Source organism: Oryza sativa, chromosome 4 (genome assembly GCF_034140825.1).
Source record: "Oryza sativa Japonica Group chromosome 4, ASM3414082v1".
Classification (NCBI taxonomy): domain Eukaryota; kingdom Viridiplantae; phylum Streptophyta; class Magnoliopsida; order Poales; family Poaceae; genus Oryza; species Oryza sativa.
Window position 1 is genome coordinate 14,398,410 of NC_089038.1, and position 59,914 is coordinate 14,458,323.

The 59,914-nt window shown below is 43.2% G+C and overlaps 4 protein-coding genes across 4 annotated transcripts; 2 read left to right on the top strand and 2 right to left on the bottom strand.

The window, feature by feature from the left end:
• Window positions 1-12,603: 12,603 nt before the first annotated feature.
• On the bottom strand, window positions 12,604-14,883 carry LOC136356186 (uncharacterized). The gene is made up of 2 exons (XM_066309771.1): window positions 14,055-14,883; window positions 12,604-13,793 (listed from the first exon to the last, which is right to left on the bottom strand). The coding sequence occupies exons 1-2, from the start codon at window positions 14,881-14,883 to the stop codon at window positions 12,604-12,606; spliced, it is 2,019 nt and encodes a 672-aa protein (XP_066165868.1).
• Window positions 14,884-18,714: 3,831 nt separating this feature from the next.
• LOC4335457 (disease resistance protein RGA2) lies at window positions 18,715-21,529 on the top strand. The gene is made up of 3 exons (XM_066309772.1): window positions 18,715-20,056; window positions 20,222-20,650; window positions 21,369-21,529. Exons 1-3 carry the CDS (start codon window positions 18,715-18,717, stop codon window positions 21,527-21,529), a joined length of 1,932 nt encoding a protein of 643 aa, XP_066165869.1.
• Window positions 21,530-22,909: 1,380 nt separating this feature from the next.
• Window positions 22,910-25,819, bottom strand: LOC4335458 (protein WHAT'S THIS FACTOR 1, chloroplastic). The gene is made up of 2 exons (XM_015778147.3): window positions 24,109-25,819; window positions 22,910-23,278 (listed from the first exon to the last, which is right to left on the bottom strand). Exon 1 carries the CDS (start codon window positions 25,792-25,794, stop codon window positions 24,286-24,288), a length of 1,509 nt encoding a protein of 502 aa, XP_015633633.1. The 5' UTR covers window positions 25,795-25,819; the 3' UTR covers window positions 22,910-23,278; window positions 24,109-24,285.
• A 21,653-nt stretch (window positions 25,820-47,472) lies between these two features.
• LOC107278224 (aspartic proteinase nepenthesin-1) lies at window positions 47,473-48,806 on the top strand. Its single transcript, XM_066309773.1, has 2 exons — window positions 47,473-47,888; window positions 48,356-48,806. The coding sequence occupies exons 1-2, from the start codon at window positions 47,473-47,475 to the stop codon at window positions 48,804-48,806; spliced, it is 867 nt and encodes a 288-aa protein (XP_066165870.1).
• The last annotated feature ends 11,108 nt before the right edge of the window (window positions 48,807-59,914 follow it).

Genomic DNA, 59,914 nt, shown 5'->3' on the forward strand with positions numbered 1-59,914 from the left:
TAAAATAGTGCATTATTTAAAAATAATAGTACAAAGTAATGAGTATACCGATTTAAGTGGAAATTATCTCACATTATTAATTTAACGGGTAAATATATAATGGTTCAAATTTATTTTCAAACATTATAGAGCTAATTTAGTTACCTCTATGATGGTATATTCTTTCTTCGTAAAATTATGATTATTTAAAATTTTTACGGAGGAATAAGTGTTTTACAGAGGAAGTGCCGAAGATAAGTACATCTGATAAAAACAAATCTAGCAGCTCTTTACACTACAAAGCTAGCTGTAGGAGCTTGGACAGAGGGAATCTTGAAATGTAAAGTACCGTTTTCTTGTTTGAAGATAGGAAAAGACATAATAGAATCCCTTATATGCCAGCCAGTTCTCTTACACATGCCAATTTAAATTGGCTTCTCCTTTATATACCACTGGTTAAGTTTTTTCACATTTTATACCACCCTTAGCACTGTAGCATTAGTTGATTGTTAGTCACATGTTATTTTTTTTAAATGACCAATATGCCTTCTCAACTAAAAAATGTGTAAACTTTAAAAAATCATAACTATTTTATTTTAAATCCGTTTTGAGTGAACAAAATTTTGTCATAACCAATGAAAAATGCTCTTTGTATTAAAAATATTGTTGGAAAACTGTATGTTTCATACTTATATTGAAAATTTATTTGTGATGGTGATGGCTAAAATTGCATATAATGCAAAAAAAGAATCAATTTTCATATGTTGTATCCAGTAGCTATATTAGTATTAAAATACCTATGATTGGTTGTATACCAACTCTCAAGAGCAAATACGTCTTTTTACTCTGAAGTTAACGGTCAACTGATGGTGGAGTGACGGCAATGGCATAAAAGGGATAACATACTTGAACCGGTGGCATCGCAGAGAGAAGCCAATTTGAAATGGCATAAGGAAACCGGTTAATTTGAAGTGGCATATAAGAGATTCTCTAATTATTAGAACCAGATCGGACCGGGTTCCGACCGAAGAAAACTGGAACATTGGCCGGTCCGGTCCAGCCTAAAAAAGATGGGTGTGAAATAATCAGACTGGCGGAAACCATTGAACGGCCAGTTTTTTTCATAGAAACCGGTTAAAACCGGATTACTAGACCGCTGATTGGGCCGATGCAGCTCAGCACGTGGGAGGGAAGAGAGTTGCTATGTCCATGTGGCAGGGAGGGAAAGTATCCCATAGACTCACGTCTATATATCATATACTCGCTCCATTTTAAAATATTTGATACCGTTGACTTTTTAGCACATGTTTAACCGTTCGTCTTATTAAAAAAATTTGTGAAATATGTAAAACTATATGTGTACATGAAAGTATATTTAATAATAAATCAAATGATATAAAAAGAATTAATAATTACTTAAATTTTTTGAATAAGACGAACGGTCAAACACGTACTAAAAATTCAACTAAAAATTTAACGGTGTCAAACATTTTGAAACGGAGGGAGTACATCAACTAACAAATACTACTAAAATATCTAAAAAAATTATTGAAAGTATTATATCTAGCTAGGATAAAATCTTAACATCAAATACATTATATTTTAGTCGTAAAAAAAATCCGACAGTTTTAAGGTTGTAATTCTGTTAGAATTTTATCTTTTTTTACTCTCTATGTAGAATGAATTTAAAAATTCGACTTTGTGCGTATATGTAATACTATTAGAAGTATATGTATGAATTTTTGTAAAATTATTTATAATATTTTTTAGTTGGTGTATATGGTGTGTACACGTGAGGTCATATATAGATACGCTCCCGTGGCAGGGAAGCCGGTGCCTGCTTTCACCCCCAAGTAATTGCCTATTCTTAAATCTTTGCTGCAATATTGGTTAGGGTTGTTGCAATGTGACGGAAGACTCTTGCATTGCATTCAAGCCTCAATCTTGCTCTATCAGTCTAGTTTTTTTTATCAACATTTTAGATACAATAATGTAGAGTTTAGGTGGCGATCCCATGCATGGTTATTCGTGTAACACAACTAAAAAACGATTTTTTTACGCGGACTCATATAGGTTGCAGGTGGACCGTAGCTGATCACGTCGGCAAAAATCGACCTATATTTTCGCATACGACTCATTATGAGGCCCTCATATAAAGATCTATTTTCACAGACGAGGCTCTTAAGGATCACCTACAAAAATAAGCCTAATTTCGCATGCGAGCCTCTTAAATGGTCCGCATGCAAAAATACCTCCTCTTCTCCACAATTTTATTTCTTCCTTTCTCTCTCTTTCCCTCCTCATCACTTCAAAAAATTTTCTCCTCCTATCCTCTCTCGCCCTTTTTCTCTCCTGGTATTATTTTTTCTCTCCTCTCTCTCTTCCTCTCCTCTCCTCTCATATGAGCGGGAGCTGGTGGCAGTGGGCGGCTGTGCTGCCGCTCGACAAGGAGGCAGCCGGGAAAGGGTGGCGCCGCCGCCAACGACGAGGAGGCGGCTAGGAGTGGTGTCATTCTCATCCCCACCCGGTGCCGCCACAGCCGATGAAGAGGAGGAGGCGGCCAGGAGCGGCACCGCCGCCGATGACAAGGAAGCGACTAGGAGCAGGCGACTAAATCCCGATCCCTGCCTGACGTCGCTGTCGTCGCCGATGAGGAAGAGGCGGCCAGTCGCGATGGCCGGATCAGCCACCGCTGGCGCCACAATAGCCTGATCCGCCATCGCTGGCCCAGCGACGGCCGGATCTGCCGGTGCCGGCGCCACGACGGCCGGACCTGCGCTGTCGGCGCAATCGAGAGCTAGGGTTTCGCTTTCTCTTTTTTCTGAGTTTTTTATTATATTTTGGCTTTTTATTTTTTAAATTTGGTCGACATAAGTACTAATTTTCGTATGCGGGCGTGCCACCCGTACGCAGACCTTTCCGTACCGACGAGCACCCCAACCGTATGAAAAAATAGGTTTTTGCCATGGCTGTCCATGAGGGCGCGCGGCCGGAGCACCCTCACAGGACCCCAGTCTTCGAGGGCCCCTAGACTTAAAACTCTAACACTAGATATATAGCCCAACTAGTCCTGAAAATCTATTATTTTCTTTTTCACGTTGTTTCAATTTCGGTCATGCATCCTTGCCAAGGGACTATCTAAAATACTGCCACAAGTTCTTTAAGGAAAAAACTTTCAAATCTAACTATAGTATAAATATAATAAAATTCCACTATAACTTTATTATAACTATAATATAACTTATATATAAGTACTAAAATAATATATGTAACTTTATATCTAATTTATATAGAGACTACAATGTAGTTACAGTGCAGTTACACTGTATTTACAATGTACTCCCTTTCTTTCAGGGTATAAGACGTTTTGACTTTGGTTAAAATCAAACTGTTTCTTTCAAGTTTAACTAAGTTTTTAGAAAAAAATAATAACATTTGCAACCCAAGACAAATTTACTATAAAAATATATTCAATTATTAATTCAATGAAGCTAATTTGGTATTATAAATATTACTATAATATAAATTTTGATCAAAGTTAAAACGTGAAACGGAACGGAGGGAGTAGTTAGAATGTAACAATAGTGGTGTAACTACATTAGAGTTACACTTCAACTATACTTACATTTGAAAGTTTTTTACCAAAAAAAAAATTGTGACAGTTTTTTAGCAATTCCGATCGCGAATTGTGCCGCTTCGGCTCTCGAGCAATCGCGCCGCCTGCGCCTGACGCCGTCGCTGCCCGGCCGAGAGAGAATCTCCTGAGTCCCTGATGAAGTGACGAGTGACACATCGACGCCTGCTGGCTGCCGGCCTTGCCGCGTCCCTGACCGGCCAGCCGTGGTGCCGCGCAGCGCGTGCCCACCGCGGCCGCCGGACTGCATGTCCGCTTCACTGCTTGGTGCTTGGTTGCTTGCAGATGATTGCCTTACTTCCTGGTAATTTTTAATCCGGTAACCCTCGTGTCGCTTTTCAAGTGAATATTATTGTATATCATTTTAGACCATTTTACATTGCTATGAAACGTATTACGGAGTATAAATTATTGTAATATTATATTATTATTAATTATGTTTTTATCTTTCGTTACGACTTTTTGCACATGCCCCTGAATTTGATGGGACAGCCCTGGTTTTGGCCGTATAGAAAAATATTTTTTTAAGTACTAGTGTAAAGACGCTCTCATGCTCATGGCTTCATGGGGCACGTGCATTCACCACAGTTCCACCCCCTTTCTTGAGTATCCAATGAGAATCCATGTGCTCACTCGCTTGCTTCTGGCAGACAAAAAAAGTAGCATAGCATATGCATGCGACATTCTGTCTTCTTACACTACTAGAAAAGCATTATCACAAGCGGCCGAAAAGAGACTTCGCAGGCGGGGCGACCGTCCGCCTGTAAGCCAACGACTGTGAAGATCGCCGATCTTTGCAGGCGGGGCGGCCGTCCGCCTGCGAAGATAATTTTTGCAGGAAGACGTTGGCTAGTCCGGTCTGCCTGCGAAAATAGGAATCGGCCGCTTGCAAAAAAAAAAAAAACTTCCGCCTGCGAAGATAGGTAGAAAATATTGAAATTTAATAATAATTTGCCCGTAAATTACTTTTAAATTATTTAGTAGAAATTCTTGCAGGTAGATTATTATGTACATATATTGGAAGATTATCAAGCATTTGGTACTGAGAAATCTACATATATTGCATAACTCAAAAGTGTTGCCAATATATATATATATTACAATATTTTTTTACATTGTCACTTCAAATAACGTCATCTAGTTACATTATGGCATAGCAGTGTTCCACTCCCGAAGATCCTTGAATTCGTCACTTGCCGCTAGGGCACCCTCTGGGCCGAAGAAATCTCCTTTCACATGACAACACTCATGGCGGATGAAGTGACACAGATCACGCTGGACATTTGTGATACCTGTATCGTCAAAGCTTGTTCGACATTCTAATCTTAGCAACTACATGCATTGAAATTAATCAATATATTAGTATCATAAATATGTGGAGCTGTCTAGTACATAGTATAGAGACTTATATCCTCCGCGTTAGTCCTGTACCGTCCATTAACCCTAAGGAATTCGCACGCATAATACCCGCAAAGGACCGTTCCTCGCGGTTACTTGTGACACTTCAGGACATATCATAGAAAAAAGTAGTTAAAATTTTTAATTAGTGAAACAATTGGAATACATTAAGTGAGTGGAGTATTACCAGCCAATAGGTACGTACTAGCAGCTTCAACCGTGTTCGGGTCTGTTCTCCACCCTTGAACTTGTAGTATTGGTATGCACTGTATGGATGTCGTACCATTTCACAGTAAGGAGGATATTTATTTATAATACATTCATATACAAATGCAAGAGTCATAATAACTTACTACTGTAAGATTGTTAGAAATTCTTTGTATTGCTTGTGACTGTAATCGAGAGGGTCCAAGACTACCACGGTTCCGTCTTTAGGGTGGATGAGTAAACAGATATAATGATCGCTACATATTAACAACAATATAGTTAGTTAGTACCAGCTAAAATAAGAGATATGTGTACAAGATAAATATACCGGACTTACTTAAAATTATAAGCGGCCATGACGACTTTCTTATTTTGAAAGTGCAAGAAGGCTCATCCAATGTACTGTGCGACAGCAATCAATTTTTCCTTGTGCATGCCCTTCTTGTATTCTGCTATCTCTTTTGGATTCTTGCCCTTCAGCTGGTCAGACCCTGGTGCTAGCCTCACGGTATGCTGTGTTTGGCAGATCTGAGTTGGATCCAAGAAGTCGATGGGTTCTTTTTTATTCTTAGCATCCATGTATTGCATCGTACAGAAGAAGTTTGTTAGTAACAATCACATGGATTTGTATTGTACATATTTTTCATCTAATTATTTAAAACTCATACTCACATGCACCAAACACCAACGTAGTTGACGTCCATCTTATCCCGACGATATATGGCGTGGAGATCTGAGAAATCTAGCCATACGTAACCTTCTTCGCCGAAGCAATCTGCCGGTGATCGAGCTGTTATATTGCCCAAGCCTTTCTTGCTGGCCTTCATGTAGAAGTTATGTAACCTTCTCATCTCCCATGGTCCTTCTTTCAGTGCCCATTCCGGCAAGAGTGGTTTCCCATGTTCGTACTTTTTCGGGCAATCATCAGTTGCGAAGTATGTTGGCCCGGTGTTAACAACCAAATTTGGTAACATCAGCGTCGGAGAGAAGATTAGATCGAAGCAAAGTCGGAAGCGAAGATCGAGTTCGGAAATAGAGCAGGAATCGGCTGGGGTTCGTATCGGCTACGGTTAGGATCGGCTGAGTCTGAGTCGAGCTAAATAAGCCGATATAGCCGATTCCGACAATATGACTTGTACGCGACATCGGGTTCAAGTTAATGTACTTCAAGATGATTGCCACGCATGGATAGAGTCCTGGGAAGGCAATTGTATCTATTAATTAGGATATTTTATGTAAATTCCTTATAGATAAGTGTGGGCAAAAGTCTGCCGCAAAGACTTATTAGATCTTAGAGTTTGTTAGAGATAATGGTCGTGTCCGGTATGGGCATATCTTGTAATCCTCGGGTATAAATAGACCCTGAGCCCTATGTAATTTTTAACACACGTTCAATACAATCTCGGCGCATCACCATCCTTTTGCTTTAGTTTTGTTTCGACGAGTTCTTGCTTTCGGGTTGAGCTGCATCGATTTCGAACTTCAACAAGAGGTAACATTCGTTATGACAGATTGCGTTCTTAGGATTAGTGCTTCCATCTTCATGATACTCTAATCTTGTTTATGTAATTCGTCAAGTTATCATATATCTTACATAATCTCTAGCAATATCGCCATCTGAACTACTATCGGCCAATATCTGTATGCAGAAGGCAGCCGATTAGGTTAGATCTTGACGTTGATCTGGATTATATAAGATATCTACCATTCTATGAAACTTCTAGCGGCTTGATTGTCTAGATGTTGCTCTTCTTTTCATACTTAATGCTGCATCAGTTGAGTTTGATCTATTAAGTCGTGTTTAGAATATCAATCTCTAGCCTGCCTTCCAGTTGCCGATTAGAATAGCATCGGAGTTTCAGCCGATCGTATCTGATTTAGCCATATTTATTCTACATGTCTCATTGATATGCTAAATCTGCCCTTTATATCAAGATATTGCTGCATCTAAATATGTTAGGGTTTTGTTTGATATGTTATATCTGCTTTAATATCCTGATATAGAGTGGTATCGAAGTATTAGCCGATACACGCTAGATCTATTTGATCGGCTACGCTATAAACATATACAGTCCTGTTATTGACATATATTTCGATCTAAGTGATTTATACTGTCTCGGCATGATGACCGATCTATCCCAGTCACTTGATTTAAGTATATATCGATATAAGGAGTATATATCGTTAATATCTATAGCCGATCGAGTAGATTTAGTTCTTCCTTACTTATTCATGACTGCCGATCGATACATCGATGACATCGGCCCAAAGATAAATGATATGTCATCGGCATTTAGCCGATCGGCTATCATTTATAGATTTAACCACGGTTTCTTTGCTTCTATTTCTTGTTGATTATAGGATCAAATCAACTGGCACGTTAATACATCCGAAGGCGAGTTTTGGACATGCACTGGAGTTAAGCAGATCTCTCAGGCCACGTGTTTTCTGTCAACACCCGGCTAGTTCAGCAGCCTTCTGGGGGTCGTCATCTCTGAACTTAGCATGTTCCTTACCCCCTCTGAAGACGGTTACCATGAACTTCTCCTTGTTCTCATCTTTGGAGTTGGAGTCGTGGCTCCTAAGCACTCGTGGCACCTCAGAACTGGTAGTGGCCTTCTCAGGGACCGTGGTCTCTTGCACCTCGGGGTCTTTCGCAGGAGAAGGGTCTTCAAATATTTCTGGCTCTGTACCGTCCCATTCCAATCCTGGTACTTCTTCTATTTCTGACCCGACTGATGCCACAAATTGCACCTCTGGTTCTGCCACTGTAATCTCCATGGGCACATCCGGCACTGGAATCTCCATGGCTGCCTCCGGCGGTGCAATCTCCATAGCTGCCTCTGGCAATGCAATCTCCGGTGGCACTTCCGGCACTGGATTTTCCTTTTGCATCTCGGGTTCCTCCGCCTTATCAATCACCTTCCTCTTAGGAGGTCTCGGAGGTTTTCCCAACCCCGGTTTAGGCACCACAGGTTTTTGCGTGGCGTCGGTGCCCAATCCAAAGGATATATCATTCTTGTGCCAAAGAATTACAAGATCAACCGCATCCCCAAGTACGGATACACCATATGCAGTCAGGAAGTCAATGTCGTAGGACTCAAACCCTTCGTGGACCACTTGCGGCTGCACCTTGGCATACGCATCGGGTATGAACTCTTCATTGTATGTTCTCCCAGGGATAGCACTGGCTGTAGCGGCCTCAAGAGTTTTCCCGGAGCATCCAATGGGAACGTGCAATCTGTAGGGTGTATTCTCCTTGAGGTCATCGAAGGGGTAATCTGGCTCAGGTTCTTTGGTTTCGGGGCAAGGCAAAAGCATGTGCTTGATGCAGAAATCCATCATTTGCCTTTCAAACTCCGCAGCCCCTTCGTCTCTAAGTTTATCCTTGTACGCTTCACGCTTCTTGTGGGGGTCATTTTTGAACCCTTCCTTCCAACTCATCTTGCTCGACACACCTCGAACCCTTCCCCCATGCTCAGGAGTACCTAGCGCCGTACTTAGCACATCTTTCTCCCTTTTAGGCTTGAAAGATCATTTCTTTTGTGAACTAGATAAATTTTCTATTTTATCGGCAACGCTTTACAGCTCCGGATTTTCAAAAGATACTTTTCCTTCATCCGTGATCTTCGGAGTTCTAGCTCTTACCTAGTTCCTTGATCTTTGTGTCCACTCCTCCATTGGTACCGGTTGCCCCTTCTTCCTCATTTCCTCCTCCTCTTTTGTCCACTGCTCCACCTTTGGTGCATATCCCGCGGAGCCTAAGTGATGAGGAAATTTGTTCTTCTTGGCCAACTCTGCAAACATTTGGCTCCTTTGAATTTCTTCTGGGAAGTTCTTCAAGGTCAGAAAGTCGTCCCACTGATTGGGGGTTATGTTGGCATACGTCGAAAATGGTGTGCATCCTGTCTTCACAAATTTCTTGTTCAAGGTGGTTTTCCAACCACGCCAAGACTTGGCCATTGTTTGCAATGCACAATTCCTCACTGCTGCCTCCGATCCATCTGAGAACTGGAAGATTTTCTTCAACTTTTTCCATAGGACTTCCTTATCCCCATTCGATACATGATCCCAGTCCTTGACCGTGATGGGGATCTTTTCCCTTACAATTATGCCACACTGTGAACTGAATTTCGCATGTGCCGTCTTAGGGGTGAGCGGCTCTCCTTTAGGCGAAACATGGGTAACAACATGGAACCCTTCATCCTTTCTATTCACGCTTCTCTCGCCCTTCATTTTCTTCGCCTTTGCTGACCGTTCGCTTTTCTTTGTGCCGTTTGTGTTAGCTGGTACGTCGTCGTCTTTCGACGGAACTTTTTTCTTCGGCTGCCGTTTTGATCGCCGTGGCGCCGTTTCCTATGAGAAGGTATACATGGAAGTTTCGAATTAGCTCGGGCTAATAGTTATCACGGTGAACATTTTACATATTAAGTTTACTTACCCCTTCTTTAGGGGGAATGTAGTCCTTGTCGCCTTCTTCACCGTCGCCCTTTTTCCTTCTCTTCGGGCTTGGGCTTGGACAAGGATCGCTTGGCGACGAGTACTCCTCGTCTTTGTCAGCTACGTCGCTGTCGGAACTACCTTCCGGTGGGACTGTTGGTTCCGGAGCAACCACAACAGCAAGGGACTGCTCTTGCTCCCCTAAACCCTTCTCTTCAGTCCCTTTAGTACTATCGGTCATCGTTTCAAACCTCTAATATAAAAAAAAAGAGTTATCAGCCACATTTTAAATTACTCAAATTAGTACAAACAACTTTGTACAAAAATAAACTGTATATTAACAATATATCGTATGAACAAATTTAAATTCTCTGATATTCCCAAATTTAACTATTATACAAAATTAATTAGTACAAACAAATTTAAATTGCAAAATATTATTAATTAGTACTTACTATTATGCTAAATTAATTAATACAAACAAATTTAAATTGTGAAACTAATGACTACTTACTATTATCAAGTAGTGCACTAATTGACAGTTATATTTCATCGACATGTTGATTATAAAAAATTGAAAAGGCAAACATATCCTCCACATTTTTTTAAAAAAATGTTAACATACCCTCCAACATGTTATTTAAAAAATTTGACAAATTCACATATCCTGCAAAATTGAACATACCCTCCCAATTTCATTCACATATCACCCACATTCCCAAATTCACATTCACAATCAACATATAACCCCTCATTCAAATATCACCCACCCCTCATGCCCATTCACACCCACATGCACACACATATATACCCCCTCACACCCACATGCACACACATATAAAAAGAAACACCCACATGCACACACGTCCGTGTTCGACGAACAGCCGATGACGAGCTTCGGTCGTGGACGACGAAGGAAGGGCCGGCGACGAGGTTTGGCCGTGGACGACGACCGGCCGAAGACGTCGTTCGGCCGAGGACGTCTTCGCTCGTGGACGACGATCGGCCGATGAAGCCGTTCGGTCGCGAGCGAGATAGAGAGAGAGGTGGCGGCCGGCGGCGGTGGAGGGGCGGCTGACGGCGCGGTGAAGGGGCCGGCGGTGGTTGAGGGGCCAGCAGCAGCCGCGTGCGTGGTGGAGGGGCCGGTGGTGGTGGAGGAGCCGGCGGTGGTGGAGCGGGCGCGCGGTGGAGGGGTCCGCGGCGGCGGCGGCAGAGTGGTGGAGCTCGCGCGCGGTGGAGCGGCGGCTAGGGGCGGCGGTCTCGGTAACAGCGCGTGGACGACGACGGTCGGCGGCGATGGAGGACGACGGTCGGAGAGTGAAGGTCGCAGGTGGGCGGCGGCGGAGGACGGCGGAGGTGTGCGGCGGCGAAAAAATTCAGTAGCCTGATGGCGCCAAAATTTCTAGGGTTCCCGCCTGGATTTAGAAATTTTGGCGCCGCGGGCTTGCCCTTATATAGGGCAACGATCTTCGCAGGCGGGCGGTCTGCCTGCGAAGATCATCTTCGCACGCGGGCCGTCTGACTGCGAAGATGTAAACCCTACTCTATATAACAATTTTCGCAGGCGGACCGCCCGCCTGCGAAAATTGGTACAGAGTTGAATATATTTATTCCAAAATATACAAACCTTAATATTATTACAAAATATACAAACCTTAGTATTATTACTTTTCAAATGTATAAATGGTAATTGCACATAAACATATTACTAATTTAAATTTTTTAACAAATTTTTTACACTACAAATGGTAAAAATGGTAATTGCACATAAAAATAATTACACTTTTCAAATATTACTAATTTAAATTTTTTAACAAATTTTTTACACTACAAATGGTAATTACACATAAAAATTAGTACAAACTAATTAATATGCAAAATGTTGAGTACAATTGTTCGTCAATTTGCGATATGATCACACATCACCTTACATACCATCATTACATAACTACTAACTTCTTAGATTCTTACATGCCACTCAACAATCATTACCCTTTAACATTTTTGCCCACACCGTTCGTGCGCATGTAAGGCTTCACGGTCTTCTGAGTAGATGTCTCGACATTCTTAATCTTCTGTACAAACTGACATATAAAGTGGCATACTATCGTATTGGTTGTAATCTTCGACATCTTCAACCCCATCCACTCCCAATATCTTTTGTTTCCCTGGTAGCACTATATCTTCAAATTTGAAGGGTCTTTCACATAAAACACTTGTGCCACGCAATTGGCGAGTACCCAAGGGTCATCCTTGTGACCCACACTCGTCAGGTCAACAACAGTAAGACCGAATTTATCAACATTGACCCCGTTCGGGTATTTTACCCATTGGCACTTAAATATGGGGAATTGCATTGTGTGCCCATAGTCGATTTCCCATATTTCTTCAATAAACCCGAAATATGATTGTTTCTCCCCGGCTTCATCAATTGCCTCCACACGGACACCGCTGTTTTGCGTACAAGTCTTATTATCTCGGGCTCTTGTGCTAAACTAGTATCCATTAATGTCATATCCCTGCCAAGAATTTACTGTAGTTGATGGACCACAAGCCAACTGCTTCATAGTTATTTCATTGGTAGTTTGTCCCTCAGGTAAGTCTAGGTCTCGCAACCAATCTATGAAGAGACGCTTGTGTTCTTTCATTATCCACTCGGTGGTGCGACCTTTATTGTTAGCTTGTATTAGTTCGATATGTTGATCGATGTACGGCTCAACGATAGCAAACTGATGAAGCACGCTGAAGTGAGCTTCTTGGAATGATTTGTGATCATGGGTGACGAATCTCTTCTTTCCTATCGTTCCCCTGCCACTCAACCTGCCCTCGTGTCGGGGCACAGGTACTCCAATTGCATATTCATCTTTGAGGTAATCGATACAGCACTCGACAACCTCTTCAGTACTATAACCCTCAACCATTGATCCCTCTGGATTTGCACGATTTCAGACGTAACTCTTCAGAACCGCCATGTAACGCTCGTATGACCACATTTGATGGAGGTACAATGGGCCAAGCGCAACCATCTGCGGCACTATGTGAACAATGAGGTGCTCCATCATATCAAAAAATGACGGAGGGAAACACATCTCAAGTTGGCACCGTGTCTCATGTGCGAATGTACGTAGATTTCCTAACTCTTCGAGACTAATGACCTTCTGTGACACTGTGTTGAAAAAGTAGCACAACCTTGTGATAGCAACCTTTAAATGCTCCGGTTTTATGGCCCTTATTGCAATTGCAAGAAACACGGTGAGCAAGACATGGCAGTCGTGTGAATTATAACCAGATACCGACAAATCTTTCATTGAAACTAGTCGACTGATGTTTGATGAGAAACCTATGGGCACTCTGACATCACGGAGTGAGTTGCAAAATGACTTCTTCTCCTCAGGTGTCAGTGTGAAACATGCTGGTGGAAGATATACTTTGCCATTCTTTTCTCCTTCTTGAGGGTGTAACTCTTCCCTGATTCTCATCTCGACTAGGTCCATCCTTGATTGCAGACCATATTTAGTCTTCTTCGGCATGTCCAACAATGTTCCAACTATGTTGTCAAACACATTCTTCTCTAGATGCATGACGTCTATGGCATGCCGAACCACCAGATCTTTCCAGTACGGGAGGTACTTAAAAAATATGGAATGCTTCTTGAATGGGGGAGGGAGTTTATCATCTGGCTTCGAACTATCATCTTGCTTCTTACTATCCCCTCCCTTCGTATTCTTCTCGGGTTTCTTGCGCTTTGTCCCCTTTGATGGTTTCTTAGTCATTTTTCCAAACTCGCAAACAATTTTCTCTGTCATTGCACACACCTTTTCTCCCGATGTAGGTTTTGGTGCAGGATCAGTCTCTTCAGTACCATCGAACTCCGCCTTCATCTTGCGGTACTTGTGATTTGTGCGTAGGAACCACCGGTGCCGCATGTACACAAGCTTGTTGGAACCCGGGAGATACCTATAGTACGTTCCATTCAAGCAGATCACACATCCTATTTTACCTTTAATTTGACCTGAAACTGAAAACATTGCTGGATAATCGTTAATGGTCACGAAGATGATGGCCTTCACTGTGAAGTATTCCCTTAAGTACTCGTCCCACACTTTCAATCCCTCTTTCCATAAATCAGCCATATCTTCCAACAATGGTTCAAGAATTATGTCAATATCAATACCAGGCTAACGGGGTCCCTGTATGAGGATACATAGTAGTACGTATTTTCGCTTTTGACAAAGCCAGGTAGGAAGATTATACATGGTGAAAAGCACTGGCCAAGTACTATGTGAGCTGCTCATGTCTCAAAAAGGATTAACTCCATCAGTACTCAGGGCAAATCTAATGTTCCGTGGGTCTTTAGCAAACTTTCTATACTGAGCATCAAAGTTTATCCACTTACGAGCATTTGCCGGGTGTCGAATCATCCCATCCTTCTTGCGCCCTTCTTCATGCCAGCACATTAGTTCCGCATCTCGCGGGTTTGAGTATATCCGTTTAATGCAGTCTTTGACAGGAAGGTACCACATCACAAGCTGCGGGATTTTTCTCTGTCGTCCCTCAGTTGCTTCAGAGGGTTCTAGGCCAGTATTGCTATTCGACTTGTACCGGCTTGCACCGCATGTTGGACATTCATCTAAAGAAGCGTAATCTTTCCTGTACAGTATGCAGTGATTTACGCACGCATGAATCTTTTCCACACCAAGTGAAAGGGGGCATATGAGTTTCTTTGCTTGATATGTGCTGGATGGTAGAGAGTTAGGCCTCGGGAGCATTTTCTGCAGAAGTTCTAACAGACTGTCGAAACTGGTATCAGACCATCCATGTCTCGCCTTTAACCTCATAAGTTCAAGAACTGACCGGAGTGTTGTGATCTCACTGTCACAGCCCTTCGACTCATCGTACAAAACTTCCTTTGCTGCCTTCTGTAAAGCTTCAAAGTTATTTAACCCTCTAGCCGACCCCATCAGCACCTCGGGTTCTGCATGACGTAACATTTCCTCTAGGTCGATTTTGTCCTCAACAGAACCATCGTCATGCACCATGTCTTCAACTTGTGTCGGAACTACATTTTCAGGCCCGTCCACTTGTTCTTCGCCATGACGTGTCCATATTTCGTACTTGTCCATAAATCTACGAGTTACTAAGTGCTCCTTCACTTTAAAAGCATCGTCAAAGTCCCAGGCTATTTCATTCTTACAGTCAGCACATGGACCAATTATCTTCCTCATATTGTTCTTCTCAGCGTGTGCCTTGGCAATACCAATAAATTTAGACACTTCGTTTCTATATGGAGACAAAAATCTCGGCCAATGATACATCCATTCCCGACTTTCCGTATCTCTAAAAGAATACACGTAAAATATTTGCACAATTAATACCAAATTTGTAGGGTTTATTGAAAAAACTTATCGCTATTCAAAACTAATTAACTAAAAGTTAAGTGTAAATTAATAAAAAATCAAAGTTTATTTCAATTTTTTTTACACAGACATGCCAAATTAGTACATTAGGAAAATCTAACAAAATCATATCATCGCCATATTACAAAATACTATAACTATTTTTTGATTTCACCGAATAAATAGACATTTAAAATTTTATTCTCTCTCTATATATGACAAGATCTAGATCTAGATCTAGAACTAGGAGGTGGATGTGATAGCAAAAATAAAAAAAATTGAGAATTTATGTTACCACATTAAACCACTACAACAAGAGGCATCAAGTATTGTACATACATCTAACATCAACATATCAAAAGAAATAAAATTAAAAAACATGGAGCTCTTCCTTCACAATTTTGCATGCATAAATCCATCACAAATTAAGGTATAAAAGCTTAAAAAATTGCATACCTAGTGTGAAAATGAGTAGATCTAAGTACCGTAGAAAAATCCCCCGAAGAATTGAAGTTCAAAACCTCCCCCCTATATTTAGGTCACTTTAGGAGAGAGAAACTTCGGGGAGAATGAACAGGGCTCGGGGAGGAAGAAGACTATATAGGGGCATCTTTTCAGGCAGGCCATATAAGCGGCGCCTGCGAAGATTGATCTTCCAGGCGGACCATATAAGCGTCGCCTGCGAAGATTGATCTTCCAGGCGGACCATATAAGCGTCGCCTGCGAAGATCGATCTTCGCAGGCGCACGACGTCTGCCGCTTGCGAAGATCGATCTTCGCAGGCGACGCTTATATGGTCTGCCTGCAAAGATCAATCTTCACAGGTGGACTGCCCCCTCCACCCCGGGTACTTTTTTTGCCGGCGGGGTTTTGGCTCCGAATTACATGCCCGCCTGCGAAAATCGATCCCCTACGACGCCGAAAATGAGTTTTCTAGTAGGGTCAGCTAGAATATGATTCAAGCATCTCTAATTTGGTTCAAGGAGCCCTTGATTTTGAGACAACATGTTTCACAAAACCAAGACTTAATTATGCAAAACACACGTTAATATTGTACTATGGAAAATGCTACACGTACGACTTTCGCTTACGATCTTGATACGAGCAAACGTAAATGACGGAGAAGGCACTGGGTACCTAACGGGAGCACACACTAATAGAAAAAAGATTTTTCATGGCGTTGCCCTATGATTTTTACTGGCGGAAAAATACGAAAACTGTCAGCAAAAATGTAACGAGGGGTGGAGGGCTACGGATTGCCAGCGAAAACAAATCTTCGCTGGCAGCCGAGCTAAGCGGGCCGCCAGTAAAGATGTAGCCATTTTTGCTAGCAGCCCACTCAATACACTGCCAACGAAAATCACATTTTTACTGGCGGATGGTACAGAGTACCGCTGCTTTTAAAGTCCACCGCCCACGGCCCACCTCTCGCCATTAAAGTTCACGCGTCTCTCTCCCACCGCCTCCCTCCTCTCTCTCTCTGACTCTCTCCTACAGCCTCCTCTCTCCGACTCCTCTCCCACCGCCTCCTCTCTCGCTCATCCGCCGCCTAGGCCTCGATCGGGAGCTGCGGCGGCTCGGGCGACGGGCGGTGGTCGGATCAGGTGGCGCGGTGGCTCGGGCGACGGGCGGTAGCCGAATCTAGTGGCGCGGCGGCTCGGGTGACGGGCGGCGGATCCAGTGGCGCGACCACTCGGGCGACGGGAAGGTGAGAGGCGGCGGATCCAGGTCTTTCTCCCCCGCTCCTCCCTCCTCCCCTTCCCCCGCCGCCACCACCCCTCTCCCTCTCTCAGATCTGGTGCACGGGCCGAAGGCGCTAAGGTTAGCCGACTCAGCGCCAACCACCTTGGCGCTAACACCCTGCCAGCGTGGCGGCTGAGCCGTTCCCCCCGGTGACAATGTTCCTAGGATCTATACCTATCAACATCATCATAAATCAGTATGAATCCCCAAAATATTCACAATACAACGGCACTATACATCCCTCCCAAGTTCACCCTTAGCAAAATAGTGTATAACTTGCAAAAACAATATGTATCCTCTATACGAACATCAATATACAACTACAACATTGCATTCTTACCCATATTCCCTAATTCACACCACAACCCGAGCCACATTCAATAACGTACGGTTTCAACCAAAATACTCTACAAAAATGATGAAAACATTGGGGAAATTAGGGTTTTTGGAGGGAATTTACCTTACAAATCAATCTCCAACGCAATGCGTACAAAATAGCCTTCGATTTGAGGGATATTTGAGGAGATATTCGGAGGGGAGCAGAGAGGGCGACGTGGATGAACCCTAGCCGCGAGGATAAAAAGAAGGGAGTGCCGGGCCTGGGCGGCTCGGCCGCGATCTATAGGCTGCAGGCTCAACGCAAATGCGTTTGGCGAGGTTAGCCGTCTCAGTGCCAACCGCCTTGGCGCTGAGAACCCTGCCACGTCGAAGGGGATTGGCTCGGCCGCCACGTTAGCAGGGGTTCAGCGCCAACACGTGTGGCACGGTCATGTAGGAACTCGGTGCCAACTTCTCTGGCGCTGAGCCGATGGCTTATTTTTGGTTGAAGTTTTTTGTTGGGACTACTTTCGAAATAAGTTTTTGAAAAGGACAAATTTATCAAAAAAAAAGGGTTATGATATAGCAGGCCAAGACATCATCATGAACTTGAGCTTTGGATATGGGCTCAATAGTGGAAGAGGAATCCATTTCATCGTTAACAACCGCTGGAAAGAAGCGTTTTACCGTACAACAATCGTAAAAAAGAATCGTATGTATAGCAGCGCCGTAAAAATACCACATACTATTTTGTATATATGTGTAATGCATTGAGAATTGGATGGCGTAGAGATATATATTGGTTATATGATTATTTTTGTTTGTTGTTTTTTGTAAACTCTAAAACTTGGGATTTAGAATTAAGAATGCGTTAAGACTTAAATTGTTTTTAAAAAATACTTGAACAAATGGTTCCAGTTAGGATTACAGGAAGATATTCTTCTCTCGTGGGTTGTGCACTTATATTTACACGGGCAAATGAAATCTTTCTTCTTTTCTATAGGAAGACGAGAGTTCTAGCAAATCAATTAACAAAGGGGGATGGAGAAAGATACTCCTAAGTGTTTTACTCCCTCCGTCTTATAAAATATCAACTTCTGAGGATGGACATAAATAGGCATTTGTCTATATTCATCAATAGAAGATTTTTTTTTTACAAAAGGTGTACAGAGTAAGAGCCAAAGCACTGAACTAGTACAACTAATAAAAACAGATGTAGCAGCTTTTTACATTACAACTAATAAAGCACTGAACTAGGAGATCGGACAGATGGAATCTTCAAGTGCAAAGTAGAGTTTTTCTTATTTGAAGACAGAAAAAGACAGTGGGCTGAAGTATTAGATAAACAGAACGTTGATCAAAAGACGTATGAGTCATGTGAAGGCTTATTGGAATTTGGGAAGGAGCATCTCTCTCTCTCTCTTGAGTCCTGAACTAGAGGGGACTATAGTCAAGACTTAACATCTCAGCTTCTGTATCGTGCTCACTTTCCAGTTTCCACCCACCGCATAGTCTCCCTGCAGTACTGTCGATCGCTCAATCAGATCACAAGTCTAGGCCAAGATCCAGAGGGAGCAAGGACTGCTGCGCGCGGCAGTTATGGAGATGCTGCAAAGCGTGATCAACATCCGCGAAGCGGTCTCAACCATGATCAACTTTGGGGAAGCGAGCAAGCTGGAGAAGGATCTATCCTGCCTCCCGGTCTCTTTGGACAAGGCTCGCGCTGTCATCTATCGGGGCGAGTGGGGCAGGTTCAAGAACAAGGATCTGGCGGCACTTCTCTGGCATCTCAAGGACGCCACCTATGACGCGGAGGATCTTCTCCGCGAGTCCAATGATCAGGTGCTATGGCAGAAGATGGAGGATGCTGACCGGAGCTTGGCAGGTCAATTTTTCTCTTCCTCTCTAAATGTTGTACAAACTTTGATCGGTGGTAGCAAGACAAGGATAAAGGAGGTCCAAGATAAGCTCAACAAGGCTGTGGCTGATTTAGAGGGAGAGCTTAATTCAGTGGGTCTTAATTTTGAGATAGTTCAACACATGCCAGTGACAAGTTCAGTCATTGGCGTGCCTCAAGTGTTTGGTCATGATGAAGAACGAGATCTAGTGATTGAGAAGCTAGGTGTGATGATTGGACGTGACAATGAACGAGATTTAGTGATTGAGAAGATGGGTGTGCCACTCACCAGGTTTGTTGCAGCACGAGCTAAAGGAAAGAGAGCAGCAGGGGGCACTGTCGCCAAATCAGCATCCACACCGAAGCGACTGAAAGGAGAGAGTAGCAGGGCTGGACCCAGAATTTCTCAATCCAAATGCATCGGCAATGTTTCTATCTTGCCTATATTTGGTATTGGTGGGGTGGGGAAGACTACCTTGGCTCAGTACATCTATAATGACGAGAGGGTGAGATCTCACTTTCGCATGAGGACATGGGTCTGTGTTTCAGACCTCTTTGACAAGAAAAGGATAATAGAAGAGATCTTCAAGTCCATCACCAAGAAAGACTCATCACAACATAGTTCAAATGATCTTCAGGAGGAATTGAAGAAGAAGCTAAAGAGTCAAAAGTTCCTTTTGGTGTTGGATGATATTTGGTCCATTACTAATCGTGAATGGGAAGAACTTAATGCACTCTTGAAGGACGGACTTAAAGGCAGTATGATCTTAGTAACTACAAGATTACAAAATGTTGCTAATCTTGTTTGCACCAACAACTTTGAACCTTTTGAACTCAAAGGATTGGATGAAGATAAATTTTGGAATTTCTTCAAGGACTGTGCATTTGGGCAGAAGCGCCCAGCTGATTCGGAATGTAATAATTTGCATAAAATTGGTCAGAGCATTGCTTCTCGGTTATGCGGATCTCCTTTGGCTGCCAAAACTCTCGGACGCTTGTTGAATATGGAGCTAACCGTGCGACATTGGGAGACTATTCAGAAAAGTGAATTGTGGGAGCTGCCACATCAAGAGAATGAGATATTGCCGGCCCTTCAACTGAGCTACTTATATCTCCCACGAGAACTTAAGAGATGCTTTGCATTCTGCTCCATGTTTCCAAAAGATTATAGCTTTGAATGAGATGAGATCGTTGACATTTGGGTGGCAGAGAGCCTTGTGAAACTTGTATCCGGAGAGAGGACGCGTCCTGAAGATATTGGGATTAGGTATTTGGATGATTTGAGGAGCAGGTTTCTTTTGCAAATCGATCCCAAGTACCCGGATGAAAGTAGATATGTCATGCATGACTTGATCCATGATATGGCGCAGTCTGTTTCTGTGAACGAATGCCTCTTGCTGCAAGATTTGAGCTCTCGGAACGAGGGCAGAAAGCTACATGCAGTTCGCCATATGTCGGTTCAGGTTGCAGATGAATCCTTGAAGAGTGAACTAAGAGACATTCAGTATTTGAATAAACTTCATTCACTTAGGTTAGGGATCAACCTCAAGGTCGAGATTACCTGGTTTAATCAGCTCTCCAACATCCTATTTATGAGCCTACAGGGTTGCAAACTTGTCAAGCTACCTGAGAGCATAGGTGAGTTGCACAGCCTCCGTTATCTCGATATATCTCATAGCTGTGTAAAGGAATTGCCGGAGAAATTCTGGCGCCTTTACAGCTTACAAGTGGTTGATGCAAGGCGTTCGAGTTTGAGAGCAATTAGTCCGGATGTCACAAAGCTAATCAACTTGCGTCGTTTAGCACTGCCAACAAATTGCGCTCTGAAATTATCAGTATTGACTAGGCTTGGAAATCTCTCTCGTCTACGAAACTTAAAATATTTTACAGTTGCACCAAGGAATGGGCGGAAAATTGGTGAGCTGAAGGACATGGATAAGCTCAGTGGAACGCTAACTATCAAATCTATTTGTAATGTTAAGAGCAAGGAAGAGGCTTCTGAGGCTAGACTTGTTGACAAGCAATATCTCAAGACACTAGATCTATGGTGGCGAGATAGTGACGGATACAATGTGATGAGCAGTGAGAATGGAGTGCTCGAAGGCTTGTGTCCTCCACGAAGAATTGAATGCCTTAAAGTCGAAAACTTTAGGGGTGACAGCTTTTGTTCTAGTTAGTTTAAACCAGAAAGCCTACCGACTATAAGGTCCCTGGAGCTTGTCAGGTGTCACTGCTTGAAAAGTCTATCGATTCCGTCATTACCTTCTCTGGAACATCTATTACTGGCACGAGTACCGATTGAAGAACTAACAGTTTTTGCTGACGATACGCCATCTGGTTCAACTGATTGTGACAGGATGCAGCATCCAAGCAGCAGTAATGGCATTGTATGCTTTAGAGGCCTCACTAGTGTACGCCTTATCAACTGTAACGGGCTGCGGAATCTTGATCAGTTCTTGTCTCCGGATTATCTACCATCCATCAAGTTCATTGCGATCGGGCGATGCCTTCGTCTAGTATTACCTAGTTTCGTGGGATTTGATCGCCTACAAGACCTGAGAATCTCGTATTGCAACGAGGTGTGCCCACAAGAAATGGTTTTGCCATCCTCACTCCAATGACTTTCTATTGTGAATTGCGGTGAGCTTGATAGGTCATTTCCAACCTGCCTACGGGCTCTAACATCTCTCACCGCCCTGCATTTGGTTGGATGTAATAACATGGAGTCCATTCCGATCGGCACAAACTTTCAGGTCCAATACCTGCATCTCAAGAAATGTTTGAAGCTATCATCCATCGGAGGAGCGCACGCTCTTTCATCGTTTCGTTACGTGAGCATATCGGAGTGCCCGGAGCTTCTTCACCAAGTACAACAGCCCTTTGAAAGGGACCTGCTGACAAAGGAGGAGAAAGAACTCCATAATTTTCTTCGACTGAGGCTGATTGATTATTAACTCGTAAATACTTCCGATGGATTCTCTTCTTTGGGCGAGTAACTTTCCGATGGATTTTCTTCATCATGCGGCGGCAGCATCCACAGGCCACAGCACTCCTTCCAGTATTTCATCTATTTTGTGGTTAATTACCCTTTTACTGGAACAACCAAGTGAGGTGTCTTCCGATGTGCTTCTTCCTATGTAGAGCCAATTACGGTTGTTTCCTGTTCTGCAATTTCTCATGCTCTTTTATCTTCATGTATCGAGCCGTTCTTCGTGTAAGCTGATCATGCCTGCTATGTGTACTAGTTCCATGTCCAATACTATAATAATAATGTTGCCAATACTACAATGCAGCATCATGAGTTGCTGCAATCTGTAGTTGCCACTTGCTTTACAAGTTTATATATGTATGGGATTTTGCAATATTTGCAATCTGTAATTTGTCAAATGATCGATGCATTGCGGAATCGAGTTGCTTAAATATATATATGTTGGTACCTGTGGGCTTGGAGCCTTTGGATAAAATACTACATTTGACCGTGCTTTGTTTATATCATTACATCTTTGCTAGGCAAATAAAAAAAAATGACCACAACTATTGTTTACAACAGCAGTTCAGATTTAAGTGTCAGGTTTAGCATGGTAATTTTATTTTCCCGCTATTATTCACAACTTACAGCATGGATTCCGCATGAAAAGAAAACTAGCTACTAAAGTTACTCCCTTGCAGATAGCACCATGAGAAGGATATGGTTCTTTTTCGCTGATTTAATGGTAACCGTATGATCCATCTGTGAATATTTGGAAAAACATAAGCATGTGCTTCCAATAGCTACATATTTGATGAGAATTGAGTGTGTGCAGTAATGCATACTGTTGGACGAAATATAGCTGCAGTAATCACATATGTTATATTACAAAACATTCTCTGACCTTCTGTAGCTCATATTTTGTTGTCTTTGCTCACCTGAAACCGATACCAAATTATTTTATTGAAGCACACAATTTTCTGCCTTGCATATATACAAAGTTATTTTAGCAATACCCGCTGCAATATGCGGGGTATCAACTAGTTTAAGAACATAAGCCCCGGCAAGTGAGTGAACAACCTGACACGAAACAGGAATGCCACTGGATGAACTGCAGAAAACCAACCCTTCATTTCGAGCAGAAAAATGGACGACCTACTGTGTTGTGCAAGTGTATAGCACCACTCCTAAAACTACGAACTTACAGAAATTTAAGAGCGGATGAACTTGGTGATTATAGAAAACGTAGAAATCCCTGGTTTGAGCCTGATCCAGCACGATCTCGATGAACAGAAATTCTGCAAAATCACAACAGGTGCAGCAAAAGAATGATACAAAAAAAGGGTATGTGTAAACCCTCTCTATCTACATTTACATATTATATCAGATGCAACCAACATGACCAATCGGTTCAAGCAGTTTAAAACATGTAAATAAACACAACACTCGTACTTTTGAAATAAATGGCACCATAACATAGAACATATGCAAATAATTGCAGTACATTGGTTTATTGGATACGGAATGGTCTAAAGAACCAACATGATGACACATTTGATGATCTGTTCTTTTCAACAAAATATCTCGTGTTCACCATAATAATTAAATTAATTTTAGTAAAGTATGTCGCAGAAATCTCGACATACAACAATTGACAGTTAAAGCTAGGATTATACTAGGATGGAAAGAACTCAACAAATTAGTTCACACGCTCATTATTCTTCTTGAGAAAAACAGCTTTCCTACCAGGTGTCCAGGTTACCAGTAAAAACAACTAGATAAGGCTTTTATACATAGCACAGATAAAGGTTGAAAATCGCAAGTTACAACCATGACCAGTGTAAGATTGCAGGTAGTAATCATCTGAGTTCAGCATCTAGAATCTCCACATATGGCAGCTAGTAATAATATTAACTACTTCAGTACAGCAATTAGCAAGGTCAGTTCGATTCATCGACTATTCCGTGTTCAAGCATCAGAGCTATGTAATTATGTTTCAGATCACAGAATTAGTCTTTCAATTCATCCTATAATTTACAGGCGTATCCATTTTCATGCAAATAGACAAATAGAAATTGTAAATGCATATTGCATAACTCCACTGGAACCAAGGTTAGGAAGAACACACCTTTATTTTGTAAGAGAGAGAATTACAGCAGATAAGAAAAGGTTATGTGCTAATGGTTTCTAGCTTCTGTACATCGCTAGGAAGAATGCACTTGAGCAATTCTTAGTCAGCAAAATCTTCAGAAACGTGCAGGGCTGAATGCTCATAAACCAGATCATCAGATTGCCATTGTCCGCTTCACCAAGCATCAAGCTCGCTCCCAGTGTCAACCAACCCCTCGGCCACAGCTTTCTTCACCCAAAACTCCTCCAACGCATCCAATTCAGCATCAGCATCGTCATCGCTCCCCTCACCAAGATCACCCACCTCCTCCCAGTCCTCGCCAATGCCACCATCCTCTAACAAGTCCCAAGATTCACCATCGACCTGTACCGAATCCTGTTCTTCCCCATCCTCCTCTTCATCATCTTCATCACTGTCATCCGCAAGAGCAAGAAGGCCCTTCTTCTTAGCCCGCCTCATCCGCTTCCCCTCGCGGACAAGCTCCTCAAGCCGATCCCTCGCAACAAGCATATCATCCTCCACAAGTAGCCTACCGTCATCGTCGAACGCCTCGACAAGGAACACCGAGTGCCGCAACCCCTTGACACTAACATAGAACAACTCTGGGTGCCGAACTAGCATTGCGCGCAGCCGGTTCGGTAGCCCGAAATCACGCCTGAAATGTGTGAGATGATCCACCAGTGTTCTCTTCTCCACAGTCATGGCCAGGACCTCCCGGACAACCGCGCACGCCCGTCGCTCCATCATCTCCAAGCTTGCGCCCTCATCGAGTGGCTCGAATGGCGACACCTCGGGCAGGCTATGGAACCGCAAGAGGTAATCCCGGTGCGCGCGGCGGAGGTTGAGCCCTCGCCGGAGCTTGAGGTGGGGGAACCTTCGTGGCCGGTCAATGAGGCGGTCGGATGGCGCCGCGGGGCGGAAAGGCGGGAGCGGCGGAGGCGGTGGCGGCGGGGGATCGACTAGCTGGAGTGCGTGGCCGTGGGAGGTGTTCACGAAGGTGAAGAGGTCGGGGTGCTGCGGGCAGAGCGTGGCGCGGAAGTCCATGGCGAGGCCGAGATCGGGTGCGAGGTGAGCAATCTTGGACACGAGGAGGCTCCGCCCGGGTGCCAGAAGGAGGAGGCGGTGCATCTTGGCGGCGAGGCGTGGCGCGAGCTCGGAGGAGCCACGGAGCGCGGCGAGGTCGGCGGCGAGCGCCTCCGCGGCGGGGGTGAGCGCGACGGCGAGGGTGGAGAGGTTGGGCGAGAGCGGGTGCGACGTGGGCGCCTGGAAGAGGCGGAACAGCGCCGGGTACCGGAGCACGAACGGGACCAGCGGGCGGCGGCGGCGGTGCGGCGGGAGGCCGAGGTAGCGGTGGCAGCGGCGGAGCACGCGGAGCGGGAGGAAGCGGCGCGGCTTGGAGAGGAGCAGGACGAGGAGCTTGCGGGCGAAGCGGAGGCGGTTGGCGCGCGCCGCCTGGCGGTCCAGCGCCGGGCACCGCACCAGCTTCGGCGGCGGGATTGACCTCGCGGACGCCGCAGACGCCGCCGACGGCGCCGCCGCGGGCGCGGGCGTGCAGCGTACGGCCGTCGGAGTGGGCGGCGCGGCGGTGGAGGGCGGGGGATTGGGGAGGCGGACGCGGCGGGGGTGGATGGGTTGCGGCGAGAGGAAGGAGAGGGAGGAGGAGGAGGAGGCGGTGGTCGCCATGGCGAGCGGATTGTGGGGAATGTGTGGGGTTTGAGATGAGAGACAGGATAGGAGGAAAAAGGGGTTTTGGGCTTTTTCTTTTTTTCGTGGGAAATTTTATTTTCAGTGTTCCATTCTTGGCTTTTGTTTCATGGAAATTCACAAAGCTGCGTTAAACGAAGCAATGAATTAACACATGTTAATTATTAATAAGTATTAACTAAAAAGTTTAAAATATTAACATGAATGTTAAAAGCAACTTTTCTATATTTTTTTAAAGAAAAATATATTGTTTAACAATTTAGAAAATGTGCCTATAGAAAACGAGTTATAGGAGTTAGAAAAGTGATCAAAAGAACACACATCCGTAAATCTCTCTCTATCAATAAAATTAAGATATTGTAAGACAGTACCAGCAGTAACTACATATTACATTAGTATCATATTTGAACGTGTCTTACCTATACTATCAATAAAAAAAGGGCATTTACAAATTTACCACTGTTTTTTTTTAATTTTGTAAGGATGCTACTCGAATGATAGTTCCAGTGGTATTTTTGCAATTTTTTAGTGGTAGTTTCGCAATAACGATTCAAAACCGTGGTAAATTTACAATTGCCAAAAAAAAAAAAGATGCTAGTGGACCATCACTACCCAACTATCATGTTGAAATCATAAAAAAGGATAAAACTTTGTTTACAACAAAATTAGCAGCATGGTAATATAAGGGTGCTTTAGGGCGGGCTTTTGAACCCATTTTTGCTTTTACAAAAGCAAAAACCAACCAAAAAGCTCAAAAGCCATAGCTGCTTCTACCCAAAAACTGCTTTTGCTCTAGTACAAATTGAAAGCACCTCTATCTCCTGCTTTGAGCTGCTTTTGGGTAGCTCCTCCAACACACGCGGCTGTGGCCTCACTAGGCGAGGCGAGCTCCCGGCAAGGCGGCGAGTTCCTCCCCCACCGCCGCCACCCACGGGGAGAGGATCTTCCCAGCCTGCTGCTATCGCCGCGTTTCCCCCCTCTAATTTGCCACCGCCGTCACCGGCCGATGCCCCCTCCTCTCCCGCTGACGCTACCCATGGGGAGAGGATCCCGCCGAGGCCACGCGTAGCGAGACGATCTCACCGAGGCCGCTCGTCGGTCTGCCGCCACTGCCGCGTTTCCCCCTCCAATCCGCCACCGCCATCTCCGGCTGATGCCCTCCTCTCCCGGTGCCGCCGCCCCTTCGCCCGTCGGCCGTGGAGGTGGGAGACGAGAGAGGTGAGGTGGTCAACGGCGGTGGCAACACCACTGCCTCCTTCTCCCGGGGCCACCGCCCCCTTCGCCCGTCAGGCATGGTGGCCGCCGCTGCTCCAGCCGCACCGACTCCACCGCGCACGTCTGCCTCCCCGCTGCTGCCGCCGAGGCCAACGGCGATGGCGATGGCCATCTCCATCTCTTCCTCTTCTCGTTTTTTTCAACGTGTGTATGACATGTGAGGCCCGTTTGTCAGCAGGACTAGTTATTTCAAAAGCTACAGTTGTTAAACCAAACGAGCTTTTTCAAAAGGCAGGGACCATATTCCACCGTTGCTTTTATAAAGCCACAGGCCCACAACTCATAGCTACTTTTCCAAAAGCCACATCTCAAACAAACAAACCCTAAGTAGATAACATATTTTTAAGACTTTAATAAAATTATATATAATGGGCTATTTTTAATTTAAAAAATCCGTTGTAACGTATGTGCATTATGCTAGTAGAGAAAATATATCTGATGATATTAATATCATAATAAGAACAAATATATCAAACTAGCTTGTCTTTAATTACGCAAGTACTATAATCATAGGGTTGTATCCAAGAATTTTAGTCACCGAGCTAAAGGCACAAGGACACCGTACATTTTGGAGAATGTCGATAAAAAAATAATTTTGCTTCATTACATAACTGAATCATACGATTTTTCATCGTACTAAGAAGTATATTAGGCATTCATGATTAAAGACTAAGATATTAGTCAGATAACACTAGTATATATGTTAGGAGTACCATACATTAGGTGAGTTGGCAGCCACCCGATCAAAAAAATAGTGCGACAGAGTGTTAATGGTTCTGTATCTACAGTAAATTAACATTGTTCATTGCGTTGGTCTACTGTAATACTCACATGGATAGTGAACCTCTGCACTAATATGCAGAGGATCGGGCTTTCGGGTCTGCTCTCTGCAACAGTTCATTTTGAACAATTCATCTGATCTCTAATTCTATAGTAGACCCTATTTATATGGGACTAAAACTTTTATAAATATTAAACGTAGACTATAATAAAATCTATTCATAATTTTGGACTAATTCGCGAGATGAATCTAGTGAGCCTAATTAATCCATAATTAGCCTATGTGATGTTACAGTAAACTAATTAGGCTTAAAAAGTTTGTCTCGTAAATTAGCTTTCATTTATATAATTAGTTTTGTAAATAGTTTATATTTAATACTTTTAAATTAGTGGACACCTGTATCCAAACACCACCTTACACTGTTTTTCCACCACCAACTTCAATACGTGTCGCGCTTCGTCGCTGTAATCTCAAAACCATAGAACTAACAGCCACGTACACATAAACCGCCACAGTTTCTTCTCAGTACACGTCTCAGCTATGTCACCTAGTACACATGCTCAGGACCAAGAACGGCATTTCCCTCAATATCTGATAGTTCTAATCCTTCTGCCTCCCAAGCCCAAAAAGCCCCATACACCATCCACGCAGGTAAAATTGAGAAAGGGAATCAACTATGCATAATTTATCACTTCAGGCTAGGGAAGCGGAAGAGCCATCGGATTTTATAGTCAAGCTATTTACACCTTGCCAACTACATCACATTTTGGCCACGAGTAGTGTGCAGTCATTCACCACATGAATACGCAGGTGGCAGTCGTTACTGTCAGTGACGTGGCTCAGTTTATCACACATCGGACTAAATATTCTTCTCCATCACATCAACCCATACGACTCCAAGAACTTACACAATGGTCCGAGGGGTGGAAACGCGGGACCGTGCCAGTCCGTAGCTCCACTCTAAAACGCGGGATCGTCGTGGTCCCACGGCTCCAGAACGCAGCACTGACGTAGCTAGCGATTTTTTACTGTGTTGGTACTGTTCACCACTATTTGGGTCACTGTTTTGGCACTGTTCGACACTATCCACGATTCGTTCCGCACAATGGAACAGCGGGACCGATGCGTGAACAATGTCAAACAGTACTAAAAACAATGTAAAATTGCTCACTATCACGGTCCTGTATTTTGGAGCTACGGGACTATCGCGGAGCCACGCGACTGTCCCGCGGGACTGTCGGTCCCGTATTTTGGAGCTGCGGGACCATCGCGGGACAGGTAAATTTTTGCAATTCCTTCCTATGCATGTATATAAACGTAAATTATTGAAAAAATAAGTATATTCGTAATTTTTTTCTAAGTATAGTTAGCATATTATGACACTGCTAAGCATGTTATGATACCAATGAACTTTTTTTTTATACGCCGCTTATTGAATCATGCGATTTTTCATTGTACTAAGAATTATATTAGGCATTCATGGTTAAAGACTAAGATATTAGTGAGATAACATTTACTTCTACTCATCCTTTTGGTATTCCCTAAAATGACTTGTACAACAATATCATCATATTTAATCTTCAAAACATACTTATTTCTCTTAGCCAAATGGTTCTGTATCTACAGTACCGTTCATTGCATTGATCAACTGTGACGCAGAGGATCCGGATTTTGGGTCTGCTCTCTGCAACGGTTCATTTTGAACCATTCATTCCATATCTACTTCTCTAGTTATACTGTTTTTTCACCACAAACTTCAATACGTTTCATGCTTTGCCGCTGTAATCTCAAAACCATAGAGCTAACACCCACCTACACATAAATCGCCTCAATTTCTTTGTACGTGTCTCAGCTATGTCACCTAGTACACATGCTCAGGAGCAAGACAGCAGTGTTTCCCGAATTTTTTTGAGAATTAATATTATTTTTATGGAAAATCGCAAAAGTAGTGGCCAACGGGGGAAAATCGCGAAAGTAGGTCCCTGTCGAACGGGTGCAATTCGATAGGGCACCTATCGAACGACGGGCAGTCGACAAAACCCTGTCGAACGGCTGGCGTTCGACACGCTCACCTGTCGAACGGAGGGAGTTCGACAGGGCCCACCACCCGGCGCCGCGAGGCCTGTCGAACCGGGGGCGTTCGACATGGCCCTCCACCGACCCTGTCGAACAATGGGCGTTCGACAGGCCGGTTTAAAGCCCCGTCCACCCAGGCCGCGAGTTCGATTTGTTTGAGGACCACATCGCCAGCCGCCGCCGAGAGTCGCCACATCGTCGCCGTGAGCGCCGGAGGGAGCGAGGGGAGGGGATAGCAGGCCGGAGAGGAGGCCGAGGAGGCGCCGGCCGGGAGGAAAGGGTTGGCGACGCCCTCTAGCAGTGAAGTTAAGGTATACATTAGTAATCCATAAGTACAATGCATATGAAAGTTTAATAAAAAATTGGTTTAAGAGTTGTTAATTGTTTCGCATTGTTCGATGTTAGTATGTATGGTTAGCACATATTTGTTATTGCTAAATGTTGGTAGAGGTATTTAAGTAATTGTACGGTTAAATTAGTTCTTAGTTAGTACATATTATTGATATGTTATGTGTTAAAATAGGTACAAAGGTGTTATATTTTATTTGGATTATTAAACTAGTTGTTTGTTACTAATAGTTGTAAATTAGTACACGACAATGTAGTATAAGTTGTAATAGGGTAATTATCGAATGATTAAATGATTAAACGTGAGACTATTTGTCATGTTTTATCAGGATGTCAGGTGATATGCCCATTCGTCTGTATTATGGCGATGCTCTTATACAAATATGTGATAGCGGGGTGGATTTGACTGTATATGCCTTCCATGATACTAGTCTGAATGCACCGGAGCATATGGGTTTGAACGACGTGTTAGGGTGGTTGTATAATATGTTTAGGGTAGATCCAGTGCACGATAAATTTGTCATAAATGCCGTGTGGCCAGTGAGGGGTCAACATGGATGGCAGTGGAGAGTAGTGGAGGTTGCGTCAACTGGGAGTTGGAGGAAGTTTGTTAGTAAAGTAAGGGAGAAAGGCTATAGCCTGGCAATAGTGGTGCAGAAGACAACATGTGTTGATCGATCGGGGGAGTCAAGTCATGCCGTGGTGGAAGAAACAACGTTGGAAGGTGGACAAGCTGAAAATGTTTGGCGGACTGAGCAAGGTCGAGGGGAAGAAGTAGTAGAGGGTAATACACAAGGAGAGGTCATTGTTCGTGGTACTAATCGTGAGGCCAACGACTCGGATGATGAAGAACCGGATTCGCCTATGCGTGTTGATGCAACGGAGGAGAATGAGGCGGTAGTGGATCAGATGGAAGTGGAAAACGAGGAATACCTTGCGCTTGTAGTGGAAGGAGAAGATACAACACTGTGGGACAACGAAACTAACATACCCGATGATTGGACGACCATATCAATGAGTCGTATGAAGGTAAACGATGGTTTAGATGCCCACTGGTGTTATGATAGTAAGCAGGTGAAAGTTGGACAGATGTTTCATGACAAAGGTCACTTACAAGATGCGGTGAAGAGGTGGGCATTTGTCCAGAAGCGTGAGTTCAGGGTGAAGGTTTCAAATAGGACGACGTATGACGTGAAGTGCATACAGGGTGGATGTCCTTGGAGAGTGCATGGTTACAAGCCACAACATGACACTTTATGGGTAGCTTCGAGAGTTGAGCAACATACGTGTTTGTTGGAGAATACCCGTCTGGTGCACAGAAACCTGACAGCGGCATTTGTGGCACAAATGGTATATTCAAAGGTGGTTAGAAAAACATCTTTGTCCCCTTTCACCATAATGCATGACGTTGAGAAAGAGTACGGATATGAGATATCGTACGACAAGGCTTGGAGGGCAAAACAGAAAGCATTGGAGATGAGGTTTGGAACTTATGAGGATTCTTATCACAATCTTCATCCACTATTGGAGGTGATGCAGGCAAGAAACCCGGGCACACACATGGCTATTCTCGATGAGGTGAATGAATATGGGGAGAATGTTCTTCGTCGGGCTTTCTGGTCATTTGGGTGCATGATAGAGGCCTTTAGAAATTGCATTCCTTTGCTCTGTGTTAATGGCACTTTCATGACAGGCAAGTACAGAGGAACAATTCTAACCGCGATCGGAGTCGACGCGGATAGCCATGTCGTTCCTGTTGCTTTTGCATTTGTTGAAAGCGAGAACACATCAAGCTGGCTATGGTTTTTGCGGCACATTAAAATGTGTGTTGTTGAAAACAGACCAAATGTGTGTGTTCTGCATGACCGACACGCCGGTTTGCTATCAGCGATACAGAAGCTTCAAGAAGATGTCACACAGTCCGTGCCATGGCCAGATTTACATAGCAGATGGTGCATGCGACATTTTGGGGCTAATTTTTATAGACAATTCAGGAGTAAGAGATTGATGGACCTGTTCAAGAAGTTATGCAAGCATAATCAACAAAGAAAGTTTGATGCCATATGGGATCAACTGGATCGTTTGACCACTACACACATGGAAGATGTTAGGAAAAAACCTATAGTTGCCAGACAGGAGGAGCCGGAGGGACTTGAACCCATTCCTAATGAAGCACCAAGTATTACTCGGCGCAGGAAGCGTGGAAGGGCCACGAAGTGCTTCACGGAGTGGGTAGAATTTGAGCCAAGGGAGAAATGGTCGTTGTTGTACGATACAGATGGATCGAGGTATGGTGTGATGACAACAAATCTTGCTGAAGTGTATAACTGGGTTATGAAGAATACACGACCTCTACCACTTGTTGCTATCCTGGAGGGCATCACGAGGGGTACACAGAAATATCTCTGTAAAAGGTATTCCATGGCTAGTCTGAACCTTAGCAAACCCAGTGTTAAGTATAGCCCCGTTATTACACAGTACATGGATGAGAAAAGTAAGAAGGGAGGAATCCACAGAGTGTGGCCTGCTGGGAATAGAGAGTTGTTATTTGAGATACGACTTCGTGACAAGAGTGGTGTCGGCATTGGGACTACTGACATCACATTGGAATGCACGTTGTGGCCAGAGTATCACGCTTGCAAATGCAATTGCAACAAGACTTACCTGTTACATCGGCCATGTTCCCATGTTCTTGCTGCTTCCGCAAAAGGGGGTGTTGATGGAAACATTTTTGTTTCTCCCTACTTTAGAAAGGAATCGTGGGAGGCAACTTGGCGTGGTGAATTGCGTGGTTGGCGTGCCTTGTGCGATTTCATTCGTCCTCCTCCAGGGCAAGCCAATTGGGTTCCTGACTCAAATTTATTAGTTGATACTAAGGGTCGTCGCCAGTCGCGCAGGATCAAGAACCTTATGGATGAAGCTGAAGTGAAAGATCGTTCTCGTCGTAAGAAAGCTTGCATTCTTTGTGGGGAGAACCATTCCCGTAAAGATTGCAGCATGTACAATGTAGGGCAAGATGCCACAGGCGCTGATGTTCGTCGCGTTCCAAAGGGGAAGTCGAAGAAGAAAAATAATCCTTAGTTCGCTATTATCCTTGGTGGACTCCCTACTTTGAAGATCGTTATCTTTCAATTTATGTTTAGTGCGTCTGTAATTTTAATTTGAACTTTCTTGCACTTTTATTACCCGAATCTATTTGTAATGGCCTTGTAATTTTCATTTTGAACTGCACTGCACTTTTAATATCGTCATGTATTTGTATTGGAATTGTAATTTAAATTTCGAACTGCACTGCACTTGTAATATCATAATATATGTGTCGTGGGCTTGTAATTTTAAATTGAAATGTACTGAACTGTTCTTATCTGTATCTATGTGTGCTGGTACTGTAATTTTAAATTGAAATGGCATGCAAATTTGTTACTTGAATTATGTTGCATACATTTACTGTACTGTTACCATACGTGCATTGTACTAATGTGGTTTTCGATCTGCAGGTATGGCTGATCAATATGATGGGCAGCTGATAGACAAGGAGATCGATAGGAACCATCGATCGCGACGTCTTAGTACAGGAACTTTCTGCAATGTGCTAAAGATGCGAGGACCGGATCAATATTGGCGTATTGATCCTCGTTGGGTTTCAAGGTGTGTGAAAAAATATTGTTTTTACTAATACAAGGTGTTTATATTTTCATGTATTAATAACTTGCGCTCTGTCATGTTGTAGGCTGAGAGCAGCTGGGTTGTTGACGTTTGCACGGTTGGTCGAGCCTTCACGTGCAAGGTCCGAACGAATCCACATTGACGCGGCGCTTCTGAGTGCTCTTGTGGATAGATGGAGGCCTGAGACCCACACTTTCCACCTCACAGTTGGAGAGATGGTGCCCACTCTGCAGGATGTGTCTTATTTGTTGGGGCTGCTGATAACTGGGCCAGCAGTTGGCCCAACAATGGTGAATGCTGGATGGGCGGATGACCTTCTGGCCAGTTTTGGTGGTGTGCTGCCTGTTGCACTGGAGGATCTCACAGATGGGCACGGGCCTACGAAAAGTTGGTTGAATCAGTTTCGACAGGATGTCTTCCCTGATGACCAGGAGGAGTGGATCGTGCAGCGGCACTTAGTCGCTTACCTGTTGTGGTTGTTTGGATGGGTGATGTTCACGGGAACTCACGCTGACTCCGTGGACAAGCACTTCATCCACTTTGCGGAGCAGATTGCAGAGTTACCTATCGCGGAGATTCCACAGTACAGTTGGGGGTCGGCGGTACTTGCGGCGACATATGCCGGACTGTGTGATGCTTGCGTGAGGAACAGCAAGCAAAGTTCACTCCCTGGATGCCCGTTGCTACTTATGTTGTGGGCGCACGAGCGCTTCGACATTGGGAGGCCTCAGCTTGACTCGTACGCAAACTACGGTTTGCGAGAGATGTACAGGTCTGGTGTTGATGACATCGACGATCGTCCCACTATGGGATCCTTGTGGACACACCGTGAGGTATTTTTTGTTAAATTCGTTTATGTTATCATTATGAATACTAGTTCACAAACTTTCCTTATATGACTAATGAAAACTACTACTTGTTACAGCCGCAGTGGGTTAGCGGGACGACACGTCGTGTCTACACTCAGTTTGTAGCTGACTTTGATCAGCTTACGCCTGACCGTGTTCGGTGGACTCCCTACACTCAGCACGATGTCAATGATCGTGCACCGCACGGTCTCGCAGATCTTTGCACGCGAGATATGCAACTCTGGATGACGACTTGTCACCTCGTGGTGGACGTGCACGTCGAGCCACACAATGTCTACAGGGTTCTCAAACAGTTGGGCATGTATCTGGACTTCCCTCCGAGAGATGGTCGTCCTTTGGCTGATAGTCTTCATAGGTTAGTTCACATCACAGTTGTTTAATCCTACATTTTTAAAATAAATCACTGCACAACATTTTTTCTGATGTGTGAATTTGTTGTTGTGCAGGTACTCCAGAAAGGGGCTCGGGCTTTCCTACGAGCTAGTTATTGTGACCACGGTTCAGCCGACGGTACAAGAGTGGGAGCACGCAGCTGATAACTTGGCACTTCAGACACCTCCAGACGATGGGAGTTATTATGGAGCTTACCTTCATTGGTATCGCAGTGTTACACGATGGAGGTGTTTTCCTCCACAAGGAGATAGCACCGTCCCCCACCAGGCAGCGATTACTGACACGTTTGCCCCTCAGCCTAGATCAGCTTACAACTCAATGGTACGTGTTTATTTGTGGAATTTGAGCAACTAGTTCAATATTTTTAAAAAGTTAGCAAGTAGTTCAGTATGTCTAATAAATGTGCAATTGGTTCAACTAGTTCCTTTTCTTACATAAATGTGGAACTAGTTCAGTATTTATAAATGATGTGCAACTGGTTCATTATTTCTAACAAATGTGCATCTTGTTAAATACTCTTAATAAATGTGTAACTGGTTAAATAATTTTAATTGCCTTGATTATTTGTGGAACAGGCGGAATTTGTTGAGCATGTTCACGTGGAGTCCGACACCCTACTGCAAAGACTAGAGGCAAGACCTCCAGTCGTCAGGCTTGACGACGTGGCGAGCATCCTTCGCAACTTCCGTGCACGTGCTGCCGCACTACTACGTCGTGTCTCCTGTCGGAGCGCGGCAGATGTGGTGCAGACGTCGGGCCGACGGCCATCACCACCACTACCCCGACGTTCCAGCATGGATCGGAGTGGTCCATCCTCTTCACGTCGCGGGTACGAAGCGGCCCACACATCTCACGGTCATCCTTCCTTTCAGCACACCCCAGCACCGGAGTACACCAGGGGGTCAGCCGGATCAGGGGTACCCACGTCGAGCACGGCACCACCACGTCCGCAGGTATTCCAAACTCCGCCTTATGTTCACCCCTCGCAGGGAGCATCTGGGTCGGCACACTTCCCTTACATGCCAACGGGGGACAACGTGTTGAACACACCAGCATGGGGACTTCATATCACTCCGCGTGCGCCAGAGCAGGGCCACACACAGCACACATGTAAGTCATTTTAAACAATAACACGCTTTAGTTTCTAATTATATGTATCGTTACTAACTACGCCATATTTTTTGGTTTCTCCCTCTTGTGCAAACAGACGATGAGTACGGTTCGGCGTCGACGCATCACGGAATGCCTGCTTACTCCCCTCGCACAACATTCATTGAGGACTTCTTTTCCACTGATCCTCCCCAGGGGGAAGTAGGGATGGATTACTGGCACGCAGCACCTCAGGTCACACAGCCGACGCAGGAGACGGAGGCCGGTCAGGGGCCAGACGTGACACCACAGCAGGCAGCTAGAGATAGGCACCCCCCTGATAATTTGACATATCCCACTGAGCAGATTAGGCGTAGGAAGAAGGGAGGACCTAGCAAGCGTGCGAAGGGCACTGATCGTCCTTGACTTATCTATTTGTATTAAACTTTTAGTCATTTATGTTCTGTCCGTACTATTTGAGAAACACTTTACGATTAACTTAGTACTATCAGTACTATTTCATAAATTTCTTCAGATAATTACTCAGTAGCATACCCTTCGAATGAATCATGACAAATTATCATTCAAATATACAAATAATGAAACTAAATAATTCAAATATTTTAACCAACAAATAAATACTACAATTTCTGACCAAACATTATCAAAACCCTAAATCATATACATATAACATTACAAAAATATTTTCCTTTCTTACACACTAAAATAAATTACATATTATTAAAAAAAATAACTTATTACAAATAAATGGAGAACGCGACCCTGTCGAACTGCGCCAGTTCGACGGACATCCTGTCGAACAGGGGCAGTTCGACAGCCCTGCCTGTCGAACGGGGCTGTTCGACAGGTCCTGTCGAACGGCAGCCTTCCGATCTCCTCGCCAGTCGCGCTCTGGCCGTTCGATAGGCGCCCTATCGAACTGCACCCGTTCGACAGGGACCTACTTTCGCGATTTTCCCCGGTTGACCACTACTTTTGCAATTTTCCATAAAAATAATATTAATTCTCAAAAAAATTCGTGTTTCCCTCACCGGCTGATAGTTCTAAACCTTGTGCCTCCCAAGCCCAAAAAGCCCGAAACACCATCCACGCAGCTAAGACCCTGTTTAGATGGGACTAAAACTTTAAGTCCCTATCACATCGAATGTTTTGACACTAATTATAAATACTAGTAATATGCCTGTACTAACGTTACGGTGATGTTTCATAAGACAACAGTGACAAACAGAAAATGCACTGTTTCATTAGGCAACGGTGATAAACAGAAATGAAATTCCTGCTGAGAATGAAAACAACTTTACAGTGTAAATGAAAATGATGCTGACCAATAAGTTTACTTTCACAGGTGTAAAGGCCGGGTTTAATATAAATCCATTATCTTAAAAAATAAGTATACTTGTTCCTCGCAACATACTGTTTACACATAAAACTTACTAACAAATAAAACTCATTGCATGATCAGCTTCACTTAAGCTTTCAGAAAGGTTCTCTAAAAGATAATAGCAACACATACAACAGGAGTGGAGACCAAACATAATTTACAGGGTCATTCACATGTACAAGTGCAATAGACATGCTTTCTCCTTTTCTCGCCTCTAGAAGTAGGAATATTGATTCAAAAGAATGGTATGCTAATAGTTCACAATCCTACTCTCCCAAGTTACTCTAGGAATGTTGACTTTGAAGATCATCTGATTTCCAAACAACATCATTTAAGGTGTTGGAGAGATTCTTGCAAAACTTACACATTAAAATTACGTGATTCAGTACAAGACATTTAATCAAAGGCTAAAAATTAAACGATAAATTATAAATAAGTGAAACCCAATTTACTAAGCTTGGAGAAGAATAGGCTAGGACGAAATCTTATCAGATTAATGACTCAAATTTTCCAATGAAAGCCCATGAACATAAGGTCTTAATTCACATGATCGCCACGTAAAATATCTACCTCGTGGAATTCCAGGTTGCACCCTCTCTTCATTTGGTTGATAATAATGCACAATAACAGTTAGATTGAAGATTGAAAAAGTTTTTACACAAAGCAGATTGCAATATAGCATTTTTTTATATTGCCTCATTAGCAACATTGGGATTTCCTTTTCTCCTTGTTTTTACCTTTTCCAGAAACTATTCAATCATCAACTAAAAAGTTCAACACGCAGCAAATATCTATTTCAATTTGCTATAAATTATGCCTAGAAGGCTAGAACCTATTTTTTTCAAGGGAAATTTATGCAAATAGTTGTTGGACAAGGGGAGCAGACCTTGTAAATTTTTCTGCACATGGAATACAACAGTTAATCTGCATGAGAAGCTGAGAGAGTAAAAAAAAATCTGAAGGCTCATAAAAATCTGAATTTATGCACCATACAGAGGATATATATAATACTATTATGAACTGTAAGTCTGCAGTATATAAGAACATTTGTAAGAGGTGGCACGGCGTATTCGAATACTCAACGACTCTGCAGCGTCTGCCCAGCTTTACCCACACGATACCCACAGCTGGCCGGGCTGAAAAGTAACAAGGTGTAATATTGCTCCATATATCTCTCCCTTCTGCCTAGTAAGTTAAAGGATGCTCGGGATGTTGCTCGGAGTGATCCGGTCCAAGGTGTGTACCAACCTACCTCTGCATCCACTTACCATTGTTCGTTATTCGATGGGCAGCCCAGAACTTCATGGACCCATAGGGTAGTTCTGAACTCTCAGGGCCCATCGAGCCCACATATATAAATCATATAAACATGAACCATTTCACTTTGCTTCACACACTTGAAAGCTAATGGCCAGTACACCGAAAGGCCTTCAGAAGTTTAATCAATTGGAGCAATATACGACCAGGTTCTACAAATCGATCGTGTGGATGGGCGAAACTATGTCATTCTTATTGACACAAGGGGGTTGATTATTATATCAATTTTAAATAAGAAATAACCATAGATATATCCATATATCCATCACAACCATAAAAAGGTCCATAAAACCAAACACATGAACTCTATCATGTGTACCATCCGCTCACAAGCGGTGTTAACAATTCTTAGCATATAGCTATAAATAGTTCCATAAGCATGTTTTCATATGCAATGATAATATCCATACTAAATCGATAGCATGCTAAATAATTAATAGTTTGTTTAAGTGTTTCTCAAATTTTATCCTAAATTTGTTAGACTCTAAGGCTCATTAAGGTGTTTATAATAACAACAGAAAATATAATGCAATAATAGTAATATAATTAATTTAAAAGGATTCATGCAGTCTATCGTACTCCAAAGGACAAGTACGCTACCAAAATAACTCTCTAACTACTGGGATTAGATTGTTCAAGGGAGGGTGCATATCTTGCAACCTTCGGGCTTGATGTAGTCGTACAAACCGTCTCCTCCTATCGCGGAGATTTCACTCGCTCCGACTACCGGACCAGCGTCAGCGTTTTCTATTTACGCAACAATCATCACCACAATAAATAACAGAAAAACAAAGATAACCAAAAGAAAATAGTATCACAAAGTGCAACAATGGGTGAAAAGGATTTAAAGAAATAATTTTTGGAATTTCGGTGAACGGCGAACCCTAGGGCTAAAATTAGGGTCGCGACAACGGGTGCTTGAATTGCAACGAAACTGACACGCATGGATTCGGAATAATTCTAGGAGTTTAGAATAGGTCTCAGATTTTGATTTTGAGGTCAAACGGATGGTCAACTTGATAGGAAGATAAAAAGGATTTTTCTGATTAATTTTTCAACAGAAAAATCGGATTTTTCTTTTCTTCTCTCGCTCTGCACAGGAACGGCTGACAACTCCATGGCGCCAGTGGTGGAGATGGCCGGTTTTGGGCAAAGGGGCGCCGGTTTTGTGATCTACAGGGTGCAGCGACTCTGTTCCCGTGGTTGGCGGCGGTGCAGGCGGCGGCGGCCTGGAGCAGGAGGCGGCAGCGGCCATGGTCGCGGTGGTTCCAGCGAACTTCGGTGAGGGTGATGGCTATGGTGAGCATCAGTAGAGCAAGGGGAGCGCGGTGGTGGCGGCAGCTCGGCCTGGGGCGGCCTGGAGCTGTGGCCGAACAGAGCGGCGACACCGGGAGGCGGCGCCGGCGGCACTCCGGCGTCGGATTAGATGGGGGAAGAGAGGGGAAAGGGAGTACTCGGCATAGAGAATCCGTTTTTACCTTCAATTTCAGAGGATTTGCGATGTATGCGACAAATTTTGGAGCTCAATCAATGGCGCCGATATTAGGGTTTCGGGGAATTTTCCAGCGGGGGTAGGGGCGGATTTGAGGAGGTGAAAGAGGTTTAAATTGCGCTTCTTTTGCCTCCGGTATTGAGTCTTCTAGTTAAGGAACGAAGGAGATACGGAGGCGGGAAGCTGGAGGTGTCACGGCGGCATTCGTTCGTCGTTCGTCCTCGTGCGAGCGTGTGCGGGCGTGTGGCGCGCGCGGGGCGGCACGAGCTCGGCGCGAGCGTGCGCGGGATTGGTGCAAGGCAACACGGCGCTGGCTCGGTCCGGAAATGCTGTTTGGCGATTGCTCGCCCTGGGGAGGGGGTAGCGATCAGATTCGCTCCCCACCTCCCCCCTCCCTCCCTCCACCTATTTCCTTTTTTGTCACCGCATTACTTTCCTATTTTAGTAAATTTATGCACCTAAAATTTATATACCTCAAGTTTACACATCTAAAGTTTAGAGACCAAAATTTTATATATCCGATTCAAATTTAAATTTGAATTCAAATATTTTTTTATATATAATATTTCTATACACCTAAAGTTTATACATCTAAAGTTTATAGAACTAAAGTTTATAAGTCAAAAGTTTATATACCCGATTCAAATTTGAATTTGAATTCAAATATCCTATTCAAATTTTAATTTGAATTCAAACATCCGATTCAAATTTGAATTTGAATTCAAATATTTTTCATATATAGTATTTCTATACATCTAAAGTTTATACACCTAAAGTTAAGTTTATAGACCTAAAGTTTATAGAACTAAAGTTTATATACCCGATTCAAATTTGAATTTGAATTCAAATATTTTCTATATGCATCTAAAGTTTATACACCTAAAGTTTATAGATCCAAAGTTTATAGAACTAAAGTTTATATACCCGATTCAAATTTAAATTTGAATTCAAATATTTTCTATATACATCTAAAGTTTATACACCTAAAGTTTATAGATCCAAAGTTTATAAGTCAAAAGTTTACATACCCGATTCAAATTTGAATTTAAATTTGAATTCAAGTTTGAATTTGAATTTGAATTTGAATTTAAATTTAAATTTGAATTCAAATTTTTTATATATAGTATTTCTATATATAAATTTTTCCAACTATTTGATTTTTTAAAACTTTTTTGTGGTTTACTGTAATAGGAAGAGAAGAAGGGGAGGAGGAAGGGAAGAAGTGGGAGAACTGCGTATAGGAGGGAGGCGGGGGGATGCGATTGCTGGGCAATGGCCCTGGCGATCGATCGCCCATTAGCACCCCGGCTCGGTCTGGCTTGGCCTAGCCGAGTAGAGAGAGAAAGAAAAGGAAAAACAGAGAAAGGGAGGGATAGGGAAGAAAAACAGAAAAAGGAAAAAAATATATATGAAAAAAGAAAATTAAGGTGGAAATAGAGAAAAGAAAATATGGGGAAGAATAAAATAGATAGGATTTGAATTGGTGCGGAATTTAGATAGTCCGACATTCGGGATAGAATTAAATCGGATCAAAGGAATTATTTGAGGGATGATATGCACTTTGCGACAAAATTAAACGAGAAAAGAAACATCAGAAATAAACATGCAAAATAATACTTTAAATAAACCACTAACTCGACGGTTATATTTTTAGAAAATCAAAGTAAGCTAAATCGGTTTTAAAATGTTGTCAAATTTTAGGGTTGTTACAGCCTAACCTAAACAAAAAGTATTACTTAAAAGATTTATAACTTATATGTTGCAACCGTAATTAGAAGAGAGTCATAATCGACGTTTAAAAATCCCAAAAAAATTATGAAAAGAACAGGTTTAGGATAGGATGAATATATATATTTTAAAAAATTACCCACAAATAAATATTGATAATAAAATTTCAAGAAACATTAAATAATATGTCACGCATGTGCGCGGGCTATCTTATATTTTTTTTAATAAAAAAGAAGAATATGGTAGTATTCGGCCAGGTAACCATCGTAGGGAGGAAATAGTGACATCATGAGAGAATCTCGTCCTATATAAGAATGAAAAACAATTTGGAAAAATGATGTATCATGGGAGTGGATGAGAAAGGCTTGGGAGAGGAATTGTTGGCAGCTTACCAAAGGCAATATGCAATTGCATAGCGTTGCGGTACTAGTGATGGGGTGTGGTCAGTGTCTAAGGTTTGGGAACGGGAGGAGAGTTTTATATGAACTAATAGAGTGACGAGGTTCATTTTATATCCAATTAATGGTCACAAATTTAGGTAGTAGTACATATTAACAAAACAAATCAGATTCTTTCTTAGACAAGGACATTAAAGTTAGACTCTTCACAATGGAAATATGGAATCACACAAATAATTAGAATTTTCTTCCTATTCTAGCAACTAGGGGATGTCCTCTTGCAATTTTGCGCAGAGCTATATAATTCACGTAGAGTTAGGTTGAATATACAACTCTAAATCTTTATTTCTATAGGCACAATTATTTATAAAAGTATATTTGGGTTTTATATATGGGAAATTCTTTTAAGCACTCGGGTGAACATCCATCCGTTTATTACATGTCAATGAAATGGTTAGAAAAAGATTCAAAAAAATTGAGAAAATATATTAATATGTAAGATATCAATGCACAAACATGTAAGTTCAAATTCAACTTCTACAAGTTGTAACAAAAATAAAAAAAAAAATTGTTACAACTTGTAGAAGTCGATTTTGAACTTTGCATATTTGTGGAGTAATATATTATATATTAATTTATCTTGTCAATTTTTTTAAATGTTAACTATTTACTTCACATGTAAGAAACGGGTGGATGTAATATATTATATGGTCTGGATTTCATATTTAAGTCTTAAGTACTATTTCTGTAGATATAATTGTATGTTATATACAACTATATCAATCAATTTATACCGTTATAATCCGGACCCATCATAATCTGATGGTAAATATTTTTTTATGGTTAATATGAGAATTTCTAGCCTTCGTAGTGAATGTGATGTGGTTCCTTTCAAAGCTATTTTTAATAACTAGGGAGGAAGCCCGCGCAGATGCACGGGTAATTTATTTATTCTTCATTAAAAGAATGTTAAAAGATGTTATATTACCATATTTTATTTAAAAACCATACATTATCTTATCTTTACCCTAAAATTGACCATAGACTTTGATACACTAAATTAAATTACAAGAATGTCTCTCATATTAAAAATAAATCACCATGTCCTGGTTATATATAAACTCCCTTATCACAACTACTTTATTATTGTTCTCTTGAAAGAGCTAGGTGCCTTTTTAATAGATAGAATTACTTATTAAAAAACAAACTTAATATATCATTAATACAATAAAAAAGGCATCTCCATTTCATACCGAAGTGCACATGTCTCACTTGTGTCTAAATGTATAAATATTTTTAAATGCCACTTCTACCAATTAATAAGATACAACCATTAAAATTAGATATAAATACCCATCAAATGTGTTAAGTTGGCCATAGCTGCTAAGGCTTTATTCTCCAATGCCTTGAAATATGGTCCCGCATCGATGTAGCCATGCCCCTCAAGACTAACGTTAATCACAATTTTAACACCTAGCTCACTGTCTACACACTTAAAAAAATGTATTAGTAAGTAGGCTAGTTGAGTTCTACTACCAAAAGTGAAAGGAGTCATAGAGGACTCGATGGACTGATCATATATAGGTAGGTACAAACATAATAAAGTTTTAGTTTTAAATTTAAGGATTAGGATGGAAAGATTAATATTTTTTAATCATACGTGCGTACCTATGTTTTTCCAGGTTTTTTTTGGATGAATAGTACTTATTTTTCCATGGTACGTGTACGGGAGATTAATATGGAGGGATTACTTTAATACATCTAATCTAATGTTTAAAAATATTAGGTCATGTGACGGCTTAGCAGCGTTTGTATGATGTTCAATGGTATTTTAGTATATAATAATATTCTTGTCTCAATGATTGGTGGATAGCAGTACATATATAGAATTGATATAAAAGTTTAAGTGTAACATAGAATTGACACATAAGGCAAGACATGTATGAGTCAAGTACACTGGGCCTTATATACTATATACTCAGATTAACTTAAGCTTAAACTCCAAAGATTCAAGAGGAAAAGATCAACATATACACCTCCTATAAAAATTAATTAAGACATATCAGTCTGGTTCATTTAATCAAATTTAGTCCTTTAAACATTAAAGATATAATTATATCAAAATATTTATCTGGACATATCTAGATTTACATTATTATCATAATTCATATTTTAAAATGGAGATAATATTTTTAGTGCTAATCATAATTAGAGTATTATAGTTTGGGATATTGTAGATTGGTTTAAATATTAAACTTATGATGATATCAGAAGATTTTCATGAAATATTTAAGTAACATTACTTTGTTTTGTGAAAAATAATATTATTTTAACATATCAATATTTTAGAATGATGGTTTTTTTTGGAGTGCTAATCAGAACTTATTGTTATATTTTATTTTGTGATATTACCGAGCTAATGTAATTATGCATGATTGTGAAATGATATATGATGATATGATCTACATTATCTATGTTCTACACAATATTTTTTTATTATTGGGATGGCATGCGAAAGGTTCAGATATGATTTAAAATAATAGATGAATTTTTTTTTGGAATGTTACTCATGATTTGAGTGTTTTTATTTTTTCATATGTATCATATTTATTTTATTTATATGTTTTATATAGTGATACATGATCATATAATATACATTGTCGTTTTTTCTATTTTTTTAACAGCTTCAATTGCATCCTAAGGTTAGGATATGATAAAAAATAAATATTTCTTATGAGTTAATTAATTAAGCACCATGAATACGGTAATGAAGAATGATAAAATAGACTTATGTGGAATTTAAAGGTTATGATTATTTCTTTTTACGGAAATTATTCAAAATTATTATTTTTAATTGTAACAAACTTAAAAGAAATAAAGAGATGAGAAAATTGGATAGGAGGGGGAGGGATTCGTACGTACGTACATAGGGAGGAGGGTGGGCTGGTGGGGGAGAGGGGAAGGAGGTGGATTATGGGATTTTTTTTTCTAAAAATAAATCTCATAGATAAAAATAGTGGGTTTCTAAAAGTAAATCTAATAGATAAAAATAGTGGGTCTACCGATTTATTAGAGAGCCACGTGGCAGCTTAGAAACGTTTGTAGGAGTCCTACGTGGTGGCTTGCCGATTTATCAAAGAGCCACATGGCAGCTTAGGAGCGTTTGTAGGAGCCCCACGTGGTGGCTTAAGAGCGTATGTAGGAAGTTTAATAGATTTTTAGTACTCCATCTGTCCCATAATATAAGAGATTTTTAGTTTTTTGTTTGCAACGTTTGACCTCTCGTCTTATTCAATTTTTTTAAAATTATTATTTATTTTATTTGTGACTTTTATTATCTATAGTACTTTAAACACAACTTTTTATTTTTTATATTTGCAAAAAAAAATTTAAATAAGACGAGTGGTCAAACGTTATAATCAAAAACTTAAAATCTTTTATATTGTGGGACGGAGGAGGGAGTATATAATAGATATGATAAATAGATGTCAATTGTCCTGCATACCTCGTAGATGTACTAGAGGACTAAAGGTCCATTCAGCATGCCCCGGCCGATCTGGTTCTCTAGCTCGCACCACACACTACATTGCCTAACCTCGATGACAGGCTTCGTAGCTAGCACAAGGAGTGCCACATACTCCCTCCATCCCAACAAAAACAAACCCTAGTTTCCGTGTCCAATGTTTGACCATCCGTCTTATTTAAAAAAATTATAAAAAAATTAAAAAGATAAGTCACGCATAAAGTATTCATCATGTTTTATCATCTAACAACAATGAAAATACTAATTATAAAAAATTTTCATATAAGACGGAGAGTCAAATGTTGGCACGCAAACCCGTGGTTTACCTTTTTTTTTGGATGGAGGGAGTAAATGATAGTGTAAATCATCATATAATTAAGTACACCCCCTCTCATCTTTCCCTTAATTAATTTCTATCCTAATCTCGTTTGCGGACACCTGAGGCAACGTTTATGTATGCTAAGTCAACGTTGACATAGAGTTAATCAGCGATCGATCACTGGTTGCAGATGCTAGCGGCAATATGGCAATACTGTTAGGCTGCGTTCGGGAGTTATAGTTCCCTAATCTTTTCCCTCATTTTTCGCGTGTACGCTTTTCAAATGGCTAGACGGCGTGTTTTTTCAATAAGGAAGTTGCTTTAAAAAATTATATTAATCTATTTTTTTTAAAAAAATAACAAATACTTAATTAATCATACAATAATAGATGCTTCATTTTGCGTGCTGGGACAATCCCTCTGGAACACAGCCTTAGTTATATGCAGCACAGGGCAGGGCCACGGGACATCTATATATGTATATGCTCAAAAACATGAGTTTTATGTCCAAACAAGAAGGAAATATTTGCATTGACAAACACAAGACCCCCGAAGAAATTAGGATGACTCCCACACGGGAGTGGATTCTAATCCCTCAAGGGGATATCCCCTCGTATATCTTTTTTTTTCAAATTCGATGTAAATAGTTGTGAAAAATTCTAAAAACAATTGACAATGTAGAGTATAATGATACCTATTAGTCCACCAAAATTCATGTTCAAATTCGATCTACACATCGAGAAACAAAAAAGACAAATTTAGATATAAACAGTGCACTACTATTCATACGCTGAATTTGTCCTTTTTATATCTCGACATGTGAGTTGAGTTTGAACTTAAGATTTTGTGAAGTTGTATATATGTGTTGTATGAATGTTGTCAAATTTTTTCAGAATTTTTGATAACCGTTTAGATGGTTTTAGAGCAAACGAGGAAACATCCCCTCGAGGGATTAGAATGGTTTCCCCTCCCACACCCACGATGCAACATGCTGCTGCGAGTGTCCTGATGCTACTTGCAATGACTATCTACAACTGTGACTCGGCAAATCTGAGGCTGCAGCTCTCGCATGTGGACGCCGGCCGTGGACTCACCCACTGGGAGCTTCTGCGCCGCATGGCGCAGCGCAGCAAGGCCCGGGCCACTCATCTACTCTCTGCTCAAGCTCAATCGGCCGGCCGTGGCCGCTCGGCGAGCGCCCCCGTGAACCCGGGAGCCTACGACGATGGCTTCCCCACCACGGAATACCTGGTGCACCTGGCCGCCGGCACGCCGCGGCAGGAGGTGCAGCTGACGCTCGACACGGGCAGCGACATCGCCTGGACCCAGTGCAAGCGCTGCCCGGCCTCCGCTTGCTTCAACCAGACCCTTCCTCTCTTCGACCCCTCCGCTTCGTCGTCCTTCGCCTAGCGAGAGCGAGACTACTCCTCCCTGCGGCGGCGGCGGCAACGACGCTACTAGCTGGGCCTGCAACTACAGCATATCCTACGGCGACGGCTCGGTGACACGAGGCGAGCTCGGCCGCGAGGTCTTCACGTTCGCGTCCGGCGCCGGCGAGGGATCATCGGCTGCAGTGCCTGGCCTGGTATTCGGCTGTGGGCACGCGAACAGAGGGGTCTTCACCTCAAACGAGACCGGCATCGCTGGCTTCGGCCGCGGGAGCTTGTCCCTGCCGTCGCAGCTCAAGGTGGGGAACTTCTCCCACTGCTTCACCACCATAACCGGATCGAAAACGAGCGCTGTCCTGCTCGGCTTGCCTGCCAATCTCTACAGCAACGGCCGTGGGCGTGGCGCCGCCGTCGTCCAGACCACCCCTCTAACCCACAACTCTCGCCATCCAACCTTATAATACCTGTCGCTCAAGGGCATCACCGTTGGGTCGTCGAAGAGGCAGCTACCGGTGCCGGAGCACGCCGCGATCATCGAACTCCGGCACGTCCATCACTTCGCTGCCGCCGCGCACCTACCGGGCCGTCCGCGAAGAGTTCGCCGCGCAGGTGAAGCTTCCCGTGGTGCCCGGCAACGCCACGGATCCCTTCACCTGCTTCTCCGCGCCGCTGCGGGGGCCGAAGCCGGACGTGCCGACGATGGCGCTGCACTTTGAGGGCGCGACGATGCGCCTGCCCCAGGAGAACTACGTGTTCGAGGTTGTCGACGACGACGACGCGGGTAATAGTAGCCGCATCATCTGCCTTGCTGTTATTGAAGGCGGCGAGATCATATTAGGCAACTTCCAGCAGCAGAACATGCACGTACTCTACGATCTGCAGAACAGCAAGCTGTCCTTCGTCCCTGCTCAGTGCGACCAACTTTAGACTCGCATCATCGCCCTAGCCACGATCGAGCCCACGACATCCGTACATCGTCCGTGCTCAATGCGATAAACTTTATAGTCGCGTCAGTCATCACCCCCTAGTGTGGCCACGATGTGTTTGCCATCTATGTTTTGTTTCACTTACTAATCTACGTGTTAACTTGTTATATATAGCTGAATAATTTGGTGCCATACTTAGTTTACACCGTGTAAAATCCTTCTCTTTTACCTTGAGGACGGTCAGGACCCAAGGTCATATAACACGAGGCAATTAGCAGTTCAATCTATATATGCACGTATCGTGCTGCTATCTGTATCAAATTCATTGCCGCGGAGGCTGCAAATTTTCCTTTGCGAAGAATATTCAGGGAATCAGCTATGCCAAGTGGCGAAGCCAGGATTTGAGGTTGAAAGAGTGTTAGGGGATAAGTCGTAAGACCTAACCGTAGCAAAGGAGGCTAAATATTCACTGTCGATAACAATCAATGCTTAACTAGTCCTTTAAAAAAACTTAAAATTTAGCTCTTTAACAATAATAATCACTACTAGAAAAATAATTTTTCATGACGTCACACTATAATTTTCACTGGCGGTTATATGCTAAAACTACTAGCAAAAACATAAGCAGAGGTTGGGGGTATAGGACCACCAGCGAAAACCGATTTTCTCTGGCGCCCACGTTAAGACGTCCGCCATAAAAAATACTCTATTTTTCGATGCGGACCTCTTAAGTGTCCGCCAACGAAAACCAACATTTTCACTGGCGATTACTAAACAGTTCGACCAGCGAAAAAACAGAGCCCGCTAAAAAAATGACGTCATTTAAAATCACGCGCATGCTGAGATATTTTCCCTCACCCACCCACCCACTGCCTCTCTCTCCTCTCCTCCTCTCCACCCACCCACCCACCCACCCACCTCCCTCTCCTCCTCCTCCCCCACCTCTCTCCCCTCCTCCTTTCCTGCGCCCCCAACCTCCTCCTCCTGGGAGGGGCGCGGCACTGACGACGGCGACCACGACGGGCGGGAGGGCGCGGCACGGATGTGCACGGTGACTGGCGACGGCGACGACGGCGACCACGACGGAAGCGGCAACGACGGCGACCACGAAGGAAGAGGCGGCACCGCGCCCTCCCATCGTCTCCTCTCCCCTCCGCCATATCTGTCCGAGGGGAGGAGGCTGCCGTCGGGGAGGACGGACGCGGGGAGGAAGGATCCGCCCGGCGGCGCGCACGGGGAGCACGGATCCACCCCGGCAGCGGCGCAGGGAGCACGGCCACGGGGCCTCGGGCGGTGGAGCGCGACCGTCGGCCTCGACCTTGTCACGACTGACGCCGCCGGGCCGCGGGCAGTGGTGCTCGGATTTCTGTGGATTTGTGTGCATTTGTGTGGATTTATGTGGATTGTGAATGGAAAATATCTGTTGATTTGTGTGGATTTGTGTGGAATGTGAATGAAAAATTTTGATTGCCTTTATTGTAAATTGTTGATGTAAATTTTTGTGAATTTGTGAATCGAGGAGTGGATTTGGGAATAATTTGAATCGGTGTTGATGGAGGCGAATGGAGCGGTGTTGCCCCATCATTTTTTTTAACCTGGTCACTACTTTCGCTTGCGACTGGTATAACGCAACTGCCAGCGAAAATCGTTTTTCGCTGACGGCCGGTATAACACAACCGCCAGCGACCGAAAATTGATTTTCGCTGGTGGCCGATCTGCTAGTGTACACCTTGCCAACTATGTACAGCACATTTTGGCCACGAGTAGTGTGCAGTCCATCATATGAATACACATGTGGCAGTCATTACTGTCAGTGACGTGGCGTAGGCTATCATGACCTATCCAGGTCAACCCGTCACACATCGAGCTCAATATTCTTCTCCGTCACATCAACCCATATAACTCCCAACTCCCAGAGTCTTACGCAACGATCCTAGAGACTTGTTATCGGGTGTGATCCATGAAAATTATTCTATATTATTGAACATTATCTCTGACATCACTTGTTTGAATACGTAGTCCGGCCTACACTACTAAAAAAACCCTCATAGGGACCGGCCTTATAGGTGCCGGTTCATTTATAACCGGCACCTATGAGACTTTTCCCATATCCGCACGTTGAAAAAATATACAACCGACACCTTTAAGGATTATAGGTGCCGGTTCATTAGGAAAAGCTGGCACCAATATTATAGGTACCGGTTTTAAGAAGAACCGGCACCTATAATATAATATATTATAGGTGCCGGTTAATTAAAAAACCAACACCAATAATATATTACAGGTGCCGGTTAATTAAGAAATCGGCACCCATACCAAACCGAGCCGAACTGGGCAAGCCAAGCCGGCCTCATCTCCGAACTTATCCGCGCGTAGGTCTTGCTTCTCTTCCTTATCCGCGCGCGAGAGAAGTCTCGACTCCTCGCGCTCCTCTCCACCGCCCTCCCCTCCTCCTCCTCCCGCTCCCGCCCACGCCTTCTCCTCCGCCGCCCTCCCCTTTCCCTCCCCCTCCAGCACCTGCCGAGTCCCCCTCTCCCTCCGCTTTCTCTCTCTCCAGCCGGCCGCTCCCCCCCTCCGTCCCCATCTCGCAGCGACGCATGGATCGGCGGCCCGTGACGAGGAAGAGCAGATCCGGTCGCCTCTTCCTCTCCCTCTCCGTTGGCTTCATCGAAGGCGGCCAGATCTGGGGAGGGGGAGGTCGGGGTGGTGGGTTGGTGGCGGCGATGTCCGGCGGCGGTGGTACGGTGGCCAAGGTAGGTGGTGGGCGGCCTCCCCATAGGTGACCAGGCGCAGATCCGGTCTCCCTCCTCCTCTCCCTCTCTGGTTGGGGCGGTGACGTGCGGTGGCGGCATGCGGCGACAGCCGTGGCCAAGGGAAATGGAGGTGGCAGCGGCGGTGGCCAAGGGACCCTGGCTGCGATTGGCAGTGGCGCATTGACAACAACGGAGTGAGTTCGTGTATTTGCTTGTTTTGTTGATCTGTGATTTGTGATTGATTGGATTGTTGTTCACTCGGGACTTGTGATTGTTGTTGTTGATCTATGAAGAATTTTGTTGTTGTTGTTGTTGACCGGATGGAATTGCATATGTAATTGTTGTTGTTAACCGGGGAATTGCATCTGTGATTTGTGATGGAATGCATCGGCTCGGCTCGGCTTGGAGCCGGCTTCTTCTTTTTTTTGATCTGGGAGAGCACAAAGGTGCCGGTTCTACAACCGGCACCAGTGACATAGGGTCATTGGTGCTGACCAAAAGGTGTCGGCCAGGAAACCGGCACCTATTGCCGGTTTCCAACCGGCACCTATAAGAGTTTTTTTACTAGTGCTATCAACCATAAGCCAGTAAAATCATATTGAGTCTACTTCACCATATTCCTAACCAGATCCACAACTTGGATCCTAAGCTAACACAATTCAAAAAACTAGTCCTATTGGTGTGAACTGTTTTCATCTTTTAAGTTTATTTTTTCCACTCTCAATTATCATTGTGGGACTAAACCAAATAGTTATAGTGTAAAAGCTATAATATATTCATTCTAGAAAACGAAGAAAATGGGACGAAAAAACAATCACTGTCCATATAAGTACGCAAGTACACAAAAGATTTTCCTGGACGCTGGTCCCATTTGGTCGAGCTTAAACAAATTAAAACCCCTATACGCTTCAATTTAAACTGTGATGCTAGCTAGGGACACTGTTACGTACTGATATATAACAGCGTTCCATCATCTGGCTTATGTTCTTCATGTATCATTCAGATCGAATGACTATATGAAATTACGTCGATAATTCCACATATTATGGGTAGTGTAGGAGACATCCTATTTTCCCTTGGAGTCTTAATTACCACTACTTAGCTTTTAATTTGCCTATGAGCATCAAATTAAATGTGAATAACCTATCCTTCTCTCTCTTTGAAACAAGGGGCGCTTCCGGTTCTGTGCAAGCTTCTAACAATTTTGTTTGCTCCATATTACCATATCTCTAGAGTCAATAATTTTCTATGAGGAACTACTGAACTCAATCAGGTTGAGTGTTATTTTGTCATGCCTAGGACCAGCGTATGAAGCAGAGGATAATGGAGAAGAAGGTAGAAGGCAGCAATGGAAAAAAAAAAATCTTCCTTCTTCTTCTCCATCTTTTTCCTCCGAGCAAGTCGTCCTCTACGGCGACCCCAAGCTCGTCGGCAAACCGAGGACACGATCGATTTCCATGTGAACTGGCCGCTCTTATTTACCAGACTTTGGAAATGATCACATGAATATATTTTGAGATAATCTATTCTATTTTGTACAAGTTCAACGATTTTACATCGACATTGTCTCTTTCTATAATTTACCGGCGACTTTATCGAAAATACGTCATTGGGTTGGGTATTCTTTTCAAAAATACCCAAAATACCCTCATGGACATACAAGGTTAACAATTGATTTATCATATTAGAACTTTCAAATAATATGAAAACTTTTATGTGGCCTTCTTTACACAACATGAAAATTTAGTATATTTAATATCTTTACAAAACTAAATTTTCATAAAACTAAATAGACCTTTTTAGACCTTTTGATTTGGGATAAATCAATTGTTAACCTTGAAAATTTTGTAAATTTTTTTGGTATATTTACAAAACTAAATATACCAAAAACAAATTCCATAAAACTTCCACGTTGTGTAAGGAGGCCACATAAAAATTTTCTTATTTTTTTGAAACTTCTAACGGGATAAATCAATTGTTAATCTTATATGTCTCTAAGGCTGAGTTCGGATGGGGGAGATGGGAACCCAACTTCTGCGTACGGAAAACGGAGCAGTCCATTAACGCGTGATTAATTAAGTATTAGCTTTTTTTTTCAAAAAGGGATTAATTTGATTTTTTTAAACAACTTTTGTATAGAAACTTTTTACAAAAAATGCACCGTTTAGCAGTTTGAAAAGCGTGCACGCGGAAAACGAAGGGAAGGGGATGGGAAAAGGTGCATGCGAACACAGCCTAAGGGTATTTTGGGTATTTTTGAAAAGAAGGTCTGACCCAATGGCGTATTGTAGAACAATTGATAAAGTCGCCGGTATATTATAGAAAGAGACAATGTCTATGGTAAATCGTTGAACTCAAATAAACTCAGTGGTATAGAATAGATTCTCTTGAAAATTAGAGACCCCAACACTAGTACAGTTCCTCTTATTTGTACAGACCCCTACTCTAGTACAAACCCCATACATGCTTGCGTTTTGTGGGACGTCACAACGAAGTCATCTCAAACAGGGCAAAAAGATGCCTACTCGCACAAACATGTTAGATGTGCATAGAGCCCGTCACGGATGACACCTATTAGTGACGGGACCCAACTTGAGGCCTGATATAGAGAACCAATGATATCTTTGTGGGCCTTAACAGAAGCCCATCACCGATGTCCATCATTCGTGACGGGCTCCAACTTGAGGCCCGATTGAGATAACTATTAGGTCTGTCACCGATGTCCATCATCCGTGACAGGCTCCATCTTGAGGCCGGATTGAGATAACTATTAGACCCGTCACCGATGAGTCACCGTGACGGGCTCTAGACTAAGCCCGATTGAGATAATGCTTGATCATATTTAGATTAGGGTTCACTCTCGCTCAGATCTAGATCGAAAATTTTTCTAAGTCCCGCCACTCTCTGAACCCTAGCACCACCGCCCTATGGGAGCCTGCCGCCACTGCGCCTCCGTTTGGGAGTGCGACGCCATTGTCCACTGAGCCCGGCTGCATCCTCGAGCCTGCGTTAGCCACCGTTGACCTCCTCCACGTCATCCCCCGCCGTCCTTGCGCCGCCGCATTGACGTCCCCTGCTGTCCCCGAGCCCGCCGTCCTCTACCGACCTCCTCCACGCAGTCCCCGAGTAGGACACCGTCCTCCACCGACCTCCTCCACGCCATCCCCCGCTGTCCTAGAGCACGCCTCGAGCACACCCACCGCCGACAACCTTCCCCGAGCACGCTCGCTTCCTCGACCTCCTCCTCCGCCGGTTAGAAATTTTTGTGAATTAGTAGGATATTTTTTTTGTAACACTAATGTATATATTTATGCATATATTTGTTATGTTTATGTATATACTCACAATGCTAAATATAAATTTGTTCTAATTTACAACTCGGTTTTGCAGGTTTTGATGCTTAGCATTTGAAGATGTTATTGTGAAATATGCGAATAATGGATGTGTGAAATATGTGAATAATGGATGTGTATGTGAATGGATGTGTTAAATATGTGAATGGCATATGTGTATGTGAATGATTGTATATGAACGGGGATGATGGGATATTGTGAAATATATTTGTTTCTGTCATTTTGCAGCGGGCATAGCTAGCAAAGGACTGAGGCTAGCCAAAAAAACAGAATAAATTTTCTTTCGGGGGAAATACTCATCAGTGACGGGCTTTAACTTAAGACCAATGGGAATGACCTCATCCGTGACGGGTTTAAGTTAAAGCCCGATTGGGTTGAGTCATCTATGACGGGCTTTAGTTTAGGTCCGATTGGGATTGTATTCATCCGTACATGACGGGCACTAATTGTGGCCCGATTAAGATTAGGTCATCGGTGATGGGCTCTTGTTTGACTAGTCATCTGGGTCAAACCTATCGGTGACGGGCTTCAGTTTAGGTCCGACAAAGATAAGTTCATCCTTGACGGCCTTATGCCTGATAGAGATGACTTCCCAATCAGTGACCTTTACACCGTGATGGGTGCCATATCTGACACCGATGAGGTTTGCCGCCCGATTGAGATGTGGGTGACCGTTGTAGTGCAAAATATTAATTATGTGTTTGAATTTAAGCTACTACTTTCGATATATTTAGGATCTATAGATTCCTTTTTTTTTCAGTTTTCACTCTTCCAAGTTCACTGAATCGGCTAAACCAAGTTGTTTCCTTCTCAACTCTGACAGATGGTTGATGGTAATTATAACTACATCTGAGAAGTGTATTTCGTGACGATAATATGAACATGTGTTCTAGACGATAGGAATTCATTTTTCTATTTAGTAAGAGAAAATTGAATTGTTGTAACAGTTCTTCTTCTACTTAGCAGAAACGCTACTACACATATACTCCTATGTAGGTGGATGAGATTCTTTGATATAGCTCTAATTGTCGTTGGTTGTGAATGAATATCTGCTTGTTTGCTAGGAGAATCTAGATGAAAAAAAAGAAGTGTATCAGATTAATGCCAGCATTCCTAACGTGGTTGAAAGGCAATGAAGATCAAGAAAAAAAAAACAGTGGTATAAGAGACCCGTCCTAATTTTCAGGAATGCTGCGTGGTCGCACAGCTTGTGCGTCCGTACGGACGGGCCTAGTTCCCGATGCTTGCCAAGCCCAAGATATCTCTTGCTCGAGACATATGGGATGCTAACCATAAGCATGAATCCGAGACCGGACAAAAATAAAATGCTGGTGGTAGAGGCGCTTTATGTACTCCGGTTTGGGCTCTAGACCACTTATAGCTCAAGGAAGACCATATCTACTACTACTTAAAAAATAAGAGGTGCTTCCATCGTCCGTCAAAAAAACCGGGTGAAAAAAAACCGGAACGAATCCGATTCATCAACGCGGTAAAAGAATATGTCCGATTCCACAAAAATAGGAAACAAACTCCCATCTGTTTTCGTTTGAGCTGATTAGGACTTTGTTTCTGTTTGGGCGAATAGGACTTGGTTTGAATTATACCAAGTTCTATTCGGTTAGCATCACCAGGAGAACAAGTGCATATATACATACATAGTATAAAAAATCATAGCACATAACAAAGAATCACATGCAGCCTTATAGCACTTTGCAAAAAAACAAAAAATTAGATCGAAGGGGGTCGCCGCCAGCACACATATATCCAAATAAAAACAAAAAATTAGATCGAAGGGGGTCGCCGCCGCTGCCGCCGTCGCCGTCGCCGTCGTTGCCGAACCGCCGCCGTCGCCGTCGCTGTGGATCCGGTGGAGGGGAGAGCACCGCCGCCGCCGCCTCCCCTCCCGCTAGATCCGCCGGCGGCGGCGGCAGAGGGCACTCTCCGGTGGTGGGGGAGAGCGCCGCCGCCACCGTCGGTGGTGGGGGAGGACTCCACCGCCGCCGCCGCTCGCGGGAGGAGGGGCGCCGTCGCCGCCGCTCGCGGGGCGCCTCCCCACCCGCTAGATCCGCCGCCGGTGGTGGGGGAGGGTGCTGCCGCCGCCGCTCGCGGGAGGAGGGGCGCCGTCGCCGTCGCCGCCGCTCGCGGGGCGCCTCCCCTCCCGCTAGATCCGCCGCCGGTGGTGGGGGAGGATGCCGCCGACGCCGCCGTGGGTGGGGGGGGTGCCGCCGCCGCCGCCATCGGTGGTGGGGGAGGGGCGCCGTCGTCGCCGCCGCCGCTCGGGGGCGCGGAGGAGAGGGCGGCGAAGTGAGATAGGAGGGGGGGAAATGGGCTAGGGTTCCGCGGCTGAGAGGGAGTGGGTTTTGTTTCCCCACTATTGACGCTCGGTCGTCCGATCAAAACCCTAGAGATCGGACGGCTGGTGTCGTCCGGGCCGAAATCGGCCCAAGAGGGATCGAGAGTGAGGCCTCTTTTCCGGCCCAAGCCCAGGTTGCGGCCTGGGGGAGGAAAAGTGCGCCCGCGCATGCGCAAAAGGCCGTGGGCCGACCGGCATAGGTCGGAAATAAGTCTATTGTTGGTCCCTCGAGCCGAAAAAAAGAGAATAAGTACATTTTTAGTGCTCATTTTTTCAGAAGCATTACAATTATAGTTCTATTGAATATGTTTATTTCGAAGCAAACCTATAAGAAAGTATTTTCTTTCTTTTTCCAATTAAATAATTGTTAAATGATGTTTGTATTAATAAAATTAGCAATTAAGCTCTGAAAATTCCAATAAAATTCCAAAGAGCGTAACTAATTATGGAGAATTTAATAAAATTAAATTTAACCATGTCATTTTATTTAACCATGGAGAATGGAGAATTTTACTTGTAAATTTATTTAATTATACACATACCTACTTAAAAATACCAAATATTTCAGCGAATTTGTATTTTAATTAATTGCATATTTTTCTGATCTGTAAACTTCCCGGTGCAACGCACGGGCACTTTTGCTAAACCAAACAACACTTTTGGTCAATATACACACTCTGTAATCACCCGGTGCAACGCACGGGCACTTTTGCTAGTATATAATATAATATATATGCCATATCTCATTGTCCCGTGTAAGAAAATCCTATAGCGTATATGCGATATTAATTACAGTAAAGGACTAAATTATTATTATTCTTTTTAGAAAAATGACTAAATTATTTTTTATTGCATGGAAAATGCTGCTGTCGAGTACCATGATTTGTGTGGGCATTCAGATTTTAACAATTGGTAGGGGGTTGAGTCATGTACCCATATAGCTCAACCATCACACTAGCTAGCTTCCCCTTTCATTATTAATTTGATCCTGCAATAATTCATCACATCGAAATGGTTTCACTTACACATGTAACCTGAAGGCCCAACGGGATATGTATGTAAGAACCGAAGATCCTTTATTTTGTACTTCCGTATTTGGCATAATTACTTTAATTTTTTCATCACAAATATAACAAAAATCGTGTGTCACCAAATTTGATGAAGTTAGTCCAGTTATGCATGATATAAAAACCGAAAAACAAAGAAAAATGAAGCTAGAATAATATATTATCAGTGCTACCCAAATAGAGATTTTATCAGTGCTACCACAAATTCAGTCTTTCACTTCGGATAAAACCGTTAACATAAACACCCGTATTTAGCGTTGCTCAGTATTACCAATTATACACAAATGCAGTATCTGTAATGATGCATAATATGACTTGACTGCAGGCAGAATGTGAGCATAGACATGCAATGGATGCGTTTGGAATTTCAGGAATGCGAGAGTGCAGTGCTGTGAGCCGATGATGGTCATAGCTCTGATTGTGCAGTCCCCTTGGAAGGTATGACGTACCGTAGGGTTCTAAAACATAACTTTCCTTTTTTCTTTAGAGTGTACAGCATGACCCATCATGAGTGGCCGAGTGGGCCACCTAGGTCACATTTGTTGACAAATCAATGCGGTGATGATATACGCTTGTCACAAATTACTGCACATGGTCACATTGTACAACTTCAAAGATGCAAAAAGCTCTATATATAAATACTGGTACCTATTATTAATTTTTTTTGGCCGAACTGTGTAGCAGCATATATGGAGAGAAAGAGTGAAACTATGAAGGACCTCAACTATCACAAGCTCAGTGAAAATTCATATCCTAAAAGCCTCCATACATGATGATGAGTCTTGGGAATTGGAGGCTCTAGGAACTGAACAGCAACGTGAGGTCGAATTCTATCCATTTTGCGTGCAACCACAGTAGCAGACCACGCATGCAATAGTCTTAATTAGGAGGATCTCCAAGTCACTTTGGCATCTTGGGAAGGCAGAGCATGGAAAGAAATGAATTTGATGAGCCATCGAGAACCATTCGAAAATGTAGAGCTCAATTCGTCGTAGTGCAAATGATGCTACAGCCCTCCTTGATCGATCTAGCTGTTCATGGCTTCATGCTGATGGGAGTAGTAGTAACATGGATCCATAGGACATAGGGCCAGCCGGCCGGTCCTGCCAGTTGTGGACAGTACATTGTCTTGTCCAACATTTTTGTTGCATTTCAAGACCAGCCAAACCAAATGTTGGAGCAATGAAATGTCGTGCAACATCTCCTCTTGATAGGGATTAAACAAATATGCATGCACCTACCTAGAAGCAATTTCTAAGTAAATTTCAATGGAACACGTTAAATTGTGCATGTGCAAAATTCTATATACATACTATTGACACCGAAAATTGGTTCCATGCCAATACACATTGGAGCACCTTTCATTCTTTCAACCTGTGGTGGCACCCGGAGATTCATCGCCATATAGGGGCAGACGCCGTTGAACGATCACTTGGGAGAAACCCCATTAGTGTGAAACCGGTTTATCCTAGGATCGATATAGGGGATGTCCTAAAATATCATAGAGACGAGAGACGAGGGAGTTTGGGGGATTTGAGGGTTAATAGATAGGCAAAATTTATCATAGGATACTTAATGTTTAA

What these genes read in the sequence shown, in the direction of transcription:
- LOC136356186 (XM_066309771.1), bottom strand. Translation starts at nt 14,883, where the DNA reads ATGAGGAAGATAATTGGTCCATGTGCTGACTGTAAGAATGAAATAGCC. An exon ending in TCGACACCCGGCAAATGCTC is followed by an intron (nt 13,794 to 14,054) that starts GTAAGTGGATAA and finishes CATTGTTGGAAG; the next exon opens with ATATGGCTGATTTATGGAAA.
- LOC107278224 (XM_066309773.1), top strand. Translation starts at nt 47,473, where the DNA reads ATGCAACATGCTGCTGCGAGTGTCCTGATGCTACTTGCAATGACTATC. An exon ending in TTCGACCCCTCCGCTTCGTC is followed by an intron (nt 47,889 to 48,355) that starts GTCCTTCGCCTA and finishes CTGTCGCTCAAG; the next exon opens with GGCATCACCGTTGGGTCGTC.
- LOC4335458 (XM_015778147.3), bottom strand. Translation starts at nt 25,794, where the DNA reads ATGGCGACCACCGCCTCCTCCTCCTCCTCCCTCTCCTTCCTCTCGCCG.
- LOC4335457 (XM_066309772.1), top strand. Translation starts at nt 18,715, where the DNA reads ATGGAGATGCTGCAAAGCGTGATCAACATCCGCGAAGCGGTCTCAACC. An exon ending in TTGGGAGACTATTCAGAAAA is followed by an intron (nt 20,057 to 20,221) that starts GTGAATTGTGGG and finishes TTTGGGTGGCAG; the next exon opens with AGAGCCTTGTGAAACTTGTA. An exon ending in CAAGCTACCTGAGAGCATAG is followed by an intron (nt 20,651 to 21,368) that starts GTGAGTTGCACA and finishes TGATTGTGACAG; the next exon opens with GATGCAGCATCCAAGCAGCA.